Genomic DNA, 72,089 nt, shown 5'->3' with positions numbered 1-72,089 from the left:
AAGGACCCGCAGGGCCATCTGTACTGCAAATTTTGCAATTTTTCTCCATTTAAAACAAATTTGCTCATAAAACTTTCTGTAAAGTGGATGACCATATATTTTCCCATATTATACTGCTCCTGCCAATTGTTTGCTCACTCTCTGAGCCTGTCTATATGCAATTGCAGATAATTGGTGTCCACCTCACAATTTGCTTTCCTACCCATCTTTTGTTTCATCAACTATGTTGGCTATATTGCACTCGGTTCCTTCATGCAAATCAAGAACATAGATTTTAAGTTGTTGAGGCCCCAGCACCAATCCCTGCAGCACCCAACTAGCTACTGTTTTACAACCACAAAATGACCCATTTATTCCGACTCTCGAGTTTCTTTTAATTAACCAATCATCTATCAATGCTAATATATTACCCCAAACCCCGTGAACCCGGATTTGTCGTGTGGAGTAACCTTTTATGTTGCATCTTAGAGAATGCCTTCTGGAAATCTAAATTCACGACATCCAATGGTTACCTCTTATCCACCCTGCTCGTTACATCCTCAAAGAACTCCAGCAAAATTCTTAAACATGGTTTCCCTTTCATAAAACCAAGAGTGTTTAAATTATGCGTTTCGGAATGACCTGCTACTGATTTCTTCATAATGGACTCCAAGCATTTTCACAACGACAGTTGTAAGGGTAACTGATCTATAGTTTCCTGATTTCTATCTGCCTTCTTTCTTATATAGGGGCGTTACATTTGCGGTTTTCCAATACGCTTCTAGCTTCCCAGAATTCAGGAAAATTTGGCAGATTACAACCAATGCATTAACTGTCTCTTCAGCCATTTCGCTTAAGACCCTCAGTGCAATTAGTCAGGTCCAGGGACTTGTCCGCCTTTACGTCCACTTTTTAACCGAGTACTATTTCTTTCATGATACTGATTCCTCCCTCCCGAAAGACTGTTAAGTATCCACAATCGGGATATTTTTGTGTCTTCTACCGTGAAGACCATTACAAAATTTGTGTTTAACGTCTCTGTCATTTATCGGCTTACCAGTATTAATTACCCAGTCTCGTCGTCTAGGGGACCAACATTTACTTTAGCCATATGTTTTCATTTTTTGTACCTGTACGAACTCTTGTTATTTGCTAGTTTACTTTCAGCTTGACAAAAGAATGGCTAACGGAATTTATTCTGAAGAAGTTTGTGGTAATACGTTTGGGGAGGGCTAACAGGGCAAGGGAATGCACATTAAAGATGCGAACACTTGGAAGTAGAGAATATTAAAGGGAGATTCGAGTGCATGTCAATAGATCCCTGCAGGTCGCAGACCAGTTCAGCCATGATCTTATAGAATGGCGGAGCAGGCTCAAGGGGCCAAATGGCCTACTCCTGCTCACATATCTAATCTTCTTATGTTTTTACAATTTGGTTAAGAAGCCACATGGAACAGTTAGGCCCCAACTCGAAAGCTGCGTGCAGTTCTGCTCATTTCATTACAGGGACGATGTGATTGCAGTAGAGCTGGTACAGAGCGGATTTACGAGGATGTTGCCTGGACTGGGGGGTAATATCAATGAGGAAAGATGTCATGGGATGGATTTATATACTTTAGATTAGAAGAGGCTTCGAAGAGAACTCATTGAGGTGTATAAAATTAGGCGGTGTAAGATAGAATGGAAATAAGGACATATTACCCATAGGATATGGGTCAGGAACAAGGGGGGAATATTTAAAATAATCAGTCGGGATTTAGAGTGGATTTTGTTACCCATAGAATGGTGGGGGTCTGAAACTCACAGCATGAACGGTTGGTAGATGCGGAGAGCTGCACCATATCCAAAAATGGACCAGGATGTGCAATACAAGTGCCATAACGTACAGGGCTACGGACCACGTGTGTGAAAGAAGGATTCGGCTGGATAGCTTTTGTTCGGACACGATGGGCCTAAATGGCACTTATCCGTGCTGGAAATTTCTATGAATCCATCATTCAATATGCTGTCTTTTAATATAATGAATGAAGCGCTACTTTTGCACCTCCAGCATATTTAAGCTAATAAACATCGAACTTAAGCAGTGAAAATGTATTTGTCGGAAAAGCTGCGAGACTGTGGAATGCACTGGACCAGAGCAGCAAATGTAAAACAAGGTTTAAAAATCGGTAGCGTGAGGGTGGAAGTGCTGAGATAGGCAAGAGTGCCACTGGAAAGCCACACAGCAGCTTCGAGAATTCCTGCCTGACCACATGATCCTTGTGCACGTCACGGATATTTTTGCTGGTAAATGTGAAAAGAATTTCCATTGTGTTTGTAGCTGTTTCTCGTTCTGTCCTGTTGCACTCATAGGGGCAATAAATACAATAGGAGGCCATTCAGCCCCTCGAGCCTTCTCTGCAATTGAATTGGATTTGCCTGCAATGATTTCATAAATTTTGATATCCGTGCCTCACAAAATTTCCATCAACCTGAATTTCGAAATTGTCAATTGATCCCCAATCCAAGCATTTTTTTTTTTTGTGTGCAAGTTCCAGTTTGCCATTATCATCTGTGAGCAAAACTGATTCCTTACATCATTCCTGAACAGATGACTCTCATTTTGAGATTATATCCCATTGTGTTGGACTCCCATATCAGAGGAAATAGTTTGTCTCTACCTTACACCTATTTCTTTGTAACTCTGTTCCAAATCCATACCCAGAACTTTACCTGTACCTCTGATTTAGATTTTGAGAACGTGCCTCTTTCTCTGGTGATATTTTGCGCCCTAACCCTATGATTGGATATGTGGTAGCTCACTGGCAGCGGGCGGCAGAAACGAGCGTGATATGGGCAGTGACAAGGAAAGCAACATCTCATAGTTGCCTCACATCCCGCAGGAACTCTGTTGATTTGAAAGCTTTCATGTGTCACCTCGGTAGAATCAGTCAGCTGCGAAAAATTCCAGTATATACAGAAAGATCTTCCATATGGGGTTAATATAGACAGCATTGAAACCATATATACGAAGGAAATCTTTGTGTGGCGTATTGAAGATGGAACTGGATTTCCAAAACACGTCGAACTTCAGATCAGAGGACTGCATGTTCAATTCACACCCGGGGCTCTTCCGTTTAATGATAGATGAGCGACCGAATATATCGAACATACTCACATTAACCACAGTCACCTTTCAATGTTTAGCGGCCCAGTGTCTCGGAGCATTGTGTGTGATCCTCTCATATATGCATTTGTTCAACCTCTGGGAAAAGACGGAGATGAACACAAATTACAGGGAAATATTCTATACATAACTGCAAGTCTAATTCTTTGTGCTGATTGTCAGAGCTGCTCTGCCGCAGAACAGACTATTGCGATTTTTCTGCACAAGTTAACTTTCAATGCCGTAAACACCAAACCCTCCCTAAAATTCGAGCCAAACATTGAATGGTCCAATAGAGTAGATGATATCGATGTTTACTGCACTACCCATTGTGCTTTTGGCTGCATCATAACATTGCCAAACTCAACCTAATTGCTGCAGTCAAAAAGGCGCAGACAATCCTACAGATAGCTCTGGGAGTGTGAAGAACATGTTTGGTGCCAGCGAGGTGGCGGCGTTCCCGCTCCCATCAAACAGCTCCCTTTTCCATCCTAAATGATGTCATGGAAACGGCGAACACTTGTCTGGAGCTTTTTCAGAATTCTCAGCAACCTGTTTAGGAGAATCCTTGCTAATGCAGGAAACAAGTAAAATCACACGTCAATTAAAAAATCTTCCCATGTATGCCAAATGTCTTATCATTGTGTTGAATTCGAGTTGGTTACTGGCACATTTTTCTTAACATCATAGTTCCTAGTTTAAGATAGGAAACGGTCCACTCCTTCCATAAACAAGCAATGCTAAAGCGCTGCTGTTGAACTCTCACCTGCTCCTGAATCATTGCTGCTCTTTGGATTCTAAGTGCACACATTGAACCTTAATAAGTATTTACAAGGTAGGGGGGACACAAATTGTCATATCTGTGGAGATCTGCCATTTTCGCATTGAGTGGCGGTACAGGCTCGATGGGTCTAATCTTGTTCCTATGTTCCCATGTTCCCATACTCTCATTTGTGCATTTGTACAAACATAGGGGATAGGCAGATGTGAATTATTTACTGGGAAACATTCAGAACATTCCTTTAACTCTTCCACTCATACATAAAGAAGCGCAAACTCCCGAATTCATTCATTCTGAATCAACCGAGATAGAGAGAATCCGAGATAAACAGAGCAACGGGGACCTGCCATACCCTCAATGATGAAAATGCTGTTATCAGAGATTGCATGTACAAGTCCCGCATCTGCCTTTTTATACATGTGTTAATAACTGTCGCTATATGCTCCGAATCCAGTTTCCAGCCGACATTTACGAAATCAGTGTCCGCAGTCCATTCGGAATCTTTGAATTCAGTGGCATGAGCTGTTCTTCCAATGATGTTTAGTGACACAAGATGATCCTCCATTGTCAGCATTGTCGAGTGCCCATTTCCTCAAAGAACGAAGCCAAACAGAATAAGGGATATGTATTAAATAAATAATCAGAAATCTATGGTTCACTGGCGTAAGCTGCATTTGAACCCGACAACCACAGCCTTGTGTGGTAGAGAATTCAATTTTAGGAAAATCATGTTTTGACAAATAAGTTAGTGTTTTTGAGGTTTCACCTAGTAGAATGGATAAAGGGAAATAGTGGATGTGTGTATTTGGATTTTCAGAAGGCATTCGATAAGCTGCCACTTAAGAGGGTAGTAATGAAATTTAGTGCTCAATGGATTGAGGGTGTTGTAATAACATGCATTGAGAATTGGTTAACGGTGAATAGAAATGAATGTTGGTGTGCTGTAAATTGTGGGATTCCGCAATGTTCGGTGCTAAGGCCTCAGCAATTCTCAAAATATATCAATAATTTGGTTCACAGGACAAAGTATAGTGTATTCAAGTTTGCTTATTATATTAAGTTAGGTGGGAATTTAAGTTGTGAGCAGGATGCAAAGACGCTTCGAGGGAATATAGACAGGCTGAGTGAGTGGGCAAGAACGTGGCAAATGGAATATAGTGAGGAGAAATGACATTTTTTCCACTTTCGCAGAAACAATAGAAAAGCAGTGATTTATTAAATGGTAAGAGATTGGAAACTTCTGGTTTTCAGAGGGACCTGGGTGTCCTTGTACACGAATCACCGAAAGATAATATGCAAGTAGAGCAAGCAATGAAGAGAGGAAAATATATGTTCGCCTTTGTTACAAGAGGACTTGAATGTAAGAGTAAAGACATCTGACTGTAATTATATAGGGCACTGGTGAGAGCACATCTGGAGTACTGTGTACAGTTTTGTACTCCTTGTCTAAGACATGGTTTGAGTTGTCCTACAAAGAATGATATAGTAGACTAGGGCTATATTTTGTACAGTTTCGAATAATTCGATGTGATCTCATTGAATAATACACAATTCTTACTGGGCTGGAGAGTGTTATTGCATGTGGGATGTTACTCCTGTCTGGAACGAGGAATCACAGTTCCTGAATTCAGGGTTGGCCATTTAGGATTGAGCTGAGGAGCAATGTCTACACTCAGAACGGTGTGAATGTTTAGAATTTTCTATCGGAGAGGGATGAGGAGGCTCTGTCATTGAGCATATTCAAGACGGAAATCTATAGATTTTTGACATTAAGGGAACAAGGGAAATGTGAATAGTGCGGGCAAGTGGAATTGTGGAAGTTTCAGCCATAATCTCGTTCAATGGCGGAGCATGCCAGAGGGTCCAAAATACAACTCGTGTTCCCATTTCTCATAACCTTATGTTCTTATGTTCCAGAATCTGGAATCCAGTTGAACATTAGCATCCTATCGAAACGTGCTGACCGATTTTACTCCTGGAAGACCTCGCTCTAATATTAAGGAGATATGTTTTTTCTTCTTCATTCACCCAACATAGAAACATAGAAACATAGAAAATAGGGGCAGGAGTAGGCCACTCGCTCCTTCGAACCTGCACCAACATTAAATAAGATCATGGCTGATAATTCCCTCAGCACCCCTTTTCTAATTTCTCTCCATATCCCTTGGCCCATTTAGCCGTAAGGGCCATATCTAACTCTCTCTTGCATATATCCAATGAACTGGCATCAACAATCTCTGCTGTCGGGAATTCCACAGGTTCACAACTCTCTGAGTGAATAAGTTTCTCCTCATCTCAGTCCTAGTTGGCTTACGCCTTATTCTTAGGCGATGACCCCAGGTTCAGGACTGCCCCAACATCGGAAGAATACTTCCTACCTTTAACCTGTCCAGTCGCGTCAGAATTTGATATGCTTTTATGAGATCCCCTCTCATTCTTCTAAACTGCAGTGAATACAGGACCAGTCGATCCAGTATCTCCTCAGACGCCAGTCCTGCCATCCCGTGAATCAGTCTGGTGAACCTTCGCTGCACTCCCTCAATAGCAAGAACGTCCTTCCTCAGATTAGCAGATCAAAATTGAACACAAAATTCCAGGGAAGGCTTCACGAAGAGCCTGTACAAATGCAGCAAGATCTTCCTGCTCCTACACTCAAATCCCCTCGCTATGAAAGCCAACATACCATTTGCCTTCTTCACCGCCTGCTGTACCCGCATGCCAACTGTCAATGACTGAAGTACCATGACATCCAGGTCCCGTTGAACCTCCCCTTTTCCAAAGCTGCCGCTATTCAGATAATATTCTGCCTTCGTGTTTTTGCCACCATAGTGGATAACCTCACATTTATCTACATTATACTGGATCTGCAATGCGTTTGCCCAGTCACCTAATCTGTCCAAGTCAACCTGCAGCCTCTTAGTGTCCTCCTCACAGATCACACCGACACCCAGCTCAGTGTCATCTGCAAATTGGAGATATTACACTCAATTCCTTCATCGAAATCATTAATGCATTATAAATTGTAAATAGCTGGGGGCCCAGCACTGAGCCCTGCGGCACCCAATTAGTCACTGCCTGCCATTCTGAAAAGGATCGGTTTATCCCGACTCTCTGCTTCCTGTTTGCCAAACAGTTCTCTATCCACGTCAGTACATTACCCACAATACCATGTACTCTAATTTTGCATGGCAATCTCTTGTATGGGAGCTTGTCAAAAGCCTTTTTAAAATCCAAATACACCACATCCAATGGTTCTCCCTTGTCCACTCTATCAGTTACATCCATAACAAAATTCGCGTAGCTTTGGCAAGAATGAATTCCCTTTCATAAATCCATGCTGACTTGGAACGATCCTGTCACTGCTTTGCAAATGCGCTCTTATTTCAACTTTAATAATTGAATCCAACATTTTCCATCCTAAAGATGTCGGGCTAACCGGTCTAGAATTAACCATTTTCACTCTCCCTCCGTTCTTAAAAAGTGGCGTTACATTAGCTACCCTCCATTCCATAGGAACTGATCCAGAGTCGATTGACTGTTGGAAAATGATCACCAATGCATCCACTATTTTTAGGGTCACATCCTTAAGTACTCTGGAAGGCAGAAGATCAGGCCCCAGGGAATTATCGGCCTTCAGTCCCAACAATTTACCTAAAACAATTCGCCCCCTAATAAGGATTTCTTTCAGTTCCTCCGTTTCACTAGACACTCGGTTACAAAGTATTTCTGGAAGGTCATTTCTGTCTTCCTTCCTGAAGACAGAACCAAACATTTACATATCACATGGATGAACTTTAAGAATATTACAATTTCAACCATGAACTCATTGAATGGCGGTGCAGGCTCGAAGGACCGATTGGCCGACTCCTGCACCTATTTTCTCTCTTTCTATGTTTCGAAAGTACTTGTTTAAATGGTCCGCCATTTCTTTGGTCCCCATTAGAAATAAATCTGAATCTGACTGCAAGGGACCTACGTTTGTCTTCCCTAATCTTTATCAAATCACATATCTATAGAAGCGTTTGCAGTAAGTTTTTATGTTGTCAGCAAGCTTCCTATCATGCTGAATCCCATCCACCTCCCCCCCCCTTAAATAAACTCTTTGTGCCCCTCTGCAGAATTATAAAATTCTCCCTATCCTCAAGTTTGCTGCTTTTTCTGGCCAATGTATATGCCTCTTCCTTGGATTTAACACTAACCTTAATTTCCCTTGTTAGCCACGGTTGAGCCACTTGCCCCGTTTTATTTTTGCTCCAGACAGGAATGTAAAATTCTTGAAGTTCATCCATGTGATCCTTAAATGTTTGCCATTGCTAATCCACCGTCAACACTTTAAGTATCACTCGCCAGTCTATTCTAGCCAATTCACGTTTCATACCATCAAAATGACCTTTCCTTAAGTTCAGGACTCTGGTCTCTGAATTAACGGCGTCACTCTCTTTCTTAATAAATAATTCGACCCTATTATGGTCACTCTTCCACAAGGGGCCTCACATAGCAAGATTGCTAATTAGTCTTTTCTCATTACACATCACCCAGTCTAGGATGGCAAGCCCTCTAGCTGGTTCCTCGACATATTGGTCTAGAAAACCATCGCTAGTACACTCCAGGATTTCCTCGTCCACCGCATTCCTGCCAGTTAAGTCGTTCAAAGTAACTGCTGTACCTTTATTGCACGCATTCCTAATTTCTTGTTTGATGCTCTCCCCAACGTCACTACTAGTGTTTGGTGGTCTGTGCACAACTCCCACTAGCGTTTGCTGCCCTTTGGTATTCCGAAGCTCCACCACTACTGAGTCCACATCATCCAAGTGAATATCCTTCCTTACCATTGCATTAATTTCCACTTTAACCAACAACGCCACCCCGCCTACTTTTCCTATCTGTCTTTCTTTCCTAAATGTTGAATACCCTTGGATGTAGAGTTCCCAGATTGGTCACCTGGAGCCATGTCTCCGTGATGCCAACCGCATCGTATCCGTTAACAGCTATTTGCACAGTTAATTCGTCCACCTTACTCCGAATACCCCTCGCATTGAGGCACAGAGCCTTCAGGTTTGCCTTTTAAAGACACTTTGACCCTTTAGAATTTTGCTGTAACGTGGCCTTTTTTGTTTTTTGCCTTGGATTTCTCTGCCTTCCACTTTTACTCATCTCCTTTCTGTCTTTTGCTTCTGTCTCCATTTTGCTTCCCTCTGTCTCCCTGCATTGGTTCCCATCCCCCTGCCATATTAGTTTAACTCCTCCTCAATAGCATTACCAAACACTACCCCAAGGACATTGGTTCTGGTCCTGCCTAGGTGCAGACCGTCCGGTTTGTACTGGTCCCGCCTCCCCCAGAACCGGTTCCAATGCCCCAGGAATTTGAATTCCTCCCTGCAGCAACACTGCTCAAGCCACGTCTTCATCTGAGCTATCCTGCGATTCCTACTCTGACTAGCACGTAGCCCTGGTAGCAATTCCGAGATTACTACTTTTGAGGTCCTACTTTTTAATTTAGCTGCTAGCTCTTTAAATTCGTCTCTTCGGACCTCAGCCCGTTTTTTACATATATAATTGGTACGTATATGTACTACAACTGGCTGTTCACCCTCCCTTTTCAGAATGTCCTGCAACCTCAGAGACATCCTTGACCCTTGCACGAGGGAGTCAACATATCATCGTGTAGCCTCAGTTACGGCCGCAGAAACGACTATCTATTCCTCTTACAATTGAATCCTCTATCCCTATCGCTCTCACACTCTTTTTCCTGCCCTCCTGTGCAGCAGAGGCAGCCAGGGTGCCTGGAACTTGGCTGTTGCTGCCCTCCCCTGATGAGACTCCCCCGCAACAGTACTCAAAACGGTGTATCTGTTTTGCAGGGCGATGACCGCAGGGGACCCCTGCACTACCTTCCTTGCACTGATCTTCCTGTTGGTCTTCCATTCCCTATCTGGCTGTGGACCCATCACCTGCGGTAAAACCAACTCGCTACATGTGTTAATCACGTCATTCTCAGCATCGTGGAAGCTGCAGAGTGAATCCACTCTTCGCTCCAATTCCGCAACGCAGTCCGCCAGGAGTTGGAGGCTGATACACTTCCCGCAGTGTGTATGTGCTTTTCTGCACTTGTGAATAAGTGTCTCATTTCTGAAATGTTACATGACGTGGTGCTGGTACAGGAAGGCCACGTTTATTAATGGAATGATCGCAGTTGGAAATTCCGGTCCATTTTGTTCAATTCTTTTTTGCACCCTGAACTAAATAATTACGAAAATTGTTGTGCTGATTGCCTGTTTGTGTTATGATTAATATTCTAACACTTATGGGGACGTGCAGGATATCAGCAGCCTAGGAAAGTCACTGTTCCTGCTGTTGGTGCTGCCATTGCTATGGGCACAAGAGACATGCGGCTAATAGGTTGACAACTTTAAAATTGATACAAAATGCACGACTATATATATACCTTTCAGCTCACCTTGGGCTTTTGGATTGTTTGTCGATGCATGACCGGATAACTGAGTAATATTTTGCAGTTTTAATGCATTATTTTGCAGTTCCTTGATATCGCACTCATTTGTGATCAGTTATTTTTTTCAATAGATTTTTTGCATGAGGAACTAAAAGGTGTTAATTAATTCTTTCATAAACAAACGTGCATAATGGTCATTTAAATATCAAATGATTTTCAATCCAGATAAGTGTGAGGTGGAGCATTTTAGTCGGAGAGATAAGGGCCCAACCTAACCTTGGAAATTAAGAGTACAAATGGGCTAGAAGTACAAAGGGCTCTCTGGGTACAGATACACAAGTCACTAAATGTAGCAATGGAGGAAAATAAGACAATACAAGAGCAAATGAAGCACCGGAGGTAATTTATAGAGGGTTATAATTAAACAGCAGAGACGTTATGTCAACCCTGAATCGAACCATTGATTGTCTCATGTCCTGAGGCGGTGGGCTTCCAATATGGCATAACTCTATATGTAATTTCAAGTGGTTGTTGCTGCTTTCCTTGTTGTAAAAGTGGTTGTAAATAAAGTTGTTATAAACTTTGCCATGGGGTGAAAATGTCGCCCTAAAAGGAGTTTCTGGTCTGCTCAGGACAAACAATTAGTGGCAACATTAGTGGGGAGGAGCTGAGGATATTGGCTGGGGTGTGGAGGAGCTGAGGATATCGGGTGGGGTGGAGAGTGTCTGAGGATATTGGCTGGGGTGTGGAGGAGCTGAGGATATTGTGGTGGAGATTGTCTTGAGGATATTGGGTGGGGTGGGGAAAGTCTAAGGATATTGGTTGGAGTGGGGAGTAGCTGGTGATATTGAATGGTGTGGGGAGGGTCTGAGGATATTTGCTGGGTTGGGGAGGAGCTGAAGTAATTGGTTGGGGTGGGGAGGATCTGAGGATATTGGGTGGGGTGGGGAGGGACTGAGTATATTGGGTGGGTTGGGGAGGAGCTGAAGATATTGGGTGGGATGCAGAGAAGCTGAGGATATTAAATGGGGTATGGATGAGCTGAGGAATTGGGTAGGGTGCGGAGGCACTGATGATATTTGGTGGGATCCGGAGAATCTGATGATATTGGGAGTGGTAGGGACGTGCTGAGTATATTGGGAGAAGTAGGGAGGTGCTGAGTATATTGGATGTGGTGGAGACGAGCTGAGGATATTGGGTGGGGTGGGAGGAGGGGAGGTTATTGGCTGGTGTGGGGAAAGTCTGAAAATATTCTTGGGGTGGGGAGGGGCTGAGGATATTGGGTAATGTGGGAAGGAGAGGAGGATATTGGGTGCATAATTAGATATGGAAAGACACAAAGTGATGTTTATATAATCAGGGCAGTGGCTCTGTTCGATGAAATAAATAACATCTTCACCGAATAGCAATACACCCTATTGTTTCCTTATCAATTCCAAAATCTCACACCGTTGTTCATCGCTGGTTTATTGCATTATCAAAAGTTTTATTCAGTAGTTTATTTGATGCTTTGCTTGAAATATTTAAGTGGCAATTCTCTAAAGATCAGCTCACAATAAACACTACGAAACATGTAGACTGTGCAGTGATGTGGGAAGTGAATTTCAAGATGAATGTGAGGTGATACAATTCGGTAGGAACCTAGGTATATCTAGAAATATTAAGTTTATGATGATGTGTATAAGGACTGTTGAAAGGCGTTTGACAAACTGCCACTTTATAGACTTGTTGATAACATTCTAACGGATGGGATTAAAGGGACAGGGCAGCAAGGTCATGGCACTGTCTTAGTGACAGATAACAGAGAGCATTGGTGATTGGTTGCTGTTCAGAATGGCGTGAGCTATACTGCTGTCTCCCCCAGGGATCGGGATTTGAGTACTGCTCTATTTGATATATATTCATGAATGAGAGTTGGGAATAATATGCATCATTTTAACCTTTGTAGATGATACGAGAGCAGGAAATGTAGTATGTAATGAGGATGATAGCACGAGCCTTCAGGAGGTAACAGGCTGGCTGGTGAACATGAGAAATAATAAAATAGGAGCAGGAGTAGGCCGTTCAGCCCTTCGAGCCTGCTCCGCTATTCACTAACATCGTGGCTTATCATCGATAAAAATGGACAATATATTTCACAACTTCGAACTGACACTCCTGACTGCATGTAAAGTTAAGTCCTTACTCTGTTAACTGATATTAAGTTTGAATTAAAAGATTACAATATCAGTACCGGCTAAAATAGGCCCTAATCAGCAGCAGATTTGATTGGGTCTTGAATCGCTGAAATGTATTCAGGCTGGGGAGCCAGAGGACTTCGGAGAAGTCTTTGACCTGATCCCACACTTCCCGGATCGCATATCAATCCAAATTCAATCCCATAGCTGAAAGCAATACCCGAACTCTGATTGAAAAGAGCAGACAGATGGCAGATTGAATTTAACACATACAATTGTGAAGTGTGGTATGTCAGCAGGAACATAAGAACATAAGAAATTGTTGCAATAGTAGGCCACCTGGCCTCTCGAACCTGCTCCTCCATTCAGTAAAATCATGGCTGGTTTGATTATCGACTCATCACGAATTCCCTGCCAAAATCGTTTATTTCCTTATTGGTCTAATATCTGTCTATCTCGGCCTTAAATTTATTCAATGACCCAGCCTCCACAGCTCTCAGATTTGAAACGCACTGAGAAGAAATTAATCATCATCTCAGTTTTAAATTTTACTGAGATTATGGGCTAGATTTACCGCTTTTCGGCAGTTCACCCAAAAATGGGCATTATTTCCGGCGTGGGTGATCAAAATGCGTTTTCAGATCGCTGGCTTGTCGCCCATTTTCAAAGCCACTGGTCTCCATTTTATAAATTGTGCATTACCGCGAGCGATATGAAATGAGCGTTAGCGTTAAATCTCTCTGACCTTCTGTTGTAACGTCCCTCCGTCCTTCGCAATGGCATGGCACCGCTCGATTCCCGCGATTCAGGAGGTCAGGGGTTATTATTACATGCTCATCAGAGGAGACAAAAAGAGCGGGAGCTGAGAGGGAGTGAAGCTGTGTGTGGGTGCGTAGTGGCTGCTTTGGGAGGAAAGAGGGAGTGTTTCGTGCTTTACAGCAAATTGGGAAAAAAGAATTAGCTGTTAACAGCTAGATATCTGCAAGAATTTCGTGATTATAAACGAGGGAGTGGAGAAGACCAGCCAGCACGTTGTGGAAACTGATGCTGGCGAGAGCAGTGAGCTGGGAGAGGACGACATTGCAGGACGCAAGAGAGTGAGGAGCTTCTTGGACATGGCAAATGGCATCCTCATGCAGGAGGTCGATTCACGCTGCGGTGATTTGATACAGGAAGGGCACGCAAAGCCCTCCCCAAAGGCGTACCAGATGATATCAACCGAGATAGCAGAGGTGGGCTTGTTGGCGACCAACGACGTGCATGAGGGCAACGAATGCAACAAACAATATGACATTTATTGACATGTATTTATGTATTGTATAATTTGATTCGTAAGAGTCATGAGGGAGTGTCATCAGATGTGATGTCTTTCACTTTTACCGGGAATGTTGTACTCAAAGCCTGCGGTATCGGTGCACGTCATTATGTCACGAATGATAATTATCATAATAATCTTGATTTAATCTGTCGGTTATGTGTGGTATCTGTCTCTATGATATTACCGAGCAAAGATACAACACAATGATCTCATGCCATGTCATCCTGTCACCTTTTGCAGAAGAAGCAATTGACAGTTAAGTCCGAGCAAATGCGAACGGGTGGGGGCTACCAGTCACCAGCGACATCACTGAGATGGAGGAGAGGTGCTCATACTCGTGGGGAAGAAACCCCAGACGGACATAGAAGCAGCTGCAGACTCAGAAGTGAAGGCACTTGGGTAAATTATACACCATTGCCTGAAGTAAGGTCAATTGATGCAACACCAACTCATATCTGAACAATAATATATGATAGCTGGTATGTAAAATTATCTTAAAAATAATGATGGCCTCATGAGAATCATTGCAACACAGAATGTGCTGATGGGCATGAAATGTGACGTCTGTGATGAAGTTGATAGCGGTGGTGTTTTTATCGTGCATATGCATTGTGTAGCGCTAGATTTACTTTGTGACCCGAACACTCCCTTTTCCTCGAATAACCTCATTTTTATTTTGCAGCTCAGCCAGTAGTGTGTCCCAGGGCAAGACGACAGATGCCAGGAGTTGGGCGCAAGGGGCCGGAATAGCCAGACGATCCTCCATCTGATGCTGAAGAGCACTGCTTCTCGCCTGTCAATCAGCTTGGTCTAGACTCCACGAATAAAAGCACCGACATTGAGGAGTCTGCATCGCCGCGCTCCAGAAGACGTTCCACCCCAAGGCCATCTAGTGCGCCTCCGGCCATTCCTACCTTCATTCCGGAGGTGCCGTGCCCAAGCACCTCGCCCAGGTCTCCGCAGGAGAGATGGTACAGTTGCTCAGGAAGACTTTAGACATAGGTGACCAGATCCTACAGGCTTTGGGAGGGATAACCCGACAGCTGGCCAGCATCTCCAGCACATTGACGGAAAACGTTCCATGGACGGCATAGGCCCTGGAGGGGATAGCCAGGAACACTCGTTACACAGGCCTGACAGAGGTGCCGGAGTGCAGCAGTCCACCCCTAGGCTCTGCAACACCAGTGCCGAGGACACATGAGAAGGTGGAGCAAGTCACTGCTTCTGGATCCGAGAATGTTGCCACCTCGGTAGCCCCGCTCCCGGATCCGTGCGACCAGCGGCTCTGCCTTCATCCCATGCAAGGAGGCAACGTCTACAGAGCACCTCGGCTAGGAGGCATGGACTGAGGATGGGAAGGGTTAGAGGTGCGCAGGAGAATGGGAGGAGGGAAGGAAAATGAATTGCATTTCCGCACGTGATAGCTTTGTTATATCTCCATCTCGGTGTATGCAATTTGTTGTAATTTGTGGGCGGAGGGGGCCAACCTTTTGGTTTGCATTTGTGTTCTGTGTTGCTGGACATGTTGACTACTTGATTGATGTCAATGTTCGACAAATGGGAGTGGGGTGGAGTGGGGTGTTATTGCCAGTGACACATGATTTCATAATGGTCGTGTTAAATGTTTTTTATTTAGCATAACCTTTTTGCAAATTTTCTTAGACAGCTGGACAGTAACACACTGCTGATTGCCGATCATAAAAGGATGTAATTATACTTAACTTGAATCAACTTAAACATTAACTGGAACTAATATGATGCCCACCATTGCTGTGTGAGCTGCACACACAGCGGTGTATCAGCTGTGTCAATAATAGCAACGTTCTTTCAGGCAATTCGCTCATCTATGAGCTGCTGACATAAGAGTCTTGCAGCTCTGTCGCCACCTGCGTGCTGGAGGGGGGCGTGGGAATGGTTGCACAGTCATCCTGACTTTCTGGCCAGAAGTCAGTGTCCAGCTACTCGTCCTCCTTTTCCTCTCTCTCTTGATGTGGACCATCAGACTATTGTGACAATTCTTGTCCCCTCCTGATAGCTAGGTTGTGCAGCATGGAGCACACGACCAGGAATTGAGCGACCTGAGCAGGATTGTCTTGTAGCTCCCTTCCTGACCTGCTTACGCACGCTAATGATTTTCTGGTTCACATTGCGTTGTATCTCTTCTCGGCCTCGGTGCGGGTGTAATGCTGGGGGGTCATCACCTAGGTAACTAGGCCGTAACGTTTGTCACCAAGCATCCAGCATTGTATTTGTGGCTGACTGGTAAACATTTCAGCTGCAGCTCTCTCACGGAGGATATGAGCCTCATCGAAGCTGCCCGGCTACGTGTCATTCACTATCATAATTATCTGGTTGTGGTCCGCAACTAGTTGTACCTTCAGGGAGTGAAATCCTTTTCTGTTGCGAAAAATCTCTGGGTCATGAGAAGGAGTACGCATTGCGATGTGCGTACATTGTATTGATCCCTTTAACTTGGGGAAATTAGCAAAGCTGCAGAAAGTATCAGCCCTGTCAGTCTAAGCCTCGCTCGTCATAGGGAAGCAGATAAATTCCATCCGACACGCCTACAGGGCGTCCGTGACCGTTCTGTCGCAGCAATGCATGGCTTGGTGAGACAGAGGGAAAATATCAACCGCAGAGGCCTGAAAGGCAGTGGACGCGTAGAACGACAGTGCCGTGGTGAACATGACCTCGGCGGACAGTGATGTGATGAATGTGCTGGCAGACTGCATATCTGCCCTGATGAGATGGCATTTTTCAGTGATAACCACATTGTGGAAGCGCAGTTTCCGAACGCAGGTGTGCTTGGTAAGTCGAGCTAAGGCCTCTTCTCCCTGTAAGTGCGGGGTGTGTATGGTCTGGACCTCCTGCTCAGTCTGGCATATCTTACATTGCAACTCTGCCTCATTCAGTTTTTCACGTTCTAATCTAGTGCTGAGCATACACACCAGCACAGACGAGTTGGGACGAATAGCCTGATTCTCTGCTCTATGTTCGAGATAATATAATCCTCTGAACTAGAGCCTAGCCCTGCCTGCCAACCTATTGTCTAGCTTCTGCATCTGGAAGATGCAAAGTATAGCTGCACTAAATAGCTGTAGTGACATTTTATAGAAGAGCTCAGACAGAATGCAAAAATCTGTCCCAAAACACTATGTGGGAGTTGTCAATCAGAAATATTGCCATGTCCGAAACACAGTGCGTGCCCCGTCGCTTGATGTATTATCAGATCACCAACCATTCCTGGTGTAATTCAGTGGATGGAAGTCTGCGGCTAACTATTACATGTCTGGACTGGAAACGCCTCTGGGCTGTGCTTAGTTGTTCTGTTATTAATTAATTGAATAATTGAGGGAACCGGATATTTCACCGCTCTTAAACTGCTCTCTGAACTTGGACTGGGTCACCCCGTAAATAAATGTATTTGTGCAGCAACTTAAATTCTGCAGTATATCTCCGACTTATCCAAAGGTATATAAAGAATAATTGTAATAATCGGGATTTGTTCCTCTAATGCTGTAATATAAGAATTCTATAACATATAACCTCCAAACAGTCGTAGTGATGTTGGGGAGGGTATCAAACAGGAAATTAGGAGTGCATGCAAGAAAGGTGCAGCAGTTATAATGGGTGATTTTAATATGCACATAGATTGGGCGAGCCAAACTGGAAGCAATACGGTGGAGGAGGATTTCCTGGAGTGCATAAGGGATGGTTTTCGAGACCAATATGTCGAGGAACCAATTAGGGGGGAGGCCATCTTAGACTGGGTGTTGTGTAATGAGAGAGGATTAATTAGCAATCTCATTGTGCGAGGCCACTTGGGGAAGAGTGACCATAATATGGTGGAATTCTGCTTTAGGATGGAGAATGAAACAGTTAATTCAGAGACCATGGTCCAGAACTTAAAGAAGGGTAACTTTGAAGGTATGAGGCGTGAATTGGGTGGGATAGATTGGCGAATGAAAATTAAGGGGCTGATTGTGGATGGGCAAGGGCAGACATTTAGAGACCGCATGGATGAACTACAACAATTGTACATTCCTGTCTGGCGTAAAAATAAAAAGGGAAGGTGGCTCAACCGTGGCTCTCAAGGGAAATCAGGGATCGTATTAAAGCCAAGGAAGTGGCAGAAAAATTGGCCAGAAATAGCAGTGAACTCGGGGACTGGGAGAAATTTAGAACTCAGCAGAGGAGGACAAAAGGTTTGATTAGGGCAGGGAAAATGGAGTACGAGAAGAAGCTTGCAGGGAACATTAAGTCGGATTGCAAAAGTATCTGTAGGTATGTAAAGATAAAAATGTTATTAAAGTCAAACGTAGGTCCCCTGCAGTCAGAATCAGGGGTAATCATAACTGGGAATAATGAAATGGCAGACCAATTGAACAAGTTCTTTGGTCGGTATTCACTAAGGAGGACACCAACAACATTTCGGATATAAAAGGTGTCAGAGGGTCTAGTAAGGAGGAGGAACTGAGGGAAATCCTAATTAGTCGGGAAATTGTGTTGGGGAAATTGATGGGATTGAAGGCCGATAAATCCCAAGGTCCTGATGGACTGCATCCCAAAGTACTTAAGGAGGTGGCCTTGGAAATAGTGGATGCATTGACAATCATTTTCCAACATTCCATTGACTCTGGATCAGTTCCTATCGAGTGGAGAGTAGCCAATGTAACCCCACATTTTAAAAAATGCGGGAGAGAGAAAACAGGGAGTTATAGACCAGTCAGCCTGACCTCAGTAGTGGATAAAATGATGGAATCATTTAATAATGATGTCATAGCAGTGCATTTGGAAAATGGTGACATGATAGGTCCAAGTCAGCATGGATTTGTGAAAGGGAAATCATGCTTGACATATCTTCTGGAATGTTTTGAATATGTTTCCAGTAAAGTGGACAAGGGAGAACCAGAAGATGTGGTATATTTGGACTTTCAGAAGGCTTTCGACAAGGTCCCACACAAGAGATTAATGTGCAAAGTTAAAGCACATGGGATTGGGGGTAGTGTGCTGACGTGGATTGAGAACTGGTTGTCAGACAGGAAGCAAAGAGTAGGAGTAAATGGGTACTTTTCAGAATGACAGGCAGTGACCAGTGGCGTACCGCAAGGTTCTGTGCTGGGTCCCCAGTTGTTTACATTGTAGATTAATGATTTAGACGAGGGGATTAAATGTAGTATCTCCAAATTTGCGGATGACACTAAGTTGGGTGGCAGTGTGAGCTACGAGAAGGATGCTACGAGGCTGCACAGTGACTTGGATAGGTTAGGTGAGTGGGCAAATGCATGGCAGATGAAGCATAATGTGGATAAATGTGAGGTTCACCACTTTGGTGATAAAAACAGAGAGAGAGACGATTATCTGAATGGTGACAGATTAGGAAAAGGGGAGCTGCAACGAGATCTGGGTGTCATGGTACATCAGTCATTGAAGGTTGGCATGCTGGTACAGCAGGCGGTTAAGATAGCAAATGGCATGTTGGCCTTAATAGCTAAGGGATTTGTGTACAGGGGCAGGGAGGTGTTGCTGCAGTTGTACAGGGCCCTGGTGAGGCCACACCTGGAGTATTGTGTACAGTTTTGCTCGCCGAACTTGAGGAAGGACATTCTTGCTATTGAGGGAGTGCAGAGAAGATTCACCAGACTGATTCCCGGGATGGTGGTACTGACCTATCAAGAAAGACTGGATCAACTGAGCTTGTCTTCACTGGAGTTCAGAAGAATGAGATGGGACCTCATACAAACGGTTACAATTCTGACGGGTTTAGACAGGTTAGATGCAGGAAGAATGTTCCCAATGTTGGGGAAGTCCGGAACCAAGGGTCAGAGTCTAAGGATAAGGGGTAAGCCATTTACGACCGAGATGAGGAGAAACTTCGACACCCAGAGAGTGGTGAACCTGTGGAATTCTCTACCACAGAAAGTAGTTGAGGACAATTCACTAAATATAATCAAAAGGGAGTTAGAGGAATTCCTTACTACTCGGGGGATCAAGAGGTATGGCGAGAAAGCCGGAAGGGAGTACTGACGTTGCATGTTCAGCCATGAACTCATTGAGTGGCGGTGCAGGGTAGAGGGGCTGAATGGCCTCCTCCTGCACCGATTTTCTATGTTTCTATGTTTCTATATATCAGCCACAGAAGTATGAAGCTGCCGGATATGGTGAAGAGTAAACTCACAGACTATCTCCTGCTCTCCATCTCTGGGTGACTGGCATTCTCCCCCTTGGTCACACCCCTCAGTCCCATCCGGATTTGACTGGCCACTAAAATGTGTAGAGCGTTGAGCAACAAAATTACAGCGAATGGGAGCAGTGGGGTTAAAACCGTATAAAACAAATCAAATCCCAGCCATCTGTGCTCAGTATAATAGCCTGCGATTGAGATAATAGTCTATCTCTCTGTTTGTACCACCAAAGTGGATAATTTCACATTTATCCACATTATACTGCATCTGCCATGCATTTGCCCACTCACCTAACCTATCCAAATCACTCTGCAGCCTCATAGCATCCTCCTCGCCTGATAAGAAGCACTCATGGTTGTTACAAATCCAATTATATAAATACATAAGTAAATCTAAATCAATGTGCTACTTCATCTTGCGCATCCCACGAGGTCGTTCCATCGTTTGAGGCATTGGTTGTGCTCACAAACCTTGTTGCTTACCGGCGATACCAACTCTGCTATCTCAGTCCATATCCTTTGGAGTGGGCTTCCAACTGTTTCAAATCACACCAGCATAACTGGACCTCCTGCAGGAGCGAGACATTTGCCTCGTCCGAGAACCACCTGGCTCTTTTGCGCCGCGAATTTGTTCCTCTCCCAACTCACTGTTCTCTCTCGCGTCAGAGTCCAAAGAGTGCTGTGATGCCTCCTCCTGACTCTCCATTATAGGCCAAATTGCGACAAATATGTGGCTGGCGGCTACTCATTTTTTTTCTCTACTTGCTGTGAACCTCCAAACTCTCCCTCTGTCCTCCCAAAGCAGTCACAAGACATCCAGACACGCCTTCAGTCCCTCAGAGCACCCTCTCTCCATAACTCTTCTTCTGTTTATGTCACGATGACTCTTGACTTCCAGAACCGCAGGAACCTAGCATTGCCATGCCGTTGCGAAGGACGGCCACACTTTCCGCAGAAGGTCAAAAAAAGTTGATTTCGCCTGCTGTCACGCACATTTTCTGAAAAGGAAACTACGTTTTTTGAGAAGGGACGAGAAGCTTGCGATCTGAGAACACTTTGTTAACGCCCACGCCGGAAATTAGGCACATTTTTGGGGCGATGTGCACTAAAGTGGAGGTTGTCAGGACTTTGAGAATAGGAGAGTATCAGGTGATCTCAAAACACTTTGTTAACGCCCACACCGGAAACAATGCGCATTTTTGGGCTATCTGCACAAAAGTGTAAAATCAAACCCAAAGCATCGGACACACGATTTGGGTTGTTTCACAGGGAAATGAGTAGAAAGATACGCAGTAATAATCACGTGACATTTCAACCATTGCGATATTAATTGGACAGAAGAGGTAGGGAAGAGGATGAGGGAATTGACTTCCCACAATGCGTACACGAATCCTTTCGAAACCAATCGATAAGAAGACCAACAAGGAAGGGTTCGCGATTGGATGTCGTAATCGGGAATAAAGCAGAGCAGATAAGAGAACTAAAAGTTGGGATACATCTATGCAATAATAATATAATATGCTGTAAGCTCATAATTGAAATGGACATACGTATGGCGAAGACCAGTTTAATTAATTGGAGAAAAGTTGGAATTGTGAATAGAACATGGGGAAATAAAATGACCAACAATATTCGAAAAAAATGACAAGAATAACAAAGGGAAACATTTGAAACGCTGTGCAGCAGAATTCGGGAAAATAGATATTCTGCTAAAAAAAAGAACATACTGAGCATTAATGATGAATAAAGATATACAGAAACAAATTAGGTTAAGGATAGAGGCATGCACTAATTCCATGGACAGCGGTAGTCAGCATGATAAGGGAGAATATGGAGAGAGTAGGAATGAAGTCAAAAACTATTAGAAAGGCAGAGAGCAACTGTGTCCTTAAATTATCAAGGAACAAACAAGAAAATAATCAAAAGTTTTCCAGGTACATCAATAAAAAAGGAAGTTTAGAATGGAAATATGACCACAGAGGATTAGACAGGCAGCGATCGAGAGATGGACGAATATTAATTAATTGCTTTGCTTCGTTATTTATCAGGGTGACAGAACAGGTGAACATTATATTAGATGATGAGATTAATAAGGAGTTAATTTCATTTAAAATAAAAAGTGGAGAGCTGTTACATAAACTAAGCATACTCAAAGAGAATAAAACCCGGCTATGGACGGATTACATCTGCACAATTTAAACCAATTTAAAGTAGAAATCGCAGAGGCACTGTTACGCACATTTCGACAGGATAACGTGTGCAGTCAGAACACAGCCAGATAGCTAACGTTATACCCATACTTAAGAAAGGAGATAGAACATGCCCACGACATTGTCGAACAGACAGCTTAACGTCGGTGGTTGGAAAAATAATGGCACACCGACTAAAGGGGAAATAGAAACTTTTGGCGATGTGCGATTCAACATAATGCTGCTGGATTTAAAGAACTGTATGAGCTTTCCTCGCATTCACGTTAGAATTCGATCTCGATTAAATTGAAATAGCTAAAACGAATTCGGTATTTGATGGGCTAGTTGGAGGAAAACTATATTCTCTGGAGTGGAATCCAGAACAATAGGGCTCCACACTAAAATTACAGGTAGAATATTCACAGAGAATACAGATACAGATAGGAGTGGGCTTTGTCCCACTGGGAATCGCATATAGATACAGGGAGGGCAGAGGCCTGTCCTACTGGTACGCGAATACTAGTGCACACATGCCAGCGGTCTGTCCGATTGGGTCGCGAACACAGATACAGGCATGGCAGAGGTCTGTCAGACTGCGACCCGAATACAATGTACATAGATGACCTGGAAGAGGGGACAGAGTGCAGAGTAACAAAACTTGCAGATGACACAAAGATTACTGGGAAAGCGGGTTGTGTAGAGGACACAGAGAGGCTGCAAAGAGATTGAGATAGGTTAAGCGAATGTGCTAAGGTTTGGCAGATGGAATACAATGTCTGGAAAATGTGAGGTCATCCACATTGGAAAGATAAAACAGTAAAAGGGAATATTATTTGAATGGGGAAATTACAACATGCTGCGATGCAGAGGGACCTGGGGGTCCTTGTGCATGAATCCCAAAAAGTTAGTTTGCAGCTGCAGCAGGTAATCGGGAAGGCGAAGGAATGTTGGCCGTCATTGCGAGAGGGATGGAGTACAAAAGCAGAGAGGTCCTTCTGCAACTGTACAGGGTATTGGTGAGGCCGCACCTGGAGTACTGCGTGCAGTTTTGGTCACCTTACTTAAGGAAGGATATACTAGCCTTGGAGAGGGTACAGAGACGATTCATACGGCTGATTCCGGAGATGAGGAGGTTACCTTACGATGATAGATTGAGTAGACTGGGTCTTTACCTGTTGGGAATTCAGAAGGATGAGGGGTGATCTTGTATAAACATTTCAAATAATGAAAGGGATGGACAAGATAGAGGCAGAGAGGTTGTTTCCACTGATTGGGGAGACTCGAACTCGGGGGCACAGCCTCAAAACGGGGGAGCCAATTTAAAACCGAGTTGAGAAGGAATTTCGTCTCCCAGAGGGTTGTGAATCTGTGGAATTCTCTGCTAAAGGAAGCCGTAGAGGCTAGCTCATTGAATGTATTCAAATCACAGGTAGATAGATTTTTGACCAATAAGGAAATTAAGGGTTACGGGGACCGGGCGGGTAAGTGGAGCTGAGTCCATGGCCAGATCAGCCATGATCTTGTTGAATGGCGGAGCAGGCTCGAGAAGCTAGATGGTCTACTCCTGTTTCTAAATCTTATGTTCTTATGTTCTTATGTTCTTATATTTAAATTTCAGTGATAACCACTTTGTGAAAGCGCAGTTTCCGAAGGCAGGTAGGCTTGGCAAGTCGATGTAAAACCTCTTCTCTCTGTAAGTGTGGAGTGTGTATGGTCTGGACCTCCTGTTCAGTCTGGCACGTCATACATTGCACCTCTGCCTCATTCAGTTTCTCACTTTCTAATCTCGTGCTGAGCATACTAACCAGCACACACTGGTTGGGCCGAATAGACTGATTCTCTGCTCTTTTTTCTATATAATATAACCCACTGAACTTGAGCTCAGCCCTTACTGCCTATCTATTATCGAGCCTCTCACTCTGGAAGATGCAATGTCTAGCTGCACAAAATAGCTGCAGTGACCCGTTACAGAAGAGTTCAGAGAGAATACTCGTGTGGTACTTTCCCAAAAGACCATGTGGGAATTTTCAATCAGAATTATTGCCGTGTCCGACACACAGTGCTAGCCGCACCGCTGGGTGTATGATCAGATCACCAGCCATTCTTGGTGTAATTCAATGGAAGGGATTCTGCTGCTAAATATTACATTCCTGGACTGCAAAACTGGGACCCACCTCTGTGCTGCGATCAGTTGTTCTGTTTATTAATTAATTGTACAATTGAGGTGACCGGATATTTCACCGCACTCTTCAACTGGTCTCTGAACTTGGACTGGGTCACCCCGTAAATAAATGTGTTTGTACAGCAACTTAAATTTCGCTGTATAAATCCGACCTGTGTAAATTGATATAAAGAATCACTGTAATCACTGGGATTTATTCCTGTAATGCTATTATGAAAGAAATCTATAACAATTATCAGCCACAGCAGTATAAAGCTGCCGGATAAGGTGAAGAGTAAAATGACAGACTTCCTCCTGCTCTCCATCTCTGGGTCACTGCCATTACCCCACTTGCTCTCACCCCTCAGTCCTTTACGGACTCGACTGGCCACTAAAATGTGTCTGACTGTCAGAGCTTTGAGCAACAGAATTACAGCGAATGGGAGCAGTGGGGTTAAAACCGTTTCAAACAAGTCATATCCCACCCATCCGGTCTCAGTAAAATAGGCTGGGATTGTGTAACAGTACCACGGAACATTGTCGATTATATATACAGGTTCAATTGTAAATTAGTAAGGAACGTTTTTTTGAACAGAGCAGAATGCAGCTTGTGGCCAGAACCACAGCCGCAGTTCTCCCGGTGCAATATTTGGTTTTCAGCTTCTGCAAACAAATGACCGCAAATCGATCAAAGGTAAAAGTGACGGTGAACCAGACAGAACAGTCTGCGGCTGCACGAGACAGGACATACATAACAGTACACACAGGGGTGAAATCCAGGAAAGACCACGGGAAATAATACCGACTGATCCACCGCAGTATGACCTCAGTGATGACCACCAGTAGATCCCCCGCTGCCATGGCCACCAGGTAGCGAGTGGTGCATTTGGACAGCCCGCACTTTCCCCGGGACATGACCACAATCGCCACTAAATTCACTGTAATAAACATAAGGGAAAAGAGAGGGTCAATTATTGGTCACACATTCTATGTCACTGAGCCTAGACAGTAAGACCTGTGATTTAGCACAAAACTGGCCAGGTGGATGTCGGGTCAGGGGTTACCATGGAAAGTATGTCATCCCAACCTTGAGTATTGTGCAGAGTTTTGGACTCCTAACTTGAGGAAGGACATTGTTGCTATTGAGGGAGTGCAGCGAAGGTTCACCAGACTAATTCCCAGGATGGCTGGACTGACGTATCAAGAAAGACTGGATCAACTGGGCTTCTATTCACTGGAGTTAAGAAGAATGAGAGGGGATCTCATAGAAACAGATAAAATTCTGACGGGTTTAGACAGGTTAGATGCTGGAAGAATGTTCCCAATGTTGGGGAAGTCCAGAACCAGGGGTCACAGTCTCAGGACAAGCAATTTAGGACCGAGATGAGGAGAAACTTCTTCACTCAGAGAGTGGTGAACCTGTGGAATTATCTAGCACAGAAAGTTGTTGAGGCCAATTCACTAAATATATTCAAAAAGGAATTAGATGTAGTCCTTATTACTAGGGGGATCATGGCGTATGGCAAGAAAGCAGGGATGGGGTACTGTAGTTGCATGTTCAGCCATGAACTCATTGAATGGTAGTGCAGGCTAGAAGGGCCGAATAGCCTACTCCTGCACCTATGTTCTATGTTTCCATGTTTCTATCACCCAACCTACCTCCAACCCACTGCTTGCAAGTTTAGCAGCGACGGGGCAGTAGGAGGGAAGCCGAGTCATCCCAGCGTGCGGGTGGGCAATATAAATGTATTAATGCGGATGGCAGCTACTGGTTTAAACTATTTTACGGGTTTAACTTATTTTACGATTTAACTGTGGTCGGCTATGTTTCCCAGGCCTCGGGATACCTGGCAGCTAAAGTGAGCCGAGGACAGCTTCGGGGACAATGGAAATGCCTTCAGGGCCCTGGTTGTGGGCCAAGAGCTGCAGGGGTTCCTTCCCCAAGCCCCCACACGCGCTCCCTCTCTCTCCCTCTGCTTAGTCTACCCCCATACAAACGGTTGTAAATCTGATAAAATACAGAGTAATCTAAAAACACTCAGAATGTCAGACAGCATCTGTGGAGAGAGAAACAGAGTAACGTTTCAGGTGATAACCTTTCATCATTACTGGAATCCGCGAGAGATGAACAGTTTTGAGGCAATGTTAGAGGCAGATAAATTTGTGGTTGGAGGACGAAAGTACAAAGTTGAATGTCTTTGATGGGATGCTGGGCAGGAGTGATTCAACGACAAAAGGGATGATGGTGGAAGACAAATGGGACAACTAAAGGAACAGGAAATGAGTCCAGAGGAGATGTAAGTGGATAGAGCAGGATTACAGAGTGGGGCGGTGGGACGGTGGGGAGCAAGGTAAATCTCGTAAAGATCAGAAGGCTCCCATGGCCCGCGAATGTGAGGGGAAAGTTCAATAGATCCAAGAGGTGCCGCCCGGCCCGCCTGCCGTATATCAACAGGTGATCCCAAGCATCAGCACACACCTCCTGCACTCCCAGTGGCTCTACTGAAGACATCCTTCATTACCAGCACATGCTGTCCAAGGAAACGGGAACGGTAGTATTAAGGTGAAAAGTTTAAACTCAGTTTTAAATGTGGGTTGCAATAAATGCGGAATCGAAACATGTGGTGCTGTTCCTCAATGAATTTCCAAGGGGAACATTTTCGAAGGTGGAAGGTGGAGATGTCAGACTTGGAGTGGAATGTAGAATTTAAGGGGCAAGAGATCGGGGGAGGGTGAGACTGAGGGAGGGAGAGAGACACGTTTGCGAACAGAATGGAGATGTTCAGGAATGTAATCACACAACCTCTGTTTAGTCCTCCCCAATCTTCAGGAGACTGCATCGTGAACAGCGAATACAGTAGACTGCATTGGAGAAAATACAAGTCAATTACTGTTTAAGATTGAAGGACCTGGACGATGGAACGAATGGAGGTGAAAGGGCAGGTGTTGCATCTCCTAGGGTTTGCATCGGAAGGTCCGGTGGAAGGGGAGAACTGTTGGGGATGATTCTGGAGTAGTCCAGGTTGTTGTGGAGGGACCGATCCATTGGGAATGTTTAAAGGGGATGTGATTGGTGGTGAGAAAAGAAGGAAGGGACAGACATGGCGGTGGATGATCTTTTGAATGTGGGTCTTGGTTGAGACTAAGGTGAGGACATGGGGATCCTATCATGGTTCTAGCAGGGAGAATTAGGGGCGATGAAATTAACGCAGCAAATTGAATTGACCCTGCGGTGGGCCTTTTCCACCACAGTGGTGGGGAATCCTCGGCTGTGGATAAATGCAGGAAATTGGATTGTCACGGTCGAGGACCCTCCCACCACAGAGGATGGGTATCCTCAGGTCAGAAAAAGGAAGACAATTTGTAAGCACTGGTGTGGGAGGTGGCATCATCGGGGCAGATGCAACGCAGGCAGCCACACTCAGAGAATGTAATAGAGTCCTTCCAGTTAGCTGGATGAGAGTTCATATAATCAATTTAGATGAAGGAGTCGGCCGATTTATGGTAGATATTTGCAGAGAACCTATCCTCGGAAATGGACTTCGAGATGTCGAGGAAGGGAAGGGAAGTGACAGAGGGAGTATGTGAAGGAGAGAGAAGGGCGTAAATTAGAAGCAAGTTTGATTGCATAATTATGTTTATTGCTATTATTATTAATAATATTAATATTAATAGTAAGTATTTTTATTAAAACTACTAAAAACGTTTATTTATATCGCATCTTTAAGGTAGTTAAAGGTCCCAAGGCGCTTCAAAGCAGTGTTAACAGGACAACACAAATACATTTGACACCGAGACAAAAAATAAAAATTAAGGCATATGACCAAAAGCTTGGTGAAAGGTTGATTTTAAGGAGAATCTTTAAAATGGAAAGATGGTTGGAGAAACGGAGAGTTTTAGAGATGGACGTCCAGTCTTTAGGGCCCGAACAGCCTCAGGTAAGGCCACCGAAGGTTGAGCAGTATAATGGGGCATATTCTAGAGGGCAGAATCTGAAGAGCAGAGATATCATGAGGGGTTGTGAGGCTGAATAAGATTACAGAGGTAGGGAGGTGCAAGGCCATGGAGAGATTTGTAAATAAGGATGAGAATTTTCAAAATCGTGGCGTTTTTTAACCGGGAGCCAATGTAAGTCAGAAAGCATAGGGGTGAGGTGATGCGTGATCATGACTTTGTGCGAGTTAGGACATTTTCCAGTTCATGGCGAGAAAAGGATATTGCGCGACCACAGTAATCAATGTACCTGAACAATATGTGAAGGAGGGGGCATGAGTAGAATAGCAACATCGAAGATTGCCCCGTATCCCAAGAAAAGGAAGCATAGCGAGGAACCATTCGAGCTCCCATACCGACACCAGTGGAGTATGGGGATGGAACCTTGTTCAGACCAGATTTCCAGCACTTGTACTTTCAGCAAGGGCAGTGCACTGGGGTCAGGATCAGGATCAGCAACCTGCAAGGGTTTTCATCCCAGCCCAAAGCCGGTGAGGGCGGGAGGACTTCCAGCGTGAATGACGAATGAATTAACTTGATAATGGGGCGCTCAGAATGCATCAGCGGCGATAGGCGAAGGGAAACTCACCACCCGCTGAGAGTTTCAGGGGAGCTCGGGTTTAGTGGGTTATGCACTTTACAATGTGGACCATTTTCCATACCTCTGGAGCCTACTGTCAACAAGGGCAGACTTTGATGGCAAAGTCCAAAACTGCCTTCAGTTTGTCAGTGCAGCCTTCGGGCGCCTGAGGAAGGAAGTGTTTGAAGATCAGGACCTCAAACCCCGGACCAAGCTCATGGTCTACAGGGCAGTAGTGATACCCGCCCTCCTATATGCTTCAGAGACATGGAATATTTACAGCAGGCACCTCAAAGTACGAAAGAACTACCAACGCTGTTTCCGCAATTACCTGCAAATTAATTGGCCGGATTGGCGCACCAATGTCAGTGTTCTCGATCAGGCCAACATACCCAGCATCGAAGCATTGACCACAGTCGATCAGCTCTGTTGTCCGTCCACATCGTCGGCATGCCTGTCATGAGATTCAAAAAGTAAACGCTCCACTCGGTGTTTCGTTATTGCAAGCGAGCCACCGATGGGCAGAGGAAACGTAGCATGACACAGTTAAAACCTCCTTGATGAAATGCAACGTCCCCACCTACACCTGGCAATCCCTGGCCCAAGCCAGCGCAAAGTGGCGGAAAAGCATCCGCATGTTGCAGAGCACCTCGAGGCTTATCGCCGAGAGCAAGCTAAAGCCAAGCGTCGATAGCAGAAGGAGCATGCAGCTACCCAGGCACTCCACACTCCCGTTTGTTCAACTAGCGCCTGCCCCACCTGTGACAGAGTATGTAGGTTATGCAATGGCCTATTCAGCACTCTGGTGAATAGATTTAACCCTGGATTCAAGTCATCCTCGAGTCCGAGGGTACGCCTCAGCAGCGGAAGTAGAAGAAATGGTGACCCAAACTGAGTACATCCTACAATGACGGAACTCCCAGTAATACATGGTCTCTGGGTTACAGTGTTCCACACCGGTTAGTGACCCACAGTCAGTATATCCAACAGTGACAGACAATCCCAGTAATACATGGTCACTGGGGTACGGTGTTCTACACCGGTTAGTGACCCACATTCAGTGTATCCTAAAGTGAAAGACACTCCCAGTAATACATGGTCACTGTGGTACAGTGTTCCACACCAGTAAGTGAACCACACTCAGTGTATCCTAAAGTGACACACACTCCCAGTAATACATGGTCACTGGGGTATGGTATTCCACACCGGTTAGTGAAACACACACAGTACATCCTGCAGTGTCAGACACTCCCAGTAATACATGGTCACTGGGCTACGCTGTACCCCACCGGTTAGTGACCAACACTCAGCATATCATACAGTGACAGACACTCCCAGTAATACATGGTCACTGGGATAATGGTGATCCACATCGGTTCGTGACCTCACTCAGTATATCCTACAGTGACACACACTCCCAGTAATACATGACCACTGGGGTACGGTGTTCCACTACTGTGAATGAACCACACTCAGTATGTCCTACAGTGAGACACACTTCCTGTAATACATGATCACTGGGAGTATGATGTTCCACGTGCGGTCGTGACTCACACCCAGTATATCCGACTGTGCAGACACAGCTACTCACACCTTCTCTCAGATAGTTGCGCGGAACAAGGACTAATTCAAAAGTACATAATATTCCACTAAAGGCAACAGCTGAATAATTCAAGCAGCCTGTTCGTTTCAAACACAAGTTTATGTTCAGATGTTGCAATGGAATCAAACCGCAGTGGTTATTCAGGAAATTTGACTGAACGGAATGATATCACCCTTAGGTTTCTATACACGTCACCAATAGTCCAGGATGTAAAATTATCAGTCACAGAACAAAACCAGACCCAGCTCACAAACAGATTTGCACAACTTCAATGGTTACAAAAGAACATAAGAACATAAGAACATAAGAATTAGGAACAGGAGTCGGCCATCTGGCCCCTCGAGCCTGCTCCGCCATTCAAAAATATCATGGCTGATCTGGCCGTGGACTCAGCTCCACTTACCCGCCCGCTCCTCGTAACCCTTAATTGCCTTATTGGTTAAAAATCTATCTATCTGTGATTTGAATACATTCATTGAGCTAGCCTCAACTGCTTCCTTGGGCAGAGATTTCCGCAGATTCACAACGCTCTGGTAGAAGAAATTCCCTCTCAACTCGGTTTTTAATTGGGTCCCCCATATTTTAGAAACATATAAACATAGAAAATAGGTGCAGGAGTAGGCCATTTGGCCCTTCTAGCCTGCACCGCCATTCAATGAGTTCATGGCTGAACATGCAACTTCAGTACCCCATTCCTGCTTTCTCACCATACCCCTTGATTCCCCTAGTAGTAAGGACTTCATCTAACTCCTTTTTGAATATATTTAGTGAATTGGCCTCTACAACTTTCTGTGGTAGAGAATTACACAGATTCACCACTCTCTGGGTGAAGAAATTCCTCCTCATCTCGGTGCTAAATGGCTTCCCCTTTATCCTTCGACTGTGTCCCCTGGTTCTGGACTTCACCAACATTGGGAACATTCTTCCTGCATCTAACCTGTCTAACCCCGTCAGAATTTTAAACGTTTCTATGAGGTCCCCTCTCATTCTTCTGAACTCCAGTAAATACAAGCCCAGTTGATCCACTCTTTCTTGAAAGGTCAGTCCCGCCATCCCGGGAATCAGTCTGGTGAAACTTCGCTGCACTCCCTCAATAGCAAGAATGTCCTTCCTCAGGTTAGGAGAACAAAACTGTACACAATACTCCAGGTGTGGCCTCACCAAGGCCCTGTACAATTGTAGCAACACCGCCCTGCCCTTGTACTCAAATCCCCTCGCTATGAAGGCCAACATGCCATTTGCTTTCTTAACAGCCTGCTGTACCTGCATGCCAACCTTCAATGACTGATGTACCATGACACCCAGACCTCTTTGCACCTGCCCTTTTCCTAATCTGTCATCATTCAGATAATAGTCGGTCTCTCTGTTTTTACCACAAAAGTGGATAACCTCACATTTATCCACATTATACTTCATCTGCCATGCATTTGCCCACTCACCTAACCTATCCAAGTCGCTCTGCAGCCTCATAGAATCCTCCTTGCAGCTCACACTGCCACCCAACTTAGTGTCATCCGCAAATATGGAGATACTACATTTAATCCCCTCGTCTAAATCATTAATGTACAGTGTAAACAGCTGGGGCCCCAGCACAGAACCGTGCGGTACCCCACTAGTCACTGCCTGCCATTCTGAAAAGTCCCCATTTACTCCTAATCTTTGCTTCCTGTCTGACAACCAGTTCTAAATCCATGTCAGCACACTACCCTCAATCCCATGTGCTTTAACTTTTCACATTAATCTCTTGTGTGGGACCTTGTCGAAAGCCTTCTGAAAGTCCAAATATAGCACATCAAATGGTTCTCCCTTGTCCACTCTACTGGAAACATCCTCAAAAAATACCATAAGATTTTTCAAGCATGATTTCCCTTTCCCAAATCCATGCTGACTTGGACCTATCATATTACCTCTTTCCAAATGCAGTGCGATGACATCCTTAATAATTGATTCCATCATTTTACCCACTACCGATGTCAGGCTGACCGGTCTGTAATTCCCTGTTTTCTCTCTCCCTCCTTTTTTAAAAAGTGGGGTTACATTGGCTACCCTCCACTCCATAGGAACTGATCCAGAACCAATGGAATGTTGGAAAATGACTGTCAATGCATCCACTATTTCCAAGGCCATCCCCTTAAGTACTCTGGGATGCAGTCCATCAGGCCCTGGGGACTTATCGGCCTTCAATCCCATCAATTTCCCCAACACAATTTCCCGACTAATAAGGATTTCCCTCAGTTCCTCCTCCTTACTAGACCCTCCGACCCCTTTTATATCCGGAAGGTTGTTTGTGTCCTCCTCAGTGAATATCGAACCAAAGTACTTGTTCAATTGGTCCGCCATTTCTTTGTTCCCCGTTGTGACTTCCCCTGATTCTGACTGCATTTGAGTCTGTGCCCCCGAGTTCTAGTCTCCCCGCCCAGTGGAAGCAACCTCACTGCCTCTATCTTGTCTATTCCTTTAATTATTTGAAATGTTTCTATCAGATCACCCCTCATCCTTCTGAACTCCAACGAGTAAAGTCCCGCGGCCCACACACCCTCCCTCCCTGCGCTCGGGGTACAGAGGTCCACACTCCCTCCTTCTCTGCCCAGGAGGTACTGAGGCCCACACTCCTTCCCTCCCTCCCTGGGGGTCCTGAGGCCCACACGCCCTCCCTCCCTGCCCTGGGTGTACTGAAGCTCACACTCCCTCTCTCCCTCCCTGTAGTTTCTGAGGCCCACACTCCCTCTCACCCTGCCCTGGAGGTCCTGTCGCAAACACGACTCGCAATTTAAATCAAAGGACATGAAACTCTGACACAAACTGCTCCGGGAGATGTCTCTCTACTAGTTTTACTTGCAGCAATGAAAAGACTGAGTCAGTCAAAGGCTCAGCGAAGACTTCTACAACGGTACGCAGTCACATTATCTTTATACAGGAGAACAAACAAAGAAATTGTGGTTCCCTCACGTGTATCAGTTCTGCCGTTGGAGTCAGCAAATACAGATAGGGAGGCCTGCAATTACTTAATTTACATTACATCCTCCTTTTATTCTATATCTTTCCAACCTTAATCTAGTACATCTAAGGTTTAGCATAGCAGCAGTTAGTAGTAAGTAGTAACATGCTAACAGGACATTCTTTCTGTTTGGGAGCTTCAAATCAAGGTTCCCTCGCTCACACGGATGGCTCCTGCTTTATAAATTTGTCGGCTGTCAGTCAAGGTTGGGACGTTTATGCAGAAACAGGTTGTCCGATGCAGGGGTTTCCGACAGAACCGGGACTCCATTTAATTTCATTCCAAAAGGGCACAGAAAGTGTCACTTCGAAGAGTACATTTCGACACTCTGCCCTTTTGGCCTGTGCAAGGATATCTTAATCCGTTCTCTCACTGCACCGTCTTGCGTTTTCCATCCCCACGCAAGAACCTTCGGCCGTTGTGTCGACAAATTGTCATGAATACAAACACAAGGAATCGGGCGAAGATTGTCAGAAGACCGTGGCCAAACCCTGCACCCAGGCTTTCCCCCAGATACCCGCAAGTGCCACAAGGCGACAGCTCCCTGGCCGATAGTTTGTTTGCTCTCTCTCACCCTCTTCCTAATATGGTCAGCACGGCCGCCGATTTCTTCTGACTTATCCGGGACGCTCGTCGCTAATTGACATGCACGCTCCTCCCTCCTCGGCTCAGATGCGATCTCGGCCTGCACAATGTTGGCGGGCCACCGATCGACGGGCTCCCATTTCGTCGTTGACCCGATCGAAGGCTTGGGGGGGCGCTGCGTTTGCTATCGATGCGACTAAATGAGCCAGTGCCCATAACTGCCATTCGTTCGATGCTATTCCTTCGGATGGTACCATTACCTCGGCTGCTTCATCCGGTGTCGGACTATGGCTCCAATAGGCATTCCTTAGAGTCGTTGTTCCCCTAATAAAGGGTATAGAAACACAGAAACATAGAAAATCGGTGCAGGAGTAGGCCATTCGGCCCTTCGAGCCTGCACCGCCATTCGATGAGTTGAAGGATAAACATGCAACATCAGGACCCCATTCCTGCTTTCTCGCCATACCCCTTGATCCCCCGAGTAGTCAGGACCACATCTCACTCCTTTTTCAATATATTTAGTGAATTGGCCTCAACAACTCTCTGTGGTAGAGAATTCCACAGGTTCACCACTCTCTGGGTGAAGATGTTTCTCCTCATTTCGGTCCTAAATGGCTTAACCCTTATCCTTAGACTGTGACCCCTGGTTCTGGACTTCCCTAACATTGGGAACCTTCTTCCTGCATCTAACCTGTCAGTCGCGCCAGAATTTTACATGTTTCTATGAGATCCTCTCTCATTATTCTGAACTCCAATGAATATAAGGACAGTTGATCCAGTCTTTATTGATATGACAGTACCCGCCATCCCGGTAATCAGTCTGGTGAGCCTTCGCTGCACTCCCACAATAGCAAGAATGTCCTTCCTCAAGTTAGGAGACCAAAACTGTACACAATACTCCAGGTGTGGCCTCACCAAGGCCCAGTACAACTGGAGTAACACCTCCCTGCCCCTGTACTCAAATCCCCTCGCTATGAAGGCCAACATGCCACTTGACTTCTTCACCGCCTGCTGTACCTGCATGCCAACCTTCAATGACTGATGTACCATGACATCTAGGTCTCGTTGCACCTCCCCTTTTCCTAATCTGTCACCATTCAGATAATATTCTGTCTCTCTGTTTTGTACCACCAAAGTCGACAACCTCACATGTATCCACATGATAATTCATCTGCCATGCATTTGTCCAATCACCAAACCTATCCAAGTCACTCTGCAGCCACATAGCTTCCTCCTATCAGCTCACACTGCCACCCAGCTTAGTGTCATCCGCAAAGATACTACATTTAATCCCCTCGTCCAATTCATTAATTTACAATGTAAACAGCTGCGGCCCCAGCACCGATCCATGCGCTATCCCACCAGTCACTGCCTGCCATTCTGAAAAGCACCCACTTACTCCTACTCTTTGCTTCCTGTCTGCCAACCAGTTCTCAATCCACGTCAGCACACTACTACCAATCCCATGTGCTTTAAACTTGCACACCAATCTCTTGTGCAGGACCTTGTACAAAGCTTTCTGAAAGTCCAAATACACCACATCTACTGGTTTTCCCCTTGTCCACTCTACTGGAAACATCCTCCAAAACTAGCAGAAGATTTGTCGAGCGTGATTTCCCTTTCGCAAATCCATGCAAACTTGGCCATATCATGTCACCTCTTTCCAAATACGCTGCGATGATATCCTTCATAATTGATTCCATCATTTTCCTCGCGGCCGATGTCAGGCTGACCGGTCTATAATGCCCCGTTTTCTCTCTCCCTCCTGTTTTAAAAAGTGGGTTTACGTTGGCTACCCTCCACTCCATAAGAACTGATCCAAAGTCTATGGAATATGACATTACCAAATAACAGGACCATATCCTTAACACTGGGTACGCTGTATGGCCACAAATAAAGCACGTGCAATTATCAGTCCTTCTGCGCCATCGATAGTTTTGTGCTCTCCACGTCCGACCCTTCGCCCGAGGTTTTCTTGAGCACCATAGTCCAATTAAAGGTTGCTTCCTTTCTCCCGTCGGTGAGATTTGTCGTGGCTTGCCACTTCTTCATTTGCGGACAATCGCCCGCGTCCAATTTCAGCCTCATCGCTTAGCAGGCGCAGTGTACCTTCCGGATTTCCTGTTCCCGTGGGGGGCGGGGCAATACGTGTAGCTCACGGTTATTCCTACAATTTAGCCGACGCCGTCCCTGGAGATAATTGACACAAGCCCGAGTACGAGCGATCTGCCCCGCGCCACGAACAATAAGCAAGAGAGGAATGGAACACTTCCTCGGCATGTCAGGCTATTGCAGGCAATGGATTTTCAGTTATTCGGCGATTGCTGCACCCGCGCGTTTTCTCGTGCAGGCATGGGTCCCTTTCCCTGTCGTTCCCTTTGCACGTGTGTCTCCGGTCCTGTTAATGACGCAAGGCAAACCCTGTTGAGCACCACACTATAGTCCGTATAACTCTTTCCATTCTCACGGTCTATACAGTCCCTTTAGTCATTCCTCCTGGTTGGGCACGCTGTTACACTGGACCCACGTTGGTCTTTTACCTTCGTTTCAGTATCAGTCGCCAACAAGCACTGCTATGGTCTCAAAACTTGGCTGTCGGCTGCTTTTTCTTTTCAAGACTTTGACCTCAACGCATCCTCCGGGCTCCAGATTATGACATTTCCCAATGTCAAATGTGGCCCGTTGTCATGAGAAAGCTCAGCGGGGATTCCCGAAGCCCGCTACGATTTATTTCAACGGACATTGAGCAATTTTTTGTCAGTCGCCGGAATGCCTGGCGCAGCCCAAGTTGTTAAAGTATAATCTACCACCCCCACTTTTGCCCACATGTGTGAACAGAAGCAAGGATTTGGGCGTCGCGGTGAACCCATATTTGCTTCTGGATTTTTAGAACTTAGATCTCTCGCCCAGGTCAACACCTCCTCCGTACTGGCCCGCGTCTACAAGGCCATTAATGGTGGATCTCAGCAATTATTTTTGCTCAGCGGGAACAATGATACCTGCCTCCCGCCTTTTGACAGAGCCACGGAGTTAGCTGCATTATCAGCTCTGGCGTTTCCAAGTGCTGCCTCATTTGACTGGCCCGTATGCGCTTGGCATTTGATAGTGGCAAGTTTCAAGTGGCATTGCGCGGCCCGCCCTAGAGTCTTGTTCTGTATTTTTAACGCGGGCTCCTGGAAACAATTGACACAAGACCGATCTGCCCCGCTCCACGACCAATGAGCAAGAGAGGAATGAAACACTTCCTCGGCATGTCAGGATATTGCAGGCAGTGGATTATGAGTTATTTGGCGATGGTTGGACCCGCGCCTTTTCCCAAATTTGTCCACAGTCACGCATTAGCCCGCAAAGCACGGCTGGATTCGCTGGAGTTATTAGCTGTTTGTCTTTGTAGTTATTAAAGCAAATAATTCGGCATGTTGGGCTCAAAGCGAGTCTGGACGAGTGGCCGTTTCGACAACGTTAAATTGTGTCACAATCGCATGTGCCGCTCGAGATTGGCAGCTGTCATTTCGTACGGTTGATCTGTCAACGTAGTACACTAGCTCAGGGTTGCACAGTGTTGCGTCACTAACTCGGTGAACATTTCGCCTGAATGGGGCTGGCCATTTTCTATCATGGGGAGCATCGCGGCTGGATTTCGGGGCCGAACATCGTTCAATGATAAGGTTTAGATTTGATAACGTACCTACCTCGTATTTAGTGCTTCTTGCAGAAGTTAGGTGCTGCCTGACGCATTTAGTAAGTCCAATCGCGACAGAGTGAGGGATATAAAAATAGTCTGATTCAGAATTATTGTCGGAGCCTGTTGCCAACAAAGGGAAACACCCTGGTAGTCCGCATGCCAGTGGGTCTGGTTGACCACTGAAATACGCGACCGATCGCTGCCTGTCTCCATGTAACCGATTGTGCAAAATCCGAATTGTGATGGACAAATAAGTTAAATGGCTTTGCGTAATCTGGTAATCCCAAGGCTGGCGTTTAAGATCCTGGAAAGCATTCCTGGATACTTCACTGCAAATCAATTGCTCCGGCAGTGAAGGCAAGGACATGTTTAACAGTGGTCCAACGTTCGCCGAATAACTCATAATCCACTGCCTGCAATATCCTGAGATGCCGAGGAAGTGTTTCATTCCTCTCTTGCTTATTGGGAATGGAGCGGGCTTGTTTCAATTGTCGCCTCTCTCTGAGCAGTTACCGAACACTTTCCGAGATGAATTGCAACTTCGCCTTGGACGCCTCGTGTCCTTTCGCGGCAAAAGCTTTGAATAACACAAGGGGAATCTGTTTCGCAGGCCAATTTGGAGGGCGGGCGGTACATCATCACCACACTGTGCAAATGTAGAACCCGCCGGTAAAAGTATATCTTCAAGGTCCTTCTGTAAAGCATTCCGGGATACTTCACTCCAAATCAACTTCTCCGGTTGTGAGAAATTTATGAGAAATGGCGGATGCATTGAAAGTCATTTTCCAACATTACATAGACTCGGGATCAGTTCCTATGGATTGGAGGGTAGCCAATGTAACCACACTTTTTAAAAAAGGAGGGAGAGTGAAAACAGGGAATTATAGACCGGTCAGCCTGTCATCGGTAGTCGGTAAAATGATGGATACAATTATTAAGGATGTCATAGCAGCGCATTTGGAAAGAGGTGACATGATAGATCCAAGTCAGCATGGATTTGTGAAAGGGAAATCATGCTTGACAATACTTCTGGAATTTATTGAGGATGGTTTCAGTAGAGTGGACAACGGAGAACCATTTAATGTGGTGTATTTGGACTTTCAGAAGGCTTTCGACAAGATCCCACATAAGAGATTAACGTGCAAAAATAAAGCACATGGGATTGGGGGTAGTGTGCTGAAATGGAGTGAGAACTGGTTGTCAGACAGGAAAGAAAGATTAGGACTAAATGGGTACTTTTAAGAATGGCAGGCAGTGACTAGTGGGGTACCGCAGGGATCAGTGCTGGGGCCCCAGCTGTTTACATTGTACATTAATGATTTAGACGAGGGGAAAAATGTAATATCTCCAAATTTGCGGATGACACTAAGTTGGGTGGCAGTGTGAGCTGCGAGGAGGATGCTATGAGGCTGCAGAGTGACTTGGATAGGTTAGGTGAGTGGGCAAATGCATGGCAGATGAAGTATAATGTGGATAAATGTGAGGTAATCCACTTTGGTGGTAAAAACAGAGAGACAAACTATTATCTGAATGGTGACAGATTAGGAAAAGGGGAGGTGCAACGAGACCTGGGTGTCATGGTACATCAGTCATTGAAGGTTGGCATGCAGGTACAGCAGGCGGTTCAGAAAGCAAATGGCATGTTAGCCTTCATAGCGAAAGGATATTAGTAGAGGGGCAGGGAGGTATTGCTGCAGTTGTACAGGGCCTTGGTGAGGCCATACCTGGAGTATTGTGTACAGTTTCGGTCTCCTAACTTGAGGAAGGACATTCTTGCTATTGAGGGAGTGCAGCGAAGCTTCCCCAGACTGATTCCCGGGATGGCGGGACTGACATATCAAGAAAGTCTGGGTCAACTGGACTTATATTCACTGGAGTTCAGAAGAATGAGAGGGGATCTCATAGAAACGTTTAACATTCTGAGGGGTTTAGACAAGTTAGATGCAGGAAGAATGTTCCCAATGTTATTGAAGTCCAGAACCAGGGGTCACAGTCTAAGGATAAGGGGTAAGCTATTTAGGACCGAGATGAGGAGAAACTTCTTCGCCCAGAGCGTGGTGAACCTGTGGTATTCTGTACCACAGAAAGTTGTTGAGGCCAACTCACTAAATATATTCAAAAAGGAGTTAGACGTGGTCCTTACTACTAGGGGGATCAAGTGCTATGGCGAGAAAGCGGGATTGGGGTACTGAAGTTGCATGTTCAGCCATGAACTCACTGAATGGCGATGCAGGCACGAAGGGCCGAATGGTCTACTCCTGCACCTATTTTCTATGTTTCTATGTTTCTATGAATCAACCTGGTGAACATTCGCTGCACTCCCGAAGTAGGAAGAACGTCCTTCCTGAGATTAGGAGAGCAAAACTGACCACAATATTCCAAGTGAGGCCTCAGCAAGGCCCTGTACAACTGCAGTAAGACATATCTGCTCCTATACTGAAATCCCCTAGCTATGAAGGCCAACATACTATTTTCCTTCTTCAGCACCTGCTCTACCTGCATGCCAACTTTCAATGAGTGATGTAGCATGACACCCAGGTCTCGTTGCACCTCCCTTTCCCTAATCTGCCGCAATTGAGATAATATTCTGTCCTCATGTTTTTGCCACCAAAGTGGATAACCTCACATTTATCAGCATAATACTGCATCTGCCATACGTTTGCCCACTCACCTGACCTGTCCATGTCACCCTGCAGCCTCTTAGTGTCCTCCTCACAGCTCACACTGGCACCCAACTTAGTTCCATCTGCAAACTTGGAGTTATTACACGCAATTCCTTCATCTAAATCATTAATGTCTATTATAAATAGCTGGTGTGCCAGCACTGAGCCCTGCGGCACCCCACTAGTCACTGCCTGCCATTCTGAAAAGGACACTTTTCTCCTGACTCTCTGCTTCCTGTCTGCCAACCAGTTCTCTATCCACGTCAGTATATTACCCCCAATACAATGTGCTTTAATTTTGCACATCAATCTCTTGTGTGCGACCTTGTCAAAAGCTTTTGACTGTCCAAATACACCACATCCACTGGTTCTACATTGTCCAATCTACATGATACATCCTCAAAAAGTTCTAGAAGTATTGTCAAGGATCATTTCCGTTTCGTAAATAGATGCTGACTTGGACCGATCCTCTCACTGCTTTCCAAATGCGCTGCTACTTCATCTTTAATAATTGATTCCAACATTTTCCCCACTACTGATGTCAGGCTAACCGAGCTCTAGTTAGCCGCTTTCTCTCTCCCTCCTTTCTGAAAAAGTGGTGTTACATTAGCTACCCTCCAGTCCATAGGAACTGATCTAGAGTCGCTTGACTGTGGGAAAATGTCACTAATGCATCCAGTATTTCGAGGGCCACTTCCTTAATTACTCTGGGATGCAGACTATCAGGCCCCTGTGATTTATCGGCCTTCAATCCGATCAATTTCCTGACTAATATGGATTTGCTTCAGTTCCTCCTTCTCACTGGACGCTCAGTCCCCTAGTATTTCCGGAAGGTTATTTGTGTCTTCTATCGTGAGCACAGAACCAGAGTATTTGTTTAACTGGTCCGCCAATTTCTTGTTCCCTGTTATAAATTCACTGAAACTGACTGCAAGGGACCTACGTTTCTCTTCACTAATCATTTTATCTTCACATATCTACAGATGCTTTTGGAGTCAGTTTTTATGATCCCAGCAAGCTTCCTCAAATACTCTATTTCCCCCCTCGTAATTAAACCCTTTGTCCTCCTCTGCTGAATTACAAAATGTTCCCTGTTATCAGGTTTGCTGCTTTTTCTTGACAATTTATATGCCTCTTCCTTGGATTTAACACGATTCTCAATTTTCCTTGTCAGCCATGGTTCAGCCATCTTCCCCCTTTTATTTTTACTCCAGAAAGTGATGTACAATTGTTGACTTGGACCTATCCTGTCACTGTCATGTGTTCTTTAAAATTTTGCCATTGCCTAGCCACCTATTTCACGACCTGCTGGAAGGTCAAGCGCATGTGGGCACTACAGTCTTATAGCACTGGCGGGTACCGAGAGCAGATTTCCGGAGAGATTTTTGGGAATTTCGGTCATAAATTGTAATCATGCCATTTCAGCAATTGTCCATCCAAATTACCTAGGTCGGTCCCTGAACCTGGTGCAATTCAGTTCATAACTAACATTCACTGCGATAGTATGACATAATGATCAGTTTACACTCAAGACGGTCCATGATCCATGGTTCAAGTCAGATCACAACAAACATTATCTGTTACAGTACGATTTAACAATCATACTATTTTACAAAATGTGGTGCGTTTAGAAACTGATCTTTGGGTGAATTGGAACATTCTGATTGCCCTTGCTCGATATCTGCACTTAAATAAATGCAGTTATTTAAAAAACATGACCGGGAATAATTTCTGATGCTGTAGTGTGCAACCGACTGGCACAAATATGCTGATCTAATCTGAAAGACGCACTGGAATTTGCAACACCAACAACAGAAATTATCGCTTCACACAGAAGATGCGGGAAGATTTGGTAGTTATTTGGATATATCACTGACAAAATATCAACAGTTACAGACAATCCATTGTTTATCTTTGCTCTCAAGCGTACTCTCAAAATACATCCAGTTACATCACTGACCTCACTCAGACTGTCACTACCTAAACAGATACATCACTGACCTCACTAATACTGTCACTGTCCATCCAGATACATCACTGACCTTACTCATGCTTTCACTACCCGTCCAGATACTTCACTGATATCACTCATGCTCTCAATGCCCATCCAGTTACATCATTGACCTCACTCATACTTTCACTGCACATCCAGGTACATCACAGACCTCACTCATACTGTCACTGCCCATCCAGGTACATCGCTGACCTCACTCATACTGTCACTACCCATCCAGATACAGCACTGACCACACTCATACTGTCGCTACCCATCCAGATACACCACTGACCTCACTCATACTGTCACTACCCATCCAGATACACCACTGACCTCACTCATACTGTCACTACCCATCAAGGTACATCACTGACCTCACTCATACTGTCACTACCCATCCAGATATATCACTGATCTCACTCATACTGTCACTACCCATCCAGGTACATCACTGATCTCACTCATACTGTCACTGCCATCCAGATATATCACTGATCTCACTCATACTGTCACTACCAATCCAGGTACATCACTGACCTCACTCATACTGTCACTACCCATCCAGATACATCACTGACCTCACTCATACTGTCACTACCCATTCAGATACATCACTGACCTCACTCATACTGTCACTACCCATCCAGATACATCACTGACCTCACTCATACTGTCACTACCCGTCCAGATACATCACTGACCTCACTCATACTGTCACTACAATCCAGGTATATCACTGACCTCACTCATTCTGTCACTACCCATCCAGATAAATCACTGACCTCACTCTTACTGTCACTACCCATCCAGATACATCACTGAAATCACTCATACTATCACTACCATCCAGATACATCACTGACCTCACTCACACTGTCACTACCCATCCAGGTACATCACTGACATCACTCATACTGTCACTACCCATCCAGATACATCACTGATCTCACTCATACTGTCACTACCCATCCAGATAGATCACTGACCTCACTCATACTGTCACTACCCATCCAGATACATCACTGTCCTCACTCATACTTTCACTAACCATCCAGTAAATCACCGACCTCACTCATACTTTCACTACCCATCCAGATACAGAAAGCGAATGGCATGTTGGCCTTCATAGTGAGAGGTTTGAGTACAGGAGCAGGGAGGTGTTACTGCAAATGTACAGGGCTTTGGTGAGGCCACACCTGGAGTTTTGGTCTCCTAACTTGCGGAAGTACATTCTTGCTATTGAGGGAGTACAGCGAAGGTTCACCAGACTGATTCCAGGGATGGCGAACTGACATAGCAAGAAATACTTGATCAACTGGGCTTGTATTAACTGGAGTTCAGAAGAATGAGAGGGGATCTCATAGAAACATTTAATATTCTGACGGGTTTAGACAAGTTCGATGCAGGAAGAATGTTCCCAATGTTCGGATGTCCAGAACCAGGGGTCACAGTCTAAGGATAAGTGGTAAGCCATTTTGAACCGAGATGGGGAGAAACCTCTTCACCCAGAGAGTGGTGAACCTGAGGAATGTTTTAACACAGATATTTGTTGAGGCCAATTCACTAAAAATATTCAAAAAGGTGTTTCTAATAGGGGGATCAAGGGGTATGGTGAGAAAGCAGGAATGGGGTACTGAAGATGCATGTTCAGCCATGAACTCATTGAATGGCGGTGCAGGCTCGAAGGGCCGAATTGCCGACTCCTGCACCTATTTTCTATGTTTCGATGTTTCTATGAATTAGTCTAGTGAGCCTTCGCTGCACTCCCTCAGTAGGAAGAACGTCCTTCCTCAGATTTGGAGACCAAAACTGAACACAATATTCCAAGTGAGGCCTCACCAAGGCCTTGCACAACTGCAGTAAGACATCCCAGCTCCTATACTCCAAGCTCCAAGTTATGAAGGCCAAAATTCCTGTTTTCTACTTCACCGCCTTCTGTACCTGCATGCCAACTTTCCATGAGTGATGTACGATGGCAACCAGGTCCAACTGCACCTCCCCTTTTCCTAATCTGCCGCCATTGAGATAATATTCAGCCTTCATGTTTTTCCCACCAAAGTGGATAACCTCACATATATCCACATTACACTGCATCTGCCATTCGTTTGCGCACTCACCTGTCCTGTCCACGTCATCCGGCTGTCTCTTAGTTTGTTCCCCGCAGCTCACACTGGCATCCAACTTAGTTTCATCTACAAACTTGGAGATATTGCACTCAATTACTTCATCTAAATCATCAATGTCTGTTGTAAATAGCTGGGCTGCCAGCACTGAGCCCTGCGGTGCCCGACTAGTCACTGCCTGCCATTCTGAAAAAGACACTGTTCTTCTGACTCTCTGCTTCCTGCCTGCCAACCAGTTCTCCATCCACGTCAGTACATGACCCCAATATCACTTGCTTTATTTTGCACACCAATCTCTTGTGTGCGACCTTGTCAAAAGCCATTTGACTGTCCAAATACATCACATTCACTGGTTCTACATTGTCCAATCTATCTGATACCTCCTCAAAAAATTCTATAAGATTTGTCAAGGTTTAATTCCCTTTCGTAAATCCATGCTGACTTGGACCGATCCTGTCACTGCTTTGCAAATGCACTGCTATTTCATCTTTAATTATTGATTCCAACATTTTCCCCAGTACTGATGTCAGACTAACAGAGCTATAATGCCCGCTTTCTCTCTCCCTCCTTTCTTAAAAAGTGGTGCAACATTAGCTACCCTCCAGTCCATTGGAACTGATCGAGAGTCGCTAGACTGTTGGAAAAAATCACTAAAGCATCCAGTATTTCGAGGGTAACTTCCTTAATTACTCTGGGATGCAGACTATCAGGCCCCTGTGATTTATCGGCCTTCAATCCGAACAATTTCCTGACTAATATGGATTTGCTTCAGTTCCTCCTTCTCACTGGACGCTCAGTCCCCTTGTATTTCCGGAAGGTTATTTGTGTCTTCTATCATGAGAACAGAACCAGAGTATTTGTTTAACTGGTCCGCCAATTTCTTGTTCCCTGTTATAAATTCACTGAATCTGACTGCAAGGGACCTACGTTTGTCTTCACTAATCATTTTATCTTCACATATCTACAGATGCTTTTGGAGTCAGTTTTTATGATCCCAGCAAGCTTTCTCAAATACTCTATTTCCCCCCTCCTAATTAAACCCTTTCTCCTCCTCTGCTGAATTATAAAATTATCCCTGTTATCAGGTTTGCTGCTTTTTCTTGACAATTTATATGCCTCTTCCTTGGATTTAACACGATTCTCAATTTTCCTTGTCAGCCATGGTTTAGCCATCTTCCCCCTTTTATTTTTACTCCAGACAGTGATGTACAATCGTTGACTTGGACCTATCCTGTCACTGTCATGTGCTCTTTAAAATTTTGCCATTGCCTAGCCACCTATTTCACTACCTGCTGGAAGGTCCAGCGCATGTGGGCACTACAGTCTTATAGCACTGGCGGGTATCGAGAGCAGATTTCCGGAGAGATTTTTGGGAATTTCGGTCATAAATTGTAATCAGGCCATTTCAGAAATTGTCCATCCAATTTACCTAGGTCGGTCCCTGAACCTGGTGCAATTCAGTTCATAACTAACATTCACTGCGATAGTATGACATAATGATCAGTTTACACTCAAGACGGTCCATGATCCATGGTTCAAGTCAGATGTCAACGAACATTATCTGTTACAGTACGATTTAACAATCATACTATTTTACAAAATGTGGTGCGTTTAGAAACTGATCTTTGGGTGAATTGGAATATCCTGATTGCCCTTGCTCGATATCTGTACTTAAATAAATACAGTTATTTAATAAACATGACCGGGAATAATTTCTGATGCTGAAGTGTGCAACCGACTGGCACAAATATGCTGATCTAATCTGAAAGACTCACTGGAATTTGCAACAAAAACAACAGAAATTTTCGCTTCACACAGAAGATGCGGGAAGATTTGCTAGCTATTTGGATATATCACTGATAAAATATCAACAGTTACAGACCATCCATTGTTTATCTTTGCTCTCAAGCGTACTCTCAAAATACATCCAGTTACATCACTGACCTCACTCATACTGTCACTACCCAAACAGATACATCACTGACCTCACTCATACTGTCACTGTCCATCCAGATACATCACTGACCTTACTCATGCTTTCACTATCCGTCCAGATACTTCACTGATATCACTCATGCTCTCAATGCCCATCCAGTTACATCATTGACCTCACTCATACTTTCACTGCACATCCAGGTACATCACAGACCTCAATCATACTGTCACTGTCCATCCAGGTACATCACTGACCTCGCTCATCCTCTCACTACGCATCCAGATACATCACTGATCTCACTCATACTGTCACTGCCCATCCAGGTACATCACTGACCTCATTCATACTGTCACGACCCATCCAGATACATCACTGATCTCACTCATGCTGTCACTGCCCATTCAGGCACATCACTGACCTCGCTCATCCTCTCACTACCCATCGCGATACATCACTGATCTCACTCACACTGTCACTGCCCATCCATATACTTCACTGACCTTACTCTTACTGTCACTACCTTCCAGATACATCACTGAACTCACTCATACTCTCACTGCCCATCCAGTTACATCATTGACCTCACTCATACTGTCACTGCACATCCAGGTACATCACAGACCTCACTCATACTATCACTGCCCATCCAGGTACATCACTGACCTCGCTCATCCTCTCACTACCCATCCAGATACATCACTGACCTCGCTCATCCTCTCACTACCCATCGAGATAGATCACTGATCTCACTCATACTGTCACTGCCCATCCATATACTTCACTGACCTGACTAATACTGTCACTACCCATCCAGATACATCACTGAACTTACTCATACTGTCACTACCCATCCAGGTACATCACTGACCTCACTCATAAAGTCACTGCCCATCCAGCTGCATCACTGACCTCACTCATACTGTCAATGCCTATCCAGGTACATCACTGACCGCACTAATACTGTCACTACCCATCCAGGTACATCACTGATCTCACTCATACTGTCACTACCCATCCAGAAACATCACTGACCTCACTCATACTGTCACTACCCATCCAGATGCATCACTGATCTCACTCATACTGTCACTACCCATCCAGGTACATCACTGATCTCACTCATACTGTCACTACCCGTCCAGAAACATCACTGACCGCACTAATACTGTCACTACCCATCCAGGTACATCACTGACCGCACTAATACTGTCACTACCCATCCAGGTACATCACTTATCTCACTCATACTGTCACTACCCATCCAGAAACATCACTGACCTCACTCATACTGTCACTACTCATCCAGATACATCACTGATCTCACTCATACTGTCACTACCCATCCAGAAACAGCACTGACCTCTCTCATACTGTCGCTACCCATCCAGATACATCACTGACCTCACTCATACTGTCACTACCCATCCAGATACATCACTGACCTCACTCATACTGTCACTTCCCATCCAGGTACATCACTGACCTCAATCATTCTGTCACTACCCATCCAGATATATCACTGATCTCACTCATACTGTCACTACCCATGCAGATACATCACTGATCTCACTCATACTGTCACTACCCATCCAGGTACATCACTGATCTCACTCATACTGTCACTACCATCCAGATATATCACTGATCTCACTCATACTGTCACTACCCATCCAGGTACATCACTGACCTCACTCATACTGTCACTACCCATCCAGATACATCACTGATCTCACTCATACTGTCACTACCATCCAGGTACATCACTGATCTCACTCATACTGTCACTACCCATCCAGATACATCACCGACCTCACTCATACTGTCACTACCCAACCAGATACATCACTGACCTCACTCATACTGTCACTACCCATCCAGATACATCACTGACCTCACTCATACTGTCACTACCCATCCAGATACATCACTGAACTCACTCATACTGTCACTACCCATCCAGATACATCACTGACCTCACTCATACTGTCACTACCCATCCCGATACATCACTGACCTCACTCATACTGTCACTACAATCCAGGTATATCACTGACCTCACTCATACTGTCACTACCCAACCAGATACATCACTGACCTCACTCATACTTTCACTACCCATCCAGATAAATCACTGACCTCACTCTTACTGTCACTACCCATCCAGATACATCACTGAAATCACTCATCATGTCACTACCATCCAGATACATCACTGACCTCACTCATACTGTCACTACCCATCCAGATACATCACTGATCTCACTCATACTGTCACTACCATTCAGATACATCAATGACCTCACTCATACTGTCGTTACACATCCAGATACATCACTGGCCTCACTCATACTGTCACTGCCCATCCAGGTACATCACTGACCTCACTCATACTGTCAATGCCCATCCAGGTACATCACTGACCTCACTCATAATGTCACTACCCATCCAGGTACATCACTGACCTCACTAATACTGTCACTACCCATCCAGGTACATCACTGATCTCACTCATACTGTCACTACCCATCCAGGTACATCACTGACCTCACTCATACTATCACTACCCATCCAGATATCATCAATGACCTCACTCATACTGTCACTACCATCCAGATACATCACTGACCTCACTCATACAGTCACTACCCATCCAGGTACATCACTGACCTTACTAATACTGTCACTACCCATCCAGATACATCACTGAACTCACTCATACTGTCACTACCCATCCAGGTACATCACTGACTTCACTCATACTGTCGCTACACATCCACATACATCACCGACCTCACTCATACATTCACTGCCCATCCAGGTACATCACTGACCTCACTCATACTGTCAATGCCCATCCAGATACATCACTGACCTCACTCATACTGTCACTACCCATCCAGGTACATCACTGACCTCACCAATACTGTCAGTTCCCATCCAGGTACATCACTGATCTCACTCATACTGTCACTACCCATCCAGATACATGACTGGCCTCACTCATACTGTCACTACCTATCCAGATACATCACTGATCTCACTCATACTGTCACTACCCATCCAGATACAGCACTGACCTCACTCATACTGTCGCTACCCATCCAGATACACCACTGACCTCACTCATACTGTCACTACCCATCCAGATACATCACTGGCCTCACTCATACTGTCACTACACATCCAGATACATCACTGATCTCACTCATACTGTCACTACCCATCCAGATACAGCACTGACCTCACTCATAATGTCACTACCCATCCAGATACAACACTGACCTCACTCATACTGTCACTACCCATCCAGATACATCACTGAACTCACTCATACTGTCACTACAATCAAGTTATATCACTGACCTCACTCATACTGTCACTACCCAACCAGATACGTCACTGACCTCACTCATACTTTCACTACCCATCCAGATAAATCACTGACCTCACTCTTACTGTCACTACCCATCCAGATACATCACTGAACTCACTCATACTATCACTACCCATCCAGATACATCAATGACCTCACTCATACTGTCACTACCATCCAGATACATCACTGACCTCACTCATACAGTCACTACCCATCCAGGTACATCACTGACCTCACTCATACTATCACTACCCATCCAGATACATCAATGACCTCACTCATACTGTCACTACCATCCAGATACATCACTGACGTCACTCATACAGTCACTACACATCCAGATACATCACTGATCTCACTCATACTGTCACTACCATCCAGATACATCACAGATCTCACTCATACTGACACGACCCATCCAGATACATCACTGACCTCACTCATACTGTCACTAACCTTCCAGATACATCACTGATCTCACTCATACTGTCACTACCCATCCAGATACATCACTGACCTCACTCATACTGTCACTACCCATCCAGATACATCACTGATCTCACTCATACTGTCACTACCCATCCGGATACATCACTGATCTCACTCATAATGTCACTACCCATTCAGATACATCACTGACCTCACTCATACTGTCACGACACATCCAGATACATCACTGATCTCACTCATACTGTCACTACCATCCAGATACATCACTGATCTCACTCATACGGTCACTACCATCCAGATACATCACTGATCTCACTCATACTGTCACTACCATCCAGATATATCACTGACCTCACTCATACTGTCACTAACCATCCAGGTACATCACTGACCTCACTCATACTGTCACTACCCATCCAGATACATCACTGACCTCACTCATACTGTCACGACCATCCAGATATATCACTGACCTCACTCATACTGTCACTACCATCCAGACATAACAGTGAACTCACTCATACTGTCACTACCATCCAGATACATCACTGACCTCGCTCATACTGTCACTACCCATCCAGATACATGATTGATCTCACTCATACTGTCACTACCCATCCAGGTACTTCACTGACCTCAGTCATACTGTCACTACCCATCCAGATACATCACTGACCTCACTCATACTTTCATTACCATCCTGATACATCACTGAACTCACTCATACTGTCAATACCCATCAAGATACATCACTGACCTCACTCATACTGTCACTACCCATCCAGATTCCTCACTGACCTCACTCATACTGTCACTACCCATCCAGATAAATCACTGACCTCACTCATACTGTCACTACCCATCCAGATACATCACTGAACTCACTCATACTCTCACTACCCATCCAGATACATCACTGACCTCACTCATACTGTCACTACCCATCCACATACATCAGTGACCTCACTCATACTGTCATTACCGAACCAATATACATCACTGATCTCACTCATACTGTCACTACCCATCCAGATACATCACTGACCTCACTCATACTATCACTACCCATCCTCGTACTTCGCTGACCTCACTCGTACTGTCACTGCCCATCCAGGTACATCGCTGACCTCACTCATACGGTCACTACCCATCCATATACATCACTGACCTCGCTCATACAGTCACTACATTCCAGATAGATCAGTGACCTCATTCATCCTCTCACTACCCATCCATATTCTATACTGACCTTACTCATACTGTCATTACCCATCCAGATACAGCAATAACCTCACTCATATTGACACTACCCATCCAGCTCCATCACTGACCTCACTCATACAGTCAATACCCATCCAGATACATCACTGACCTCACTCATACTTTCACTACCCATCCAGATACATCACTGACCTCACTCATACTGTCACTACCCATCTAGATACAGCACTGACCTTACTCATACTGACACTACCCGTCCAGATACATCACTGACCTCACTCATACTGTCACTACCCATCCAGGTACATCACTGACCTCACTCATGCAGTCACTACCCATCCAGATACATCACTGAACTCACTCATACTGTCACTGCACATCCAGGTACATCACTGACCTCACTCATGCAGTCACTTCCCATCTAGATACAGCACTGACCTTACTCATAATGACAGTACCCATCCAGGTACAGCACTGACCAAACTTATACTATCATTACCCATTCAGGTACGTCACTGTGATCACTCATTCTGTCATTACCCTTCCAGATACATCATTGACCTCACCCTTACTGTCACTAACCATCCAGATACATCACAGACCTCACTCATACTGTCGTTACCTATCCAGCTACAGCTCTGAACTCACTGATCGTGTTACTAGCCATCCACATAAATCAGTGACTTCACTCACACTCTCACCACCCATCCAGATACATCACTGATATCATTCTTGCTGTCACTGCCCATCTAGTTACATCTCTAACCACACTCATGCTGTCACTACCCATCAAGATACATAGAAACATGGAAACATAGAAAATAGGTGCAGGAGTAGGCCATTCGGCCGTTCTAGCCTGCACCGCCATTCAATGAGTTCATGGCTGAACATGCAACTTCAGCACCACATTTCTGCTTTCTCGCCATACCCCTTGATCCCCCTTGTTGTAAGGACTTCATCTAACTCCTTTTTGAATATATTTAATGAATTGGCCTCAACAACTTTCTGTGGTAGAGAATTCCACAGGTTCACCATTCTCTGGGTGAAGACATTTCTCCTAATTTCGGTCCTTAATGGCTTCGCGCTTATCCTTAGACTGTGACCACTGGTTCTGGACTTCACCAGCATTGGGAACATTCTTCCTGCACCTAACCTGTCTAAACCCACCAGAATTTTAAACGATTCTGTGAGATCCCCTCTCATTCTTCTGAACTCCAGTGAATACAAGCCCAGTTGTTCCAGTCTTTCTTGATATGTCAGTCCTGACATCCCTGTAATCAGTCTGGTGAACCTTCGCTGCACTCCCTCAATGGCAAGAATGTCCTACCTCAAGTTAGGAGACCTTAAACTGTACACAATACTCCAGGTGTGGCCTCACCAATGCCCTGTACAACTGTAGTAACACCTCCCTGCCCCTCTACTCAAATCCCCTCGGTATGAATGCCAACATGCCATTTGCTTTCTTAACTGCCTGCTGTATCTGCATGCCAACCTTCAATGACTGATGTACCATGACACCCAGGTCTCGTTGCACCTCCCCTTTTCCTAATCTGTCACCATTCAGATAATAGTCTGTCTCTCTGTTTTTACCACCAAAGTGGATAACCTCACATTTGTCCACATCATACTTCATCTGCCATGTATTTGCCCACTGACCTAACCTATCCAAGTCACTCTGCAGCCTCATAGCATCCTCCTCGAGTCTCACACTGCCACCCAACTTCGTGTCATCCGCAACTTTGGAGATACCACATTTAATCCCCTCGTCTAAATCATTAATGTACAGTGTACACAGCTGTGGTCCCAGCAAAGGACTTTGCGATGCCCCTCCAGTCACTTCCTGCCATTCTGAAACCTACCCATTTACTCCTACTCTTTGCTTCCCGTCTGAAATCCAGTTCTCAATCCATGTCAGCACACTACCCCCAATCACATGTGCCTTAACATCACACATTGCTCTCTTGTGTGGGACCTTATCGAAAGCCTTCTGAAAGACCAAATATACCACATTAACTGGTTCTCCCTTGTCCACTCGACTGGAAACATCCTCAAAAAATTCCAGAAGATTTGACAAGATACATCACTGACCATAGACATATTGTCACTGCACATCCAGTTACATCACTATCCTCACTCATATTGTCACTACCCATCCAGGTACATCACTGACCTCTCTCAAACTGTCATGACCCATCCAGTTACATTACTGACCTCAGTCGTACTTTGATGAAAGTACGACTGACGTCAGTGATGTAACTGGATGTGTAATGACCCATCCGGATACAACACTGATATCACTCGTACTGTACTACCAATCCAGAAACATCACTGACCTCACTCATTCGGTCACTACCCTTCCCCATAAAGCACTGACCTCTCTCATCCAGCGACTACCCATCCAGATACATCACTGACCTCATTCATACATTCACTCCCCATCCAGAACTGCAAGGTTCTGTGCTGGCGCAACAGTTGTTTACACTGTACATTAATGATTTAGAGGGGATTAAATGTAGTATCTCCAAATTTGCGGATGACACTAAGTTGGGTGGCAGTGTGAGCTGCGAGGAGGATGCTATGAGGCTGCAGAGTGACTTGGATAGGTTAGGTGAGCGGGAAAATGCATGGCAGATGAAGTATAATGTGGATAAATGTGACGTTATCCACTTTGGTGCTAAATACAGAGAGACATCTGAATGGTGACAGATTAGGGAAAGGCAAGGTGCAACGAGTCCTGGGTGTCATGGTGCATCAGTCATTGAAGGTTGGCATGCAGGTAGAGCAGGCGGTTAAGAAAGCGAATGGCATGTTGGCCTTCATAGTGAGAGGTTTGAGTACAGGAGCAGGGAGGTGTTCCTACAGATGTACAGGGCTTTGGTGAGGCCAAACCTGGAGTATTGTGTACAGTTTTGGTCTCCTAACTTGCGGAAGTACATTCTTGCTATTGAGGGAGTACAGCGAAGGTTCACCAGACTGATTCCAGGGATGGCGAACTGACATAGCAAGAAATAATTGATCAACTGGGCTTGTATTAACTGGAGTTCAGAAGAATGAGAGGGGATCTCATAGAAACATTTAATATTCTGACGGGTTTAGCCAAGTTAGATGCAGGAAGCATGTTCCCAATGTTCGGAAGTCCAGAACCAGGGGTCACAGTCTAAGGATAAGTGGTAAGTCATTTTGGACCGAGATGGGGAGAAACCTCTTCACCCAGAGAGTGGTGAACCTGAGGAATTTTCGAACACGGAAATTTGTTGAGGCCAATTCACTAAAAATATTCAACGAGGTGTTTCTACGAGGGGGATCAAGGGGTATGGTGAGAAAGCAGGAATGGGGTACTGAAGATGCATGTTCAGCCATGAACTCATTGAATGGCGGTGCAGGCTCGAAGGGCCGAATTGCCGACTCCTGCACCTATTTTCTATGTTTCGATGTTTCTATGAATTAGTCTAGTGAGCCTTCGCTGCACTCCCTCAGTAGGAAGAACGTCCTTCCTCAGATTTGGAGACCAAAACTGAACACAATATTCCAAGTGAGGCCTCACCAAGGCCTTGCACAACTGCAGTTAGACATCCCAGCTCCTATACTCAAATCTCCAAGTTATGAAGGCCAAAATTCCAGTTTTCTACTTCACCGCCTTCTGTACCTGCATGCCAACTTTCAATGAGTGATGTACGATGGCAACCAGGTCCAACTGCACCTCCCCTTTTCCTTATCTGCCGCCATTGAGATAATATTCAGCCTTCATGTTTTTCCCACCAAAGTGGATAACCTCACAGGTATCCATATTACAATGCATCTGCCATTCGTTTGCGCACTCACCTGTCCTGTCCACGTCATCCGGCTGTCTCATAGTTTGTTCCCTGCTGCTCACACTAGCATCCAACTTAGTTTCATCTACAAACTTGGAGATATTGCACTCAATTACTTCATCTAAATCATCAATGTCTGTTGTAAATAGCTGGGCTGCCAGCACTGAGCCCTGCGGTGCCCGACTAGTCACTGCCTGCCATTCTGAAAAGGACACTGTTCTTCTGACTCTCTGCTTCCTGCCTGTCAACCAGTTCTCATCCACGTCAGTACATGATCCCAATATCACGTGCTTTATTTTGCACACCAATCTCTTGTGTGCGACCTTGTCAAAAGCCATTTGACTGTCCAAATACATCACATTCACTGGTTCTACATTGTCCAATCTATCTGATATCCTCCTCAAAAAATTCTATAAGATTTGTCAAGGTTCAATTCCCTTTCGTAAATCCATGCTGACTTTGACCGATCCTGTCACTGCTTTGCAAATGCGCTGCTATTTCATCTTTAATTATTGATTCTAATATTTTCCCCAGTACTGATGTCAGGCTGACAGAGGTATAATTTACCGCTTTTTCTCTCCCTCCTTTCTTAAAAAGTGGTGTAACATTGGCTTCCCTCCAGTCCACAAGAACTGATCTAGAGTCGCGAGACTGTTGGAAAATGATCACCTAAACATCCACTATTTCTCGGGCCACTTCCTTAATTACTCTGGGATGCAGACTCAGGCCCCTGTGATTTATCGGCCTTCAATCCGAAAAATTTCCCGACTTATATGGATTTGCTTCAGTTCCTCCTTCTCACTGGACCCTCAGTCCCCAAGTATTTCCGGAAGGTTATCTGTGTCTTTGTTCGTGAAGACAGAACCAAAGTATTTGTTTAACTGGTCCGTCAATTTTTTGTTCCATGTTATAAATTCACCTGAAACTTACTGCAAGGGACCGACGTTTGTCTTTACTAATCTTTTTCTCTTCACATATATATAGACGCTTTTGCAGTCAGTTTTTATGAACCCTTAAAGCTTCCTTAACTACTCTATTTCTCCCCTCCTAATTAAATCCTGTGTCCTCCTCTGCTGAATTATAAAATTCTCCCTGTCCTCAGGTGTGCTGCTTTTTCTGGACTATTTATATGCCTCTTCCTTGGATTTAACACTATCATTAATTTCCCTTGCCAGCCAGGATTCAGCCACCTTCCCCCTTTTATTTTTACCCCAGACAGTGATGTACAATTGTTGATTATCTCCGATCCTGTCACTCTCATGTGATCCTAAAAGGTTTGCCATTGCCTAAGCGCCTGTTTCTCTACCTACTGGGAAGTGTAGCGCATGTGGGCACGACAGCCTGATAGCAATGGCGGGTACCGAGAACAGATTCTAAGAGAGACTTTTCGGAATTTCGGTCATAAATTGTAATCATCGCATTTCAGCGACTGTCTGTCCAATTTACCGAAGTCGGTCCCTTAACCATGGTGCAAGTCAGTCCATAACTAACATTCACTGGGACAGTACGTCATAATGATCAGGTTATACTCAAGACGGTCCATGATCCATGGTGCAAGTCAGATAACAAAAAACATTATCTGTTACAGTACGATTTAACAATCATGCTATTTTAGAAAATGTGGTTTGTTCAGAAACTGATCTTTGGATGAATTTCAATCTGCTGATTGCCACTTCTCGATATCTGTACTTAAATAAATTCAGTTAATTTACAAATATGACCGGGAATAATTTCTGATGCTGCTGTGTGCAACGGACTGGCACTAATATGTTGATCTATTCTGAAAGATTCACTGGAATTTGTAACAGGAACTACAGAAATTATGACTTCACACAGAAGATGCTGTAAGATTTGGGAGTTATTTGAATATATCACTGACATATACCAACAGTTACAGACCATCTCATGTTTATCGTTGCTCTCAAGCATACTCTCAAAATGCATCCATATACATCACTGTTGTGGAAAAATATTTCCGAGACTGTACAATAAATAAAGAGAGATTTATTAAATCGGAGAAAAAGCTTTGGGAGAAGTGTTAGAGACCCCTGTCTCTGAACCAGTTTCTCAATTTGGTATCTCCAGTGAGATTCTTTTATCTTACAAATTACGTCACTTTACATCACATGCTTTAACACTAGTCCTTAAGTCTAATCATCACATGACAAGGTTTACAAAGCTTCTCATACATTACTATCCAAGGCTGAGCTCTTGATATAAACCAGCCTGCATTGTGACAGGTTATTATAAACAAGTGCAGGCTTTTTGGCACCGGCATGGACAAACATACCCCCACTTATCTCTCCAGTCGCTCATTCTCTCACTTTCCTATCTCCATAACTGAAGGCCAGCATACCTTGAAGTCTAACTCCGTTTTGTTTATATAAAGCATAATGCATCAGTATTGTCCCTTACAAAATTCATTAAAGGGGAAAATAAAAACAAATGTTTGGTCCCGTATACTCGTCAAGTATATGTCCAAATATCCGCTCCAACAATATTCCCTGTCTTGGTCCTGGAGGATGTTCACGAAATCCAGATGACCACAATGATAGTAGCATGGTGTCATATATTCGTCCTTTGGGGTATGTTACTTCCCTGATGTTCCGTATGTCCACCTTGCCTGCAGCTCTAGGCTACCCTTCAAAGATAGTGGTCGGTGTCATCGTCATCTGTTTCTTCATCCTTGGTGTCTTCAAGTATTTCCATCAGGTGTGCTTCTTCTTCGGCGATTACACTGGCTACTGGCATCAGTCGGGCCATCATAACTTTACAGCAGATATCGAAACACCCGAGAATCAGACAGCAAGTAATTATTAGAACCAGAATTCCCCTAACAGCTCGCCAAAACAGTCAGATCCTCCTGCTGTCGTGTTTAACTTCTTTATATACCTTCTTATGTGATCGGCGAGGTTGGTTATGTTTTCTGAATTATCGGGAATGTAATTGCAACATTCAGCTCCAATTTAGGCACATGTGCCCCCACTTTGTGCTAGTATATAACCTAGGGCCATTCGGTTCTCGAGTACCATTGTGCGTATGGCTACCATTTCAGCCGTTATGCCCTCTATTGCTTCAGCAGTGCCGTTAACTAACTGTTCCAGTACCCTCTCTAGGTTACATAATTCATCCATGGTGCGTCCTATCCCGAATGGGAGCATCATGACCCCAAATAGCCTCTCTACAGGGGTAAGATCTCGTTTTCGTCGACCTGGTGTCTGTACTTCTGCTAAAGTACGCACTCGTCTGACAAAAGGGAACAGATATCCCAAATAACAGGACCCCCTCCAGTTCTGTGGCAAACACGGGTAGGCCTTGTGCCCGCACATAAAATAAGTGCCATTGTATGCTGTTAGATTCGATCCCAATCTCTCTCTCAGCCCCCATCGCCACCTAATCTTCGGGTCCCAGTCCTGGCTACTTGTCTGATTCTTCAAACCCTCTATTTCAAAGAGCCCCTGGTTTGTTGTTTCGCTGGCTATTATGTTCCACCTGGTGAGGTTAAAGTATCCTGCTACAAAATCTGTTTCTTCACCGGTCAGGTTTCTACTGAAACAAATGTCAGCGGTGGGCCTTCCAACTCCTGAGGTGTTGTTCAAAACAAGGAACGGGGGTCGTTCCGACCTATTGTATTCCGGCTGGAACCATTCGTCAATGCATCCAAAAGGTAACCCCCCGACCTCCACGTTTCGTTATCCTCACTCTGGTTCCAAGTCTCATTTACTTCCCCTGTACCGTTTTGTCGCAATATCCACTCCGCTACTTCCGAAATGTTAAGGGAGATTGACCTCAAAGGGATGCCTCCTTTGCTACATATGGGGATGTGCGAACATATCCAGCAACTGGAAAAGTTCTCATTTTGCGAATAAACATAACACATGTAAAAAAAGATATTCACATGTAACTCTTGTTTCGGTCTAGCTCGCAGACCGGACCTAACACAAACTATGATAATCGCACCGATCGCAATATATAGTTTCATCTTATTACTCTATAATTAACAAATAGTCAAACGCAAAATGGCCGTCTGGCTTACTTGAAGAATCTGTCACTCTCAATCTGTAAATAGACAAACAATAATAACTAATACGTGTGCTAAAAGCCTGGTTCAAAAACCTTAAGCTGGGTCTAATGCTTCCATTTCCGTTCCCTTTAACATCGATGCAGGCACAAGTGTCCCTGCTGATTATAATCTAATATGGTACTATCCATTTTTGAGGCAAAACCCGGTTTTCCCGGGAGGACCCTTATCATAACGCGACTTCCCGCCAACGGGACTTCAGGGAGCTTTGTAAGCTCTGCTTCCGCGTCTCTTTCTTCCTGATTATCCCTAACTAATTTACGCATCCCTTTTAATTGAGTACTTAGTTCCAAAACATACCGTTTTATTTTGTCTTTTACTGGGCCTACATCGGCCTCCCCTGTTATGATGTTCTCTGTTAATTGCATCGCCCTTCCTGTCATTAGTTCATAAGGGGTTAATCCAGTTGTCCGGTTTGTCCTGGCTCTTAACTTCATTAATGTAATGGGTAATACTTTTGTCCACGTTTTTCCTGACGTTTCCATGGCATTTCCCAAGGCGTTCTTAAGGGAATGGTTCATGCGCTCTACCATCCCAGAAATCTGTGGGTGGTAGGGGATGTGGAATTTTTGTTTGATGCCCATCAGCTGGCATATTGTTTTTACAATTTTCCCGGTGAAGTGGGTGCCTTGGTCGGAATATCCTTGCCACTGTTTAGGCACTCCCCATCGGGGAATCACCTGCTCGGTCAATATTCTTGCCACTGTTGAGGCACTCCCCATCGGGGAATCACCTGCTCGGTCAATATCCTTGCCACTGTTGAGGCACTCCCCATTGGGGAATCACCTGCTCGGTCAATATGCTTGCCACTGTTGAGGCAGTGCAATCACGTGTGGGGAAAGCTTCCACCCACCGGGTAAGTTGATTTATAATCACTTGGCAACATGTTTTTCCATGGGATGGGGCAAAGGACCAGTGAAATCAATTTGTACGTGTTCCCATGGCCCCAGTGGACGGGGCTGGTATCCCATTTTAATTTTAGAGGACCTGCCTGGATTATATTGTGCGCACGTAACGCATCGATGGCAATATTTGGCAATATCTCTCCCCATCCCTTTCCACCACCAATCTCTCCGAAGTCTCCCGGTCATGGCCTCTCATCCTGAATGAGACAGGCCATGATGCAACTCCAATAATCTATTCTGTATGCATTCAGGCGCCATTACCTTGTCGTTTCGTCTCCAAACGTTATCCTTCCCTTGCGTTGCGCCCTGCTTTGTCCACATACATATTTCTTCCTCAGAAGTGTCCTGGTGTCGTTTCTCAATACATATCTGTTCGTCTCGGGCCCCAGCGGCACTGACTTAATTTTAATAATTTAAAATCATTATCAATGGAGAGTGTTTTTTTACCTCTTCAAATTCTTTTTTTCCCCCCATTAAACCAATACCTTTTTCGTAGCTGATATCAACTGGTATTTAGTAAGTTATGTCTTTATCCATCGCAAACACCCCTTCTCCCCCATGCTGTCATATAATAGTGTACGACCGCGAATGCATGTCTACTGTCCGTATAGATATTAACAATCTTATTTTCTGATAATTCCAGTGCCCGGGTAAGAGCTATCAGTCCTGCCACTTGAGCTGACGACCCCCCATTAATTCGCCCTGATTCAACTGTCTCTAGATCCTGGTTAACTACGGCCCATCCGGTACGAGGTAGTCGCTCTACGTATTTTCGTGTGCCGTCCACAAACAAGGATTGTTCTGCGGTTTGAAGGGGGGGGCGTCTTTTATTCTATCCTCTTCCATATCCTCACATACATCTTCACAAATGTGGGGTTGCCCTTCACCCATCATACCTTCTGCGGGGTTGTTTCCTACATCCCTAATTATGGTTACCGCTTTGTTGGGTGGTAAGAGGACTGCTTCCCACTTTGCCCGTCTCATATTAGATACGGTTCTCAGTTCTCGTGTGTTTACCATTTCTACCAATGTGTGTTTAGTGTGGAGAATGATGTTTCCAGTCATCACCACAGGCTCGCTTAATTTTTACCACCCAAGCTGCGCAAGCTAGCGCGGCTATACATCTGGATAACCCAGTCACCACCGGGCTTTCGGTGGTAGAGTCATAGGCTATAGCTCTCCTTTTATCCCCGTAATCTTGGGTGACCACGGCCATATAGAACCCACCTTCATTGTTACAGTGGATGTGGAAATCCTTACCCTTGTCAGGCAGTCCCAATCCAGGTGCGGAGACTAGTTCTGACTTGAGTTTACTATACGCCTGTTCTTGTTCAGGGCCCCAATCTCTGAGGTCTAGGGCCGGTTTGCCCTTGCCGCAATCAATCAGCGCCTTGAATTCCCTCATTACATCATTCCCCAATTTTGTTCCCTTACGATTTTGCATACGTAAAATCTCATGGGTATATATAAGTTATCAATTTCCACCAATTGGGTGCTGCTCAAGTAGGCCAGTGTGGGCCGTCCATCTATTCCGTTTATCAGAGCCTTCTTGTCGGTGATGGGAAGGGACATATTGGTAATGGATATTGAGGCTCCCGTGTCCACTAGCATCTCAAACTGTCGGCCCCCTACTAGTGCAGACACATATATCCTTCCCTCCTTTTTACTTTGTACAGGGGCCGCCGGACATTACCGGGTGGCTTTGTACACCTGCCACTTCTGGTATTCCTGTTCTGACAAAGTCCTTGCCTTATTAGGATAGCCATTTGTACCATAGCATGTCGCTTCCAGGTGCCCTTTCTTACCACAATACGTACATTGCTTTTCACTGTCTTTCACTTTGCATTCCCTGGCAAAATGGTCCGGTTTTCGACAATTATGGCAAGTCCCCCTTTTCTGCCCTCCTCCTGTTCCCGTGGCAGAGACCTTTTCCAGCTTTACCTTTTTCTTTTCTAAACTGCTAAAGCTTACTGTTTTAGTATTTTTCAAAAGTCCCTTTTACACCTTCACAGATAGCTCACCACTCGCCCAGGAGTTTGACCTGATCCCTGAAGGTATTTCTAAATTTAAAACTCTTTTTTTTTTTACTGTGCTAGAAGCTTTCGTGTCAATGTTTTACACAAAGGAAAATGAGTGCGTTTTAAAAGGCATTCTGTATCTCATTCCTGGACTAAATTTACATCTTTCAACCTAATTGCATGTTTTCTTTCGACAAGTAAGTGAGCGTGTCAAATAAATTCTTCTTTTTTGTTACTACCGGGACCATGTATTTTTTTTATCTTTTACTCAACACACCTATCCTTTGTGCTTTTCCCAGCTCCGTAACTTATCATCCGAATATATCCACACCTTCTTTTTTAACTTAAAATGTAACACCATAAGGTTCACAGTTTCTTAAACTTCCCACATACAGGACAACACTACGAATGGTTAAAACATTTTTCACTCTGTTTGGAAAGAGTGGATGGAGCTAAAACAGGCAGGCAACTCTACACCTTCCCAAGCAGGCTTTCATTCATTCAACAGTCAAAATCACTCGAGTACTCTCCTCATTCAAAATAAAAACTCACAAAAGTCTCTCTTCATTCACCAAAGCTGATGTCTGGAACCATATGTCACTTAAGATAATCACTAGCAGCTTTTTTTATGGCATTACGTAATTACGCAAGTTACAATAAATGATAGGAATTAATTAATGACCCGGGCAGCCCGCGTTTTACATTCACTTCCTTACCTTCCATGTTCGCCAGTCTCGGACGTTTCCCTTTGTTTCTGTACTACTCATGGCCACGACTACTCTGTGGAGACCCTTTGTCTTCGCAACAAAGCTAGCGTGTTTCGTACCACCGGAGTTTTCGGCTCTAGGTTAGATTGATCAGTTCCCTTCCGCACCGACCTTATTTACTAAAGGGACAACTCAAACTCGTTAGTCAGCCTCTTCACGCTATCTGGTTACTCGTATCTTACAAACTATCCCGTCGTGCCCATACACCTCTCTTTTCAGTCTCTAACACCAGATTCTAGATACTGCCTTAAGTGGTCACGTCTGATCGGACAGTGTCCTGTTCCCGTGAAGCCATTTTGTTGTGGAAAAATATTTCCGAGACTGTGTAATATATGAAGAGAGGTTTATTAAATGGGAGACAAAGCTTTGGGAGAAGTGTTAAAGACCCCTGTCTTTGAACCAGCTTCTCAATTTGGTATCTCCAGTGCGGTTCTTTTATCTTACAAATTACGTCACTTTACATCACATGTTTTAGCACTATTCCTGAAGTCGAATCATCGCATTACAAGGTTTGCAAAGCTTTTCATCCAAGGCTGAGTTCTCGATCTAAATCAGCCTTCATTGTGACAGTTTCACAACGGCAGGCTCTATGGCACCGGTATAGACAAACATCCCACTTAATTATCACTCCAGTCGTTCATTATCTCACTTTCCTATCTCCATAACTCAAGGTCAGCATACCTTGAAGTCTAACTGTGTTTTTTTTATATATAAAGCATAATGCATCAGTATTGTCCCTTGCAAAAATTCATTAAAGGGGAAAATAAAAACAAATGTTTGATCCCGTATACTAGTCAAATATATGTCCAAAAATCAGCTCCCACAGTACAAAGTTGGGTGGCAATGAGAGCTGTGAGGAGAATGCTCTGAGGCTGCAGAGCGACTTGGATAGGTTAGGTGAGTGGGCAAATGCATGGCAGATGAAGTATAATGTATATAAATGGAAGGTTATTCACTTTGGTGGTAAAAACAGAGAGACAGACTATTATCTGAATGGTGACAATTTAGGAAAAGGGGAGGTGCAACGAGATCTGGGTGTCATGGTACATCAGTCATTGAAGGTTGGCATGCAGATACAGCAGGCGGTGAAGAAAGAAAATGGAATGCTGGCCTTCATAGCGAGGGTATTTGAGTAAAGGTGAAGGGAGGTGTTGCTACAGTTGTACAGGGCCTTGGTGAGGCCACATCTGGAGTATTGTGTACAGTTTTGGTCTCCTAACCTGAGGAAGGACATTCTTGCTATTGAGGGAGTGCAGCGAAGGTTCACCAGACTGATTCCCGGGATGGCGGGACTGACCTATCAAGAAAGACTGGATCAACTGGGCTTGTATTCACTGGAGTTCAGGAGAATGAGAGGGGACCTCATAGAAACGTTTAAAATTCTGATGGGTTTAGACAGGTTAGATGCTCGAAGAATGTTCCCAATGTCGGGGAAGTCCAGAACCAGGTGTCACAGTCTACGGATAAGGGGTAAACCATTTAGGACCGAGATGAGGAGAAAAGTCTTCACCCAGAGAGTGCTTAACCGGTGGAATTCTCTACCACAGAAAGTTATTGATGCCAATTCACTAAATATATTCAAAAAGGTGTTAGATGTCGTCCTTACGACTAGGGGGATCAAGGGGTATGGCGAGAAAGCAGGAATGGGTTACTGAAGTTGCATGTTCAGCCATGAACTCATTGAAAGGCGGTGCAGGTTAGAAGGGCCGAATGGCCTACTTCTGCACCTATTTTCTATGTTTCAATGTTTCTACGTTTCATCATGCCACACAGCCCATATGCAAGCTCTCGCTAAAATCGCTATGTTTCTAACTTATATCATTTGCCTTCTTTCAGATGTGGAATAGCAAAATCCCACAGCAGATTCTTCTCCTGTCAGGCCGTCGCCGAATGCGTGTTCAATCAAATCAGTGTAACCTCAAGGAGCAAATAATGCCTTTTTTCTCACATGACATGAAATGCACAGTAAGATCGCGCAGCACGTATGCACGCACTCTCTCGCTTACACAAACACACAAACAAAGTAAAATTGCTGCACCCTCCAAAGGCAGTTTTTGAAATTTGCAATTTGAAATCTGGGACAGACAGCACATCCCTTATAAACAGACACAGAAGGAACTGAGACTGATAGATAGCACACCGTTTTAGAGAGACAGATAATGATCCCGAACATCAGCACATCAAGTTAAAAGGGATAGGGAAACTGAATGAACAAAAACAGAGTATTCTGTAAAACTCAGCAGGTCGTGCAGATTCTGTGGAACAAGAACCCGGGTTCACGTTCAGTCAGATGATCATTCCGATATTTTAGGAAAAATGGAAAGTTTACAGACTTTTTCAACAAAAATAGTGCCTGGAAAAAATAGGCAGCGAGGAAGGACAAAAGGGAATGTCTGTAATACACTGGAGCATAGGAGTGATTGAATAATAAATGTCGCAATGCGAAAAGGCAAAGTGGGTGGTAAGCGGGCAATAACGTAACAAAGGATGGACCAGAGGAGGTGTTCGTGGGAACAGCAGAACCATTTCCAGACAATTGGAGCGGTGCTTATGATCCGATAAGCTGAACCGAATATTGAGGCCAGAAGACTATAACATGCCTGAAATATAGGGTGTGAGCGCCTTTTAATCAGACCAGGCAGCTTGGCCACCACGGATTGATTTCCTGTACGGTTTGAATGCGGCAGCAAAAGGAGTAATTCAAAAGCCAGCTTCTCACATCTTTTCAGCGCTAGAGAAACAGGACGCACTCATATTCAGGGCAGAGTCTGTTTCACGTTGATGTGGAGATTGACGCTGAATGTATGCTTATCCCAATGGAGGTGAGCTCATGCATGCAGAAATGAAGATATACTGATCAAGTATTGGCCGGAACCAAACACGGGTTTAGGTTGTCCAATGAGACACAGAGCCGAGTACATGTGAGATACTTCAAATTTTACTCAGTTCGGTGAGTTTCACTTTGCTCCTGGGAAACTCCAGGATTTGGACGATGTGGGAACAACGGAGCGAGATCACACGTTTTAATTTGAAATATGTTTGTTTTCTCATATGGCGACCGGCTCAGAAGCGGTTCTTTGACTAAAAGTTGCTCGGTTTCGTCTGGGATTTGAAACCGTGACCTCTCGCATTTCCAACTATGAAAAACCCGAGGCGAGAATCATACCCGTAGAGCAATAAGCCGCCTGCAACGAAGAGCGTAGTTCTCCGATTCTGACGGTAGTTTACTATTCGGCCCGTCGCGCCTGTGCTGACTCTCAGAGACTTATCTAATGAGTCCTCCTCTCCATAGTCCTGCTCATGTTTTCCTTTTGATGAATATATTATTAATTTGAGACATAACCTGACCAAAGAGCTGCATCTTTGTCAGGAAAAGTGCATTTGGCAATGAGGTTAAATGTGATTGACAAAAAAACCAGAGGGGTCATATGTTTAACACAATAACGACGAGGATGGGAGCAAACTGGATTAGCAGACCATCGCCTGAACCTCGGCCACCTCGTCTCCTATTTACTGCAACGTCAGACATCCATCCCCTACTTTTTGCATCAAAACAGAAATCATGTGCAAGAAAGTCTACTTCACCGCTTGTTTTGCCCGTGCAACCAGATCGACAGTGATGAAAATGTGCCATTAGCTTCTTAAAGCAAACAGCCTTCCTTTACTTCGGTTGAGTGACTGTACGAGATGGTTGATTCTGTGGCAGAATCAAAATAAAAAGTATAAAATTTCACGCGGCGAGTAAGGTGACCGTGGCAAGACTCGAATCTGCAATCTTCTGATGACATCGCGGTTACAACCGAATTCAGACGCCTCATAGATTAGGGAAAGCGGCCGCTGCCGTTGATGCAATATTTGTTGTTTTTTATAATGAGAGCAAATTTTGGACATGGGTTATCTCAAGGAGTGGTTTTAGCAAAACATGAGCATATTTCGAGTAATGAATAGATGCGCTGCCATATGGAAGCGCACGGGCACAGGCAAAGTCAATTTAGCTTGAAACACAACAGTTTAAAACTTCGGTCATCGCAGCTGTAATCACACTCCTATTAAAACTATACTGGATGATCTGGCATTCTGAGGAAATATGTCTTGAAAGGGCAAATTATGAACCGGAACTGATAAACACCCCGTTTAAACAGACACCGAATGATCCGGTACTGTAAGTATACCCCTCTTACAGATGTAGAATGACCCTTACCTGATACAAGTTCAGTTTTAAAAGAATAAAATGGTAATTCTATCATTCCTGAAGGCAACTGTGCTATGCCTGAGTGAGCGTGGGGCTCAGGACCGCGCGGGGCAGGGACGGTTGTTGAAGCCACAGGTGATCGACAGACAGAAAGGAGGGAGGGAAGTAAAACCAACCCAGACAAAAAGCCAATTTGAAATATATATATATATATATATTGATCCTAATATGAAAATAATTACATTTACAATTTTATTTCAAAAAAATGAATTTGTTTTGATTTAAATAAATAAATAATTGTTTCATGATCTTTATATTTTTGATTGAACGAAGGCTGTGTGACTGGATTAATACCACTGGAAATCAGAGGGTGTAGTCAGTAAATACCCAAACTCAGTTAGCCCATAGAGGAAGACAAGCCACGAGGAAGATGTGGGCAACAAATGCGATCTTTTAAAGTCGCGAGTGCCTTTCTCCTGGATCTGACAGCAGCTGTGTGTGCTGTGAAAGAGGTCAAATCTAATAGAGCCCAGTGCAGGCAGCACAAAAAAGCACAAGTATTGTGAAAGTTAAGAAGTAGGGAATGCATATAAATATACATATAAATAAATATACATCGATATAAATGTATATATATATATATATGTATAAACAAAGACAGTCAGTCTGTCATGTCTTGTCTTGTCTTGATTTGATTTGTATTTGAAAATAAGGGGGAAGGAGCTCATCATGCCACACAGCCCATATGCAAGCTCTCGCTAAAATCGCTATGTTTCTAACTTATGTCATTTGCCTTCTTTTAGATGTGGATAAGCAAAATCCCACAGCAGATTATTCTCCTGTCAGGCAGTCCACGAATGCCTGTTCAATCAAATCAGTGTGGCTTCAAGTTGCAAATAATGTCTTTTTTCTCACATGACATGAAATGCACAGTAAGATCGCGCAGCACGTTAACACGCACTCTCTCGCTGACACAAACACACAAACAAACTAAAATTTCTGCACCCTCAAAGGCAGTTTTTGAAATTTGAAATTTGAAATCCGGGACAGACAGCACATCCCTTTTAAACAGACACAGAACGAACCGGGACTGATAGCACACCATTTTAGAGAAACAGAGAATGACCGCGACCATCAGAACTTCACCTCAAAAGGGATACGGAAACAGAATGAACAAAAATAGAGAATTCTGTAAAACTCAGCAGGTCGTGCAAATTCTGTGGATGAAGTTCCCGGGTTCACGTTCAGTCAGATGATCATTCCGATATTTTAGGAAAAATGTAAATTTACAGATTTTTTCAACAAAAATAGCGCCTGGGAAAAAATTGGCAGCGAGGAAGGACAAAAGGGAATGTCTGTGATACAGTGGAGCCTGGGAGTGATTGAATAATAAATGGCACAATGCGAAACGGCAAAGTGGGTAAAATGACTAAAGGGGTTCTTTAACTAAAAGTCGGCCGGGCTCGTCGGGGATTTGAACCTGGAAACTTCTCATTTCAATTTTTAAAATCCCAAAGCAAGATTCATACCCCGAGACCAACGAGCCACCGACAGCGAAGAGCGTAGCTCTCAGATTCTGACTGAAGTTTACTATTCGTCCCATCGTGCCTGTGCTGACTCTCAGAGATCGATCTCATGAGTCCCCCTCTCCATCGTCCTGCTAATGCGTTCACGTTGATGAATATGTTATTAATTTGAGACATTACATTACCAAAGAGCTGCATCCTTGTCAGTAAAAGGTGAATTTGGCAATGAGGTTAAATGTGATTGACAAAAAAAACAGAGGGATCAAATTTTTAACACAATGACGCCGAGGGTGGGAGCACAATGGATCAACAGTCGATCGCCTGAAACTTTCGGACACCTCGTCTCCTATTTATAGCAACGTCAGGCATCCATCCCCTACTTTTTGCATCCAAACAGAAATAATGTGCAAGGAAGTCTACTTCCCCACCTGTCCTGCTCGTGAAACCTGATCGATAGTGATGAAAATGTGCCTTTAACTTCTTAAAGCAAACAGCCTTCCTTGACATAAATACAACTGTCCGAGATGGTTGATTTTGAGGCAGAATCAAAACAAAGAATATAAAATTTCACGCTGAGAGTTCGTTGATTGCAGTAGGACTAGAACCTGTAATCTTCTGATAACATCTTGTGTACAATCAAAGTCAGACGCCTTGTCCATTAGGCCACGTGGCCGTTGCCATTGGCTCAAAATGTGTCGTTTTTTAGATTGTGGGCAAATTTGGGCTTCGGGTTCTTTCAAGGAATGGATGTCGGAAAACATGAGCATATTTCGAGTAATGAATAGATGCGCTGCGATATGGATGCGCACGGGCACAGCCAACGTCAATGTAGCTTGAAACACAACAGTTTAACAATTCGGTCATCGTAGCTGAAATCACACTCCTTTTAAAACTATACAGAATGATCGGATTATGAGAAAATACTTCAAAAAAGGGGCAGATTATGAACCGAAACTGACAGCCATTCCTTTTAAGCAGACACCGAATGATCCTGAACAGCAAGCACATCCCTATTACAAATATATAGAATGACCCTTGACTGCCAGCAGTTCGCTTTTAAAACAATAAAGTAGGAATTCTATCATTCTTGATGGTAATTGTGCTGTGCCTGAGTGATTGTGGGGCTCAGGACCAGTAGGGGCTGGGACGGTTGTTGAAGCCACAGGTGATAGACAGGCAGGAAGTAGAGAGGGAAGTAAAACCAACGCGGACAAAAAGACAATTTAAAATATCTATATATTTATCATAATAAGAAAATAAATAAATTTACAATTGTATTGCAAAAAACTGATTTTGATTTGATTTGAAATAATAAATAATTGTTTCATAATCTATATATTTTTGATTGAACTAAGGCTGTGCGACTGGATGAATTCCACTAAAAATCAGGTGGTACAATCAGTAAATACCCAAACACAGTAAGCCCATGGTGGAAGACAAGCCACGATGGAAGATGTGGGCAACAAAGGCGATATTTTAAAGTCGGGAGCGCCTTTCTGCTGGATCTGACAGCAGCTGCGTGTGATGTGAAAGCGGTCAAATGTAACAGAGCCCAGTGCAGGCAGAACAGAAAAAGTACATTTATTTTCAAAGTAACAAAGAAGGGAATTTATGTAAATATACGTATATATAAACAAAGTCATTCAGTCATATCTTGTCTTGTCTTGATTTGAGTTATATTTGAAAATAAGGGGGAAGGAGCTCATCATGTCGCACAGCCCATACGCAACCTCTCGCTAAAATCGCTATGTTTCTGACTTATGTCATTTTCCTTCTTTCAGATGTGGAAGAGAAAAATCGCACAGCAGATTCTTCTCCTGTCAGACAGTCCTCGAATGCGTGTTCAATCAAATCAGTATGGCTTCAAGTTGCAAATAATGCCTTTTTTCTCAGGTGACATGAAATGTACAGTAAGATCGCGAAGCGCGTTGGCACGCACTCTCTCTCATACACAAACACACAAACAAACTAACATTCCTGCACCCTCCAAAGGCAGTTTTTGAAATTTGAAATTTGAAATCCGGGACAGACAGCACATCCCTTTTAAACAGAGACAGAACGAACCGGGACTGATCGCACACCATTTTAGAGAGACAGAGAATGACCCCGACCATCAGCACATCACCTTACAAAGGATACGGGAACAGAATGAACAAAAACAGATAATTCTGTAAAACTCAGCAGGTCGTGCAGATTCTGTGGATGAAGATCCCGGGTTCAAGTTCAGTCAGATGATCATTCCGATATTTTGGGAATAATTTAAAATTTACAGATTTTTTCAACAAAAATAGCGCCTGGAAAAAAATAGGCAGCGAGGAAGGACAAAAGGTAATGTCGGTGATACAGTGGAGCGTAGGAGTGATTGAATAATAAATGGCACAATGCGAAAAGGCAAAGTGGGTGGTAAGCGGGCAATAAAGTAACAAAGAATGGTATAGAGGAGGTGTTAGTGGGAACAGCAGAACCATTACCAGACAATGGGAGCGGTGCTTATGATCCAATACGCTGAATCTAATGTTGAGGCCAGAAGACTATAATATGCCTGAAATATAGTGTGTGAACGCCTTTTAATCAAACCAGGCATCTTGGCCACCGCGGATTGATTTCCTGTCCGGTTTGAATTCAGCAGCCAAGGGGCTAATTCAAAAGCCAGCTTCTGACATCTTTTCGGCGCGAGTGAAACAGCACGCACTCATATTCAGGGCAGAGTCTGTTTCACGTTGAAGTAGAGATTGACGCCGATTGTATGCTTATCCAAATGGAGGTGAGCTCATGCATGCCGAAATGAAGATATACTGATCAAGTATTGGCCGGAATAAAACATGGGTTCAGGTTGTCCAATGAGATACAGAGCCGAGTGCATCTGAGATACTTTAACTTTACTCAGTTAGGTGAGTTTCACTTTGCTCCTGGGAAACTCCAGGATTTGGAGGTTGTGGGAACAACGGAACGCAATCACACGTTTTAATTTGAAATGTGTCCGTTTTCTCACATATCGACCGGCTCGGAAGCGGTTCTATGACTAAAAGTTGGCAGAGCTCGTCCGGGATCTCTCCCATTTCAATTTTGAAAATCCCAAAGCGAGAATCATACCCCGAAACCAACGAGTCGCCGACAACGAAGAGCGTCACTCTCAGAATCTGACGGTAGTTTACTATTCTACCCATCGTGCTTGTGCTGACTCTCACAGACCT

This window comes from Pristiophorus japonicus, unplaced genomic scaffold (assembly GCF_044704955.1).
Source record: "Pristiophorus japonicus isolate sPriJap1 unplaced genomic scaffold, sPriJap1.hap1 HAP1_SCAFFOLD_43, whole genome shotgun sequence".
Taxonomy (NCBI): domain Eukaryota; kingdom Metazoa; phylum Chordata; class Chondrichthyes; family Pristiophoridae; genus Pristiophorus; species Pristiophorus japonicus.
This window is presented reverse-complemented; position numbering follows the sequence as displayed.